This window comes from Nyctereutes procyonoides, unplaced genomic scaffold (genome assembly GCF_905146905.1).
Source record: "Nyctereutes procyonoides isolate TBG_1078 unplaced genomic scaffold, NYPRO_anot_genome, whole genome shotgun sequence".
Lineage (NCBI taxonomy): Eukaryota > Metazoa > Chordata > Mammalia > Carnivora > Canidae > Nyctereutes > Nyctereutes procyonoides.
In genome coordinates, this window is record NW_026575048.1 from 2,033,290 (window position 1) to 2,097,666 (window position 64,377).

Consider the following 64,377-nt stretch of genomic DNA (forward strand, 5'->3'; position numbering starts at 1 on the left):
CTCAGCGGTTTAGCGCCGCCTTCAGCCCAGGGCGTGATCCTGGGGTCCTGGGATCGAGTCCTGCATCGGGCTCCCTGCATGGAGCCTGCTTCTCCCTCCTCCTGTGTCTCTGCCTCTCTCTATCTCTGTGTTTCTAATGAATAAATAAATAAAATCTAAAAAAAAATAGGCCCCCTCCCCTTCTCGGGCAGGAGCCAGGCTACAGAGAAGCCAGATCCACCCACCACAGAGACGCTGTGTTGACCCAAAACCCTGGGGGTGCAGTGAGTTTGGGCGTCGCGTGGGCTCGATCTCGACAGGTGGGGGACGAGAAGCAAACACCTTGAACTGGAACCCCGCACGGGGCGCGTGGAGGGGAGCGTGTGAGCCACAGGTGTTTCTGTCTGAAGTGACACGGGGTGGTGATGACCGCTCCTCCCGCTTTCCTCAATTCCCACCATCCTCATGCTTATTTTCTCAGAAGGAGAAGAGCAGAGCAGAACAGCCACAGCAGGGTCGGGATGGGGTGCTCGGGGTGAAGAGTTGCAAGGGCGTCCCGGCTGCTTCAGGGTTCCCACACCCCCCGCCGCCCTCCCGCAGGCCCGGGGATGTATTTCAAACAGGAAGCGCTTTGCAGATAACGCAGCAGACGCCAGGCTGATTTGCTGGGCAGCCTGACAGCCCAGGCCACGCTCGCCGCCCGTGGGGCTCGGCGGCCTCCCTAAATAGCAGCCATGCGGCTCCGGGGCGCAGTGTCCCCGTGGGTCCCCGACGGTCAGGACGCCCCCTCCGCCTGGTGTGCGCTGCAGGTAGGGACGCTCAGCCCGGTGCCCTGGCCGCCTCGGGGAGCAGGGGGGCCCCGCCAGTCTGAGGGGATACGATGGGCCGGGAGGTTCCAGACGCGGCCAGGGCGAGGACTCAGGTGGAGGGCGCACGTGGGGTCTGTTCTCGGGTCCCCCCGGAGGGTGCAATCGGCCGAAGGAACCTGGCACTAGACTTCCGAGGTCTGATCAGTTCAGGAGCTCCGGGTGGGAACTTCCCGGGCTGACGCAGGCCGGCGTGAGGGCTGCACGTTACCCGACGGCCCGGGGAGGGCTCCGAGGGGGCGCAGCATTTGCCCAAACCCCCGTGTGAAAGGTGTGAAGGTGGCCGTGCGGCTCGTCCCCGGGCAGCAGGAGCGGGCTGTGCCTGCCACCTGTGTGTGGGGCCGCGTGGACCGCGTGATGGGGACCCGAGGCCGGACCTCCTTCGGGCTCAGCTCAGCGGCAGGGCGGGCCACGTGTGCGGCTCGGCAGTCCCCGAGGCCAGAGCCGGTGGACGGGTCCCTTCCTCCCAGCCCAGCGGGCGCTCACAACTGGCCCTCGCTCCAGCCCCGAAGGAGGGGACTTAGGAATTTAAAAGCGCCCACGGGGAAGGCCCCGCGCGGCCCCCACCGGACTTCCCATCTGCTGGGACACGATCCCTGCTGGCAGAGCCGAGCTGGGGCCTTCCCTGCGGGTCCAGCTCATCCACGGGCTTGAGAAACCTGGCTGCCCCCTGAGAGGACGGGCAGTTTGCGGGAAGCTCCCTCTAGGGAAAGGCCTCTTCCTCCTTTGTGTGGGCCGTCCGGGTGCGCCCTGGGGAGAGCCCTTGTCACCGGGAAGGGAGCACCTGGGCGGGCGGGCGGCCGCTGGCGGAGCTCCCTGGGGCTTCCAGCTCGGCGCTCCTGCTCTCCGGTTCTCCGGTTCTCCGGCTGTAAGTGCTGGGCCCTGCCGCAGGTGCTCAGTGAAAACCTATGATTATAAGTTTGGCAAATTAAGCCACATTCCCTTCCTTTCTTTTCTTTTCTTTCTTTCTTTCTTTCTTTCTTTCTTTCTTTCTTTCTTTCTTTCTTTCTTTCTTTCTTTCTTTCTTTCTTTTCTTTCTTTCTTTCTTTTCTTTCTTTTCTTTCTTTCTTTCTTTCTTTCTCTTTCTTTCTTTTTCTTTCTTTCTTTCTTTCTTTCTTTCTTTCTTTCTTTCTTTCTTTTCTTCCTTTCTTCCTTTCTTCTTCTTTCTTTCAAAAGATTTTCTTTATTAATCACAAGAGGCAGAGAGGCAGAGACACAGGCAGAGGGAGAAGCAGCACCCACCCCCACCCCCCCCTCCCCCCGCCGCAGGGAGCCGGATGTGGGACTCAGGGTCCTGGGATCATGACGTGAGCTGAAGGCAGATGCTCAACCCCTGAGCCACCCAGGTGCCCCAAGCCAGATTATTTTTATTTTTTATTTATTTTTTTCAAGCCACATTATTTTTAATTGTCTACTTCATTTTCTCTTTCTCTCTCTCTTTTTAAAGATTTTATTTATTTGAGAGACAGAGAGTATTTCATTCTTATGATGAGCTTCTACTAATTTTTCCAAACTGAATTTCCCCTGGGAAATTCTGGCTTCCTGCGCTGGAGGGAGGGTGGGAACCTCTTGGTCTCTGGCTGGGAGATGGAGATAGGGTTCTTACAGAGGACCTGGAGGGGCTGTAGCTTCTCCGTTTACAAGCGGACTTCCTCTCCCTGGAGGACAGAGAAGAGCCAGGACTCCAGGCAGGGGCTCCCCCCAGGCCTGGCCTGCGCTCACCAGGAGATGCGGGGATGGTGAGCGGCCCTGGCCGCAGGGAGGGGTTCGCCCCTCGCCGCACCCCTTCTAGCTGCAAACTCCCATGTCAGCTTTTGACACCAGAGATGTTTAAAAAATCCAAGCCCCATTTGCATCCACAAATACCAAGAAGCAAGAATCCACAGGCTTGAGCTCAAATGTAGGTGGATCAAATGTTTATTGTGACTTTTAAAAAACTGAGATGCAATTTTTAAAAAAGACTTTATTTATTTATTCATGAGACACACAGAGGGAGGCAGAGACACAGGCAGAGGGAGAAGCAGGCCCCATGCGGGGTGTCCGATGCGGAACTCGATCCCGGGATCCCGGGGTCGCAGCCTGAGCTGAAGGCAGATGCTCAACTTCTGAGCCACCCAGGCGTCCCAAAACTGAGATACAATTGACCTACATTATATTATCATTACTGTAAAGAGCTACATTCTGAAAAGAACCCAAACGTTTGCTTCTCAGGCCGCAGCTAAGTTCCCTACAGTTAGAACACACTAGCCGAGAGGCCTGGCCGCTCCTCTGTCCGGAGACCGTTAGGAATTCCAGGACCCCGGTGGATGGCAGGGCCGTGAGCCACACCAGCTGGGGTCCCAGGCACTGGCCCCAGGAGTCCCGCATGGGCCTTAGGCATGAAGAGCCCTCACGGAACATGAAAACCCGTAGCTGGAGAACATGATGCTCCAGGTGTGGCTGGTGTGAACTCCTGCTCACCCACCCATTCCAGCACCCTGCGGGGCCCCCGGCGCTTTCCCAGCTGCAGGTGCGCTCACATGTCACCTGCTTCCACAGCAAGTTGCCAGCACGGGACACAAAGCCCAGCGACCGGGGAAGGTCAAAAGGGCCAAAGCTCATCCCTTTTTCTCTCTCCATGGCGAGGCTCACTGGTGCGGGTGCAGGTGCGGGTGGGCCGAGTGCTGGCATCCGGGTCCAGCCTCCAGCCACCGTTCCAGTGAGAAGCCCGGCCCTCGAGGCAGTTTCGGGAATGAGAGGAGATCCACGTGTCCATGTTTGGTAGGAAATAGCGGCTCCTTTCTCTATCAAGTGTGAACAAACACAGTGTAAAATCCCACTGCCTTCATGACGTGAGGAGGTGCTCAGTGCTCGGTGCTCGTGCTCGGTGCTCCAGTGGCTGGCAGGAGCCAAAGGGAGAGGTGAGGTGCGTCAGGGGGCCCAGGCCCAACCCCACCTTCCCACCTACCAGTGGGGTAATGCTGTTTCCCTCATCTTTGGTCCCCTGACCTGTGAGATGGGAGTGATGTGCTGACCTTTGATCATCAAAGTCTCAGGTGCTGGGTCTCTGGGGGCTGCCACCCATCCCCGGGGTGACTGTGTCCTGTGAGGAGCTGTGTCCTCCTGAGCCTTCTGGCTCTGTCCCCGTTGCACTCCCACTGGGGACTGGTGCTCAATGACAGGATGGACGAGCCAGGGCTGTACGTGGCGACACGGGTGAGCCCCGCAGCGTAACCCTGAGGGAAGCAGGTGGGGCTCAGCACGGGGCGCGCAGGCCCGGTGCCTTGGGAAGCTCGAGGCCAAGCACGCTGCACACCGTTCTGTTACGGACACACCTGCGCGCAGTCCTGCTCGGAAGCTGCGGGAGACACGCGATCGCGGAGCACGGCTCCCGGGGCCGCGGGGGCCTGGCCTGTGCTGGGGAGCTGGGCGGCTCTCCCGTCTGTTCTGGGCGCAGGGTCATAGCTTCCACAGGCCCACACGCGGGCCTTCGTGCGTGCTGAGTATCAGCCACAGGGCAGCAGGGGCAAGGGTTGGTGGCTGCCATAAGGATGGAGGCCCCAGGGTGGTGGCAGGGCAGGGCAGGGGAGGTGAAGGCGGGCCCACGAGGGACAGACAGGCCCTGACAGCTGCCCATGCCCTGGCCCCTGTTTTTAAGCTCCCGCCACTGTGTCCCCTTCCTTCATGCAGGAGCCACTGTCCCGCAGGTGCTCGTGATGAAGAGGGACCTGGCTCTGATGGGCCTGGCCTTCCTGTGGCTGCTTCCACTGGGACGTCCTCAGCAGACGGCGGAAGACGCTTGCTCCCTGCACATTCTCGTCCCGGGACTCAAAGGTAACCTGGACCAGGCCTCCCGAGGGTGTCTGAGGCCCGAGTGCTGGTGCGGCTGAAAGCTCGGGGTCTGAGCGCCGCGTGCCTCAGTTTCCCCATCTGCAAAATTAAGGCCGCACTATGTAATGTCTACACTCCCTTTGGCCAAGGGGTTCTGTAATTCTGAAGCTAGCCGCTTGTCTGTGCCTCAGCCCACAGGGACCCCATAAGGGCCACTGACGTTTGTTCCAAGCACCGCACACGCCGCCTCAAATGACTTTCAGAATGAGACGATCTCATCTGGCGCATTTTGCAGAGAAGGACATTTAGCGGTTTGCCAAATTGGGTCACAGAGCTGTGAAGTCAGGGCTCCTACGCTCGTTCCTGAGAGCTCTTAATTCTTTCTTTAAAAAACAAACAAAAAAACCCAAAAGCTGTCTGTGGTTGGTTTGCCTCTGATTTACCTCCAGGTGGAGCTTGCTCTGCAGACCAGACGTGGGGTGGGCACCAGCTGGCGGGCAAGTAGCACCCCGCATCTCCCCGGGTTTCTCCGCAGCGCACCCAAGAGATTCCAAACCTTGTGATTCCCAAGCAGGACCAGCTCCACAAGTCCAGGGGCCCAGGTCAAGATCAAAGTGTGGGCCTGTGTTCAAAAGGGATTTAAAAAGCCTTGAGACAGGGACAGGGCAGGTGCCCCACGGGGGGCTGGCAAGCTTGGGCGTCCTGCTCGGGACTCACACCGATTGCCTCCCCTGCCCCCAAATGCGGCCCCTCCCTTCCTGCTCCGACTGCAAGGACCCGGCCCCAGAGCCCGGTCTCTGCCAAATGGGCCTTTTGCGGTAATGCCGTCGGCATTCTCCATAAGGAGACCTTGGAGGAAGCAGACTTACATCTAGGGGCCATCGACCCGTGATGAGAATGACCGCCACCAAGGACGGAGCTGGACATCCCCGGGGTCCAGGCCCTTGTGAGGGCGGATGGGGTCGGCGAGGGCAGGCTCCAGACAGGGGAGGACAGGCAGGTGGCCTCAGTGAGCCGGGCCGGAGTGGGCTTCTTGGAAGAGGATGAGGCCTCTATGAACCCTGCTCCGTGTAGGACATTGTCCTCCAGCAAGTGAACAGGACGGGCCCCCAGGTCATGCAGAAGCCACGTGGGATGTTTCGGGGCTGCAGGGGTGCATTCCAGACCCTGCGATGAAAAAAATCAGCAGTATTGTCCCCTAGTCTGGATGGCCGTAGTCTGTCCACACCCGTGGGACAATTCCAGTAGTGAAACTTCCTTTTTTTTTTTTTAAGGTTTATTTATGTATTTGAGAGAGAGAGAGAGAGAGAAGGAGCGTGGTGGGGGGAGGAGCAGACAGAGGGAGAGAGTCCCAAGCAGACTCCGTGCTGAGGGTGGAGCCCGACACAGGGCTCAGGCCGGAGATCATGACCTGAGTCGAAACCAAGAGTCGGACGTTCAACCGACTGAGCCACCAGGCACCCTGAGAAGCTTCCTGAAGTCCTTTCAATCGGGTGTGTTGTTCTCTCCAGCTTGGCTGAGGTATGGTTGACAAGTAAAAGTTGCGTGTGTTCAAGGTAAACGTTAAATCCACGGACACGTTGTGGGGTGATGTCATTAGCCTGCCCGTCACCTCACTGCGTCCCATTCTGTGTGTGGGGGGTTGGGGCGAGGACCAGGGGTCTCCTCCTGGCCCAGGAGCAAGGCGACCTAACACACGCCTCCGGGGACCTTCTCCTCGGCGGCATGACTTTGCCGCTTCCCCTCTTGCTATGGGGTGACGTCCCTGTGGACGCAGGTGCCGGAGAGCCAGGAGCATCCACGGCCCTCCCTCAACTGGCCGCAAAGACATCCAAGTACCTGCACCAAGTACCTGACGTGCGTCTTCCCTGTTGGGTCGAGAATGAGCCCAGATGCCATCCAGGCAGAAAGCTTTGTGCCGTGGGTCTTCACGGGATCGGCAGGGAGGCAGCAAGGGGTGAACGCCGGCCACCGTCCTTCGCTTCCTTGAGGGAGGAGAGGGCCGGGTGTCAGTGAGGGGGAATGAGCGGGACTCGTGGATGTTAGCCACTCCCGCTAGAGAAATGCCTCGTCCCTTCCAACTGTGTACGGCTAATCGGTCCCAAATCAACACCTGGTAAAGGGGAGGGCGTGGGAGAGGACATCGGGCTCCCTGCGCAGACAGTACGGAACGTGTGTAAGTCCTGGGGGAGAGGCTTATGGCGATACGGTCCTGGGTCCTTGCAGCAGGGCCACCGCTCTGCAGGTCCCCGGAGACCCGCGGCCGACAGCCCCCTCGGGCCCTGCCCACTACGACCAGCGCTCCAAGGCAGCTTCGTGCTTGAGAAGCACACATAGGGCTCGGCCCCAAGGAGGAGGCCCAGCTCACTAGGAGACAGCGGGCCCGGGAGGCACCTTGCCACCGACGGCTCCTGTGGTCTCCCGCGCTGCCCCCCACCCCCCGGGTGTGGGTGCGAACAGTGAGGGACCCGCCCAAGTTCCTTCCAGTAACACCCACGTGGTGTCTTCCAGGACCCAGGGCACCCCATCCTCGGGGCTGGGGCGTTTACACCACCCAGGCACTAGGGAGGCTCTCTGGATGCTCCCGCCACAGGGACCACGGCGGAGCTCGGGGCGCCTGCCCCCCAGGACTGGCCGAGACACACGGGCCAGTACGACCGATCGTCCGTGAAGCAGAATCTTGGGGAGCAGAGCACGGTGTTTGAGGGATTTTCTGATGATCTGAGAGAGACAAAAGCCATGTGAGGTCACAGTCCTAGGAAGTCCTGTTTTTAAGGGTGTAGTTTTCCTGTTTCCTGCCTCAGGGAGAGGAGTGGTGCGTGGCGAGCTCATTCCGTTCGTGTTTCTCGCTGGGCTATCCACGTGTCTCCAAGCATTGCTGTTGTAATAATTTCCTTTTTCAAGAAAGGTGAAGTACCCAGAGATTTAAGGGCCACGAATGTGCGCTAAGCACGTGTCAGCCCACCCTCCGACGGGAGGGAGGCCGGGTGGAGCCTTCAGGGCGGTGGCCGGAAGGTGACAGTGACTCGCCAGCCCGGTCTTCTAGGTTTGTTGGCACTCACTTTGCCTTTTCACTTTGTTTACTTCAGTTTCTATGGACTGTCCCCTCCTTCGGCCCCACCATCAGTTTTGGGAATCTCACTGGGGGATCTGCAACGCCGGCGAAGGCCTCACCAAGTGTGAGCACCTGGGGAGGATCGCAGGGAGCTGAAGTTCCTAGATGTTGGCAGGGCTGCGCGTACCGGGGCGGGGGGGCCCCCGTGTGCTCTCGCGGGGCGGGGGGCGGCCCGGCGGGGAGGCGGACGAGCCCTGTGATGGGGAAAAGGTCCTGGTCGCTGGAGACAAGAGTCAGCGGCGAGGGGCCCAGGAGGAGCAACCTGGAGACTCAGGTGAGGAGGTGGCCGTGAACACCTGGGCTCCAGGAGGAGACCCACGGAGGACGGCTTTCAGGACGGGACGTCATTTGCAACCGCATTCCGCCTGTTGGTGGCTTTGAGAAGGGATGTAACGTACTCGGATCTGTGTTTTAGGAAGACGGCTCTGGTGTGGGTTCGAGTTGGGGGGACAGGGAGGGTGGGGGGACCTTGGTGTCTGCCCTCGGGCCTCCCGGCTCTGCCCCCGCCACACCCTGCCCTGCTTCCGCGGTGTCTCCACGTTGTGCAAACATCGGTCCCGTGTGAGCCGAGTGAGGACGGTCCCCAGAGCTGCACGAGCCTCAGGGCGGCCCGCCTGGGACAGAACGTGGGGAGGACAGGGACTGGGCCCGTCATACGTCAGAGCCGGGTGGAGGCTTTGCTGATGAGGGAGGCAGAGTGACTGCCACGCCCAGGGCTTGCCGTCCGGGACAATCGGTGTGTCGGCCAGAACTGGGAAAGTCGCAGGAGGGACTCATCCCCGGGGAAGCCATCAGGGCAGGGTGTGGCGTGCCAGGTGTGGGCTATCAGGAGACAAGGAGCGCGAGTCCCCGTTTCAGTTCTGAATGAGATAAGCAACAGGTTGGGAATAGCAGGTGGCTGCGCGATAAAGCCTGGGGGGCGTGCAGCTCGGCTGAGAGGACACACCTGGCAGCGAACCCGAGTCCGGTGGCTCCGTGTGCTGCAGGTGGGGGGGGGGTGGCGCGTGCTGCGGGGACCAGGGGATGCCGATGTGAGCACCTGTTAATACCCCCAGGTGCATCAGCCAGATGCAGGGCGAGAGGCCAGGGGGACACCTGGCCATGGGGCATCCCCGAGACCCCTGCTCTCCTCATGCTGCCGTGAGGGCGGAGGGGCAGCAGGGCAGGCAGGGGGGGTTTCAGGGAGCGCTGTGCGCCAGCGGGCAAGCTAGCCCACAGGGATCACTGGAGGGACACCTTGTCCCTGGAGGGGTGAGGAGGGCCCGGAATCAGAGTCCCGATGCAGATTTGGGCAGGAAGCCCCGGAGCCCTCGGTGATGGAGGTGGGAAGAGGCCCGGAAGCGCCTGGGGACGGGAGCGGTCAGGAGGAGACAGGAGATCTCCGGGCCCGGCTGGCCTGCTGCGGCTCCTCCACACATCGCACTGGATCCGGGCTCAGAGGAGCTCCTAAACGCGCTGACTTCTTCCACAGGGGATGCCGGAGAGAAGGGAGACAAAGGCGCGCCCGGACGGCCTGGAAGAGTCGGCCCCACGGGAGAGAAAGGTACCTGCCGCCCCTCGGCCCCGCCACCCGGCTCTTCTCAGCCCCTCCGCCTTCTGCCCAAGAGGCACAGCCGGTGCTCCGGCTCCCGCAGGTCCACAGGTGGGGGGGGGTGCGGGGATCCGAGAGGAATCTGACACCGTGTCGTGAGCCAGGGCGCAGAGAGGGCGCCTCGCCCTCCAGGAAGCCCCCCGCGTCCTGGGAGCGGCACGTAGCGGGGTGGTCACGTGCATGCAAACCGGCCCAGACCCTCTGCAGCCTCACCTGCAGCACGGGGGTCATTTGTGAGCGTTACCTATACGTGCAATTGAGAGGGTGTGCAAGAAAGTCTGGAGGGGTGGCGCAATTATGGAGAGGTGCAGACAGTGTTGGAGGTGTGCCTAACGTCGTGGGCGTGTGCAAGCAGTTGAGGAGGCGTGCGAGCAGTGATGGGGGTGTGCGAGTGCACAGTGATGTGCAAAAATTGATGGGGGTGTGCGAGCAGTTGAGGCATGCAAGCAGTGACGGAGGCGTATAAATAGATAAGCAGGTGTGCAAGCAGACAAGGAGGCGTGCAAAGGACCGGGTGGGTGGAGTCGGTGGGGTGTGGGGTGACATGGTGCTGGGGGCACCTGTGGTCCCAGACCCTATGTGCTGAATCCGTTTCCTTCTCCATAAAAGCGCATTTCTCCATCTGCCCGGGGGCGCGGGGTCCCACGGAAAGAGACTGTACAGGCCACGGGGCCGTGCAGTGGACGTTGAGGCGCTCGGTCAGCGTCCGCAGTCTGCGCCCCTCGTCACGCCGCCGCCCTCCGACTGGCCCCGGCCCACCCCTAAGGCCCGAGAGCGAGTCTCCAGTGTCCAGTCACTGTGACAGCGCATGGAGAGGCCACGGAGCGTAGATATCCAGGCCCACGCGCTGTTTTGTCACCTCCTGGAGATCCAAGTACGGACCTTCTCCTCTGACGTCCGAGCGACAGGTCGGACTGTGCGCACGGGGACCGCTTGTCCCCTCTCGGGCCCAGGGCATTTCTCTTGCCACCCTCCGCTCGCCCCCGTGACATTTAGTTCTTGTTTTCCTCTTTACTCACAAAAAGATCAATTAAAAATTTCAACAAACTCTCCTCCTAGCTCAAAGTTCGCCGGATATAGAAACAGCTCGAGTGGGTGCTCCCCTCCCGGCCCCAGCTCCCTGGGACCCGCCCCACCCACCGCCCTCCTCTGTGGGGTGCACTACTCTTTACGGGGGTGGCTCATGCATCAGCAGGCAGGCTGCGGTCCTCCCCGCCCTTGGGTACGACCTCCTGCACCGCGTCCGGATGGGCCTGTCGCCCTGGTTCACACGACAGTCCGCCCCGGGGATCATCCTGCGGGAGCAAGACATGTGTCCCTCATCCTCGTGCGGTCCTGCTGCTCCGTGGGGAGCGTCCACTGCTCTCCTATCCCGGGACAGGGGCCCCCCCGCATCGTTAACCGGCAGGGTAAGTGCCGGGCAGCGTAGGTGCCAGAACACGCGCGGGGGCGCTGCAGATGCGGGTGGATGTGGCCCCTGGAGGTGGAGACACAGGACTTGGGGACTTAGGGCAGCTGCCAGGCCGGGGGCAGTGACGTGGCGCCGGAGGGCTGACCTCAATGCTCTCGGGACCACCGCAGGACAGTCACTGTCGGGCATTCAGGGTCATTTGAGTTCCTTTTCTGTCCTTTGCTTCTTCTCTTTCTCCTCCTCCTCCTCCTCCACCTCCTCCTACTCTTTCTCCTCCACCACCTCCTCCTCCACCTCCTTCTCCTCCTCTACCACCTCCTCCTCCACCACCTCCTCCACAACCTCCACCTCCTCCACCACCACCTCCTCCTCTTCCATCTTCTCCTCCTCTTCCACCACCATCTCCTCCTCCTCCACCACCTCATCCTCCTCCTCCTCATCCTCCTCCACCACCACCTCCTCCTCCTCTACCACCACCTCCTCCTCCTCCTCCTCCTCCTCCTCCTCCACCACCACCACCACCTCCTTCTCTTCCATCTTCTCCTCCTCCTCCACAACCTCCACCTCCTCCTCCACCACCTCCTCCTCTTCCATCTTCTCCTCCTCTTCCATCTTCTCCTCCTCCTCCACCACCATCTCCTCCTCCTCCACCACCTCCTCCTCCTCCTCCTCATCCTCCTACACCACCACCTCCTCCTCCTCTACCACCTCCTCCTCCTCCTCCTCCTCCTCCTCCTCCACCACCACCTCCTCCTCTTCCATCTTCTCCTCCTCTTCCACCACCATCTCCTCCTCCTCCACCACCTCATCCTCCTCCTCCTCATCCTCCTCCACCACCACCTCCTCCTCCTCTACCACCTCCTCCTCCTCCTCCTCCTCCTCCTCCTCCACCACCACCACCTCCTCCTCTTCCATCTTCTCCTCCTCCTCCACAACCTCCACCTCCTCCTCCACCACCTCCTCCTCTTCCATCTTCTCCTCCTCTTCCACCACCATCTCCTCCTCCTCCACCACCTCATCCTCCTCCTCCTCATCCTCCTCCACCACCACCTCCTCCTCCTCTACCACCTCCTCCTCCTCCTCCTCCTCCTCCTCCTCCACCACCACCACCTCCTCCTCTTCCATCTTCTCCTCCTCCTCCACAACCTCCACCTCCTCCTCCACCACCTCCTCCTCCTCCTCCTCATCCTCCTACACCACCACCTCCTCCTCCTCTACCACCTCCTCCTCCTCCTCCTCCTCCACCACCACCTCCTCCTCTTCCATCTTCTCCTCCTCCTCCACCACCATCTCCTCCTCCTCCACCACCTCATCCTCCTCCTCCTCATCCTCCTCCACCACCACCTCCTCCTCTTCCATCTTCTCCTCCTCCTCCACCACCTCCACCTCCTCCTCCACCACGTCCTCCTCTTCCATCTCCTCCTCCTCCTCCTTCTTTTTTGGTTGTCTTTTTCTATCTTAAAAAAAATCCTTATGGGTTCTTTTTCTTCTTGATATGTAAGATAGTTTCGTACTTATATTTTCTGTGCGTGTCTCTGAATAGTTCCTTAGTTAAGTTGCCAGAAGTGGAATTAGGAACTTTAAAAAGGCTATCTGCACATTCATTCTTACGTTGGTCCGTGTACTTCCCGCTAAAAACAATCTTCCCGTGTTTTCAGGAACACTCTCCATCCGTGTGCTGAGCAAATGCAGGAGGGAGTGAGGCGGGGGCTCTGCTCCTGGGGCCCCTGCGAGAAACAACGAGGTAGTGGCTGTTGGGTAGAAGCCAGCCAAGCTGACTCAGGGAAGGGCTGACCGGGGCCGGCGGGGCGGGCTCTGCGGTCTGCTTACTCCGTGGGGTCCGTCTTCCCATCTGCGGTGCTGGAACTGCTTCACAAAGTCCTTGGGTTGGGATAAGTAAAAGTATCTCAGAACTAATTAGTGCTTGCAGTTTCTATCTTATTATTATCCTTCTTATGAAAGTGGGAAGTGCTGTGATATATTGTCTTATTTTATTACTGAACTAATTATGAAATTTGCACAACGGTAAAAGGGGATGTTCCTCTACTTTTCTGTGTGGGTGATTTTATACTTTGCAGTCAGGAAGTGGATAGCCCCCCTCCTCCAGACAGTCACAAATTCATTTCACGATCATATTTCATCGGTGTTTTTTCAAAGTAGCGATGTTTGAGCTCAGCAAGCAAGTGGCAGTAAAGTCCTACCTTCATTAAGCAACTGCCTTGCTTCAAATTTTTCCAACATACGCTTGTGATAAAAGTTTATATATACCTGAAGTGGTGAGAAAATCATCCACAATAAAATCATCCAGAGATTGCCACTTAATTTAGTATATTTCCTTTTTGGTGCCTTTCCCCCCTGCTTTGTTCTAATTGTATTGTTCACATAAATTTGCATCTTATTTCTTAAATTTAATGTCAAATTTCAATGTAACCATTTTTCATGCTGTGAAGCCACTTTAAATGGATGCCCAAGGGGATCCCTGGATGGCTCAGCAGTTTGGGGCCTGCCTTTGGCCCAGGGCATGATCCTGGGTCCCAGGATGGAGTCCCACCTCGGGCTCCTGGCATGGAGCCTGCTTCTCCCTCCTCCTGTGTCTCTGCCTCTCTCTCTCTCTCTGTCTATCATGAATAAATAAATAAACAGATCTTAAAAAAAAAAGATAAATGGATGCCCAATATCCACTAGTAACTTAAAATCCCAGCGCCGAGGGCCTGTTCTAGTGTGGAGGCCTCCGTGGGGCTAGGGTGCGAGAGACCGGCCTGGCCCCTGCTGTTCGCAGCCCCAGGCCAGCAGTGGCCAGGTCGCCCGGTGCGACTCCCTGGACACGCCAGGCCCCGCGTCAGCGAGCGTTGGGGCCGTCAGGGCTCTGGCACCGCCGCTGACGAATGAGCAGCTTTGGCTTGGGGTTTCGCGAAGTGCAGATTACGGAGAACACGGCAACCCAAGCGCGTGTGTTTGGATGACTGAGTAGTGGCAGCAGTTATGCAGAAATGTAGGAAGTATCCTTTTTTGGGTGATTTTTAAGAAGATCGGCCATAGCGTGACACATGGAAGAGGATAAAACGGGATACAAGAACAGACACGTGACTCATTAAAATATTCACAAAGAGACACAGAGAAGGGATGGAAAAGAAACCAAAATATTAGTAGTAGGTATTTCTGGGCTGTAGGATTATAGGCATGTAAAGTTTTCTGTCTCACTCCTGTGTTTTTGGTATTCTCGGCAAGGGCATGTGCTAATTTTCGATGTCAGCACGTATTTATAACCGGAGGCACGGACGCCCCACACGCTGACGCTGGGCTCGGGGTCCCGCTGGCTGTGCAGAGCTGTGGGCCACCTCGGAAGTGTCACCCCCCGCCCCCCGGCAGGAAAGCTCCCAGGAAGGATGGCCTCAGCTCCCGTGGCCTCCGCGGACCCCGCTGGGCTCCCGTTTCAGCCCGAGTCAGTTTTATTTTGCGATGGTTGTTCCTACCAGTGATACTCTATGGAATTGTTGGAAGACTACAGCTCCTGTTTCTTCTCTGGCTGGCGTATAATCAGTGTGAGGAACGCCCTGCAGATATTTCGGGACTGCTCTGTTTTCAGAATTGCTCACCGGCCTTGGTCTCTGTGGGCTTTTCCACACTCTGGTTTGTCCTGCGGGGCGGGAGGGGGACCCCTCCTCTGTGTCTAGTGTCCCATCAAGGACCTTCCTGCCGTGGGACACCCTGCCCCCTCAGCCCCCCCCACCTGCCACAGTGATGCTGGGTGCCTGTCCTCTCCCTGCTGATGGCTCCTGGGACGCACGCCCGTCTGTGGGGAGAACAGAGGGCAGGGTGGCGGCCACGGCGGGCGGGGGGCCCCAACACATGTCACTGCACCTGTTCAGGCAGCGGCGGCTGGGCGAGGTGGGGCCTGCTGGGCTCCCAGGGGCACAGTAGGGCAGGATCACAGGCCCCGCAGACTCACTGGGGAGGGGAGGCCGGGGTCTTGCAGACCCCTGGTAGCCCCGACACCAGCACTCGCTTCGCCCCCATGACTCTGCTCTGAAGCCTTCCTCGGTTGTCATCTGACTGTGCCTTCCCCTCCCGAGCCTGGGCCACGGGCAGGGGTGCTCCCGCTTGGGCACAGTGTCACGGTGGCTGTTCGGGGGCCCAGAGCCTCCCTCCGGCGTCTCGACTGACAGCCGCAAAAATGATCACATGTCGTGTCCTGTCCTCAGCTTCTTCCAACCCTACATTTTTCATTTCATTTGAGTTGTGTGAGTTCTGGCAACACCCCTGAGCCTCCTGTCCTTCTGGCACGTTCTCTGGGTGATGCCCAACCCTTCTCTCTGTTCATCACTGCAGGGTGGGGCCCTTCCTTGGGTGTCTGTGAGTCATTTTGCATAAATGCCGCAGAGCAGGGCTTCCTCCCCTCTGGATGGATCTGTGGTCCCAAATCCTGCCTCTCCCTCAGTCCCTCCTTCACATCTTGGACAAACTCACCTCCAGGGCAGGCAAGAGGCAGCAGGAGCTGCTGATACGGGGCCTGCTGCTCCTCCCAGTGAGACAGCTCCTTCTTCATGGGCTGCTGGACGTGGGGATGGTCCCTTGTCATCCACTAGCTCCCTGCCTACCGCCCACTGCTCACCCAGACCCCGGGTGGGAGCTGGCCCAGGGTGCCCTGTTCTCTGGGTCTCATCCTGTTCTCTGGGTCCCAGGGGCTCTCACTGGGGGTGGGGGCGGTGCTTCCTCCTGGCACCCCACCTTGCTGTTGGCTTCCAGTGGGCACGTCCCTTGCCTTTTGCCTCCACAGCTAATTGCTCTCCCTCCCCTTCTCCCCATTCTTTTTTATTTTTCATGCTCTGTTTAAAAGACAATATATTATGTTCCAGCTAAGGTAGAAAATTTTGGGCAAGGAAAAATATTAGATGTATATATAAGTGAGGTTATTCAAATGCGATTCATGCTGTGAGGCTCTGTGCATGTGGCGGGGTGATCTGCAAAGGTAGCTGGAGCCCTCACAGCGGTGCCAGAGGAAGACGCAGCCACTCACACCAGTGGTTCTTAAGCGCATTATTTTCCTCGTGAAGCAGTGCAAGTGTACGTACTGGGGAGCACATGCAGGCAGAGCAGGTCCTGGGGGCTCACGGGCATCATGGACCCCCCTGCCCCGACACCTACTCTTAGGGCTTTGCAGGGCAAGAAGACCACGGGACTCCGAATCCATCCCAGAAAACACATCAACTGCTTAGACTCATGAACTGTCCCTGACACTGAGGGTCGAGGGACAACTCTCCTGGGATCCTGGGAGGTGGCCCGGCTAGTGACTGGCCCTTTATGGCAACTCCTGACAGGCATGTGGTGGGCACCCCAGGACCCCAGGCCTGTTTCTTTATTCACTGGGCTCCATGCAAGGTCACGGCCAGTGGGGCAGTGAGTGGGGCCCACTCACTTCCATCTTGGTGACTCCAGGGCCTCATGTGAGATGTGGGACATGGAAGGTCCTTGATCAATTGAAAAATATCTTGAAATTCAGTATCTTTGACTGTCTTCAGGTCTCTGGTGACCCTGGCCACCGTGCTGAGGGTCCCGGGGTGCGTACACGTGTCCCCGCCCCGGGTGGTAGAGGACAGGTCCGCGGCCAAGGCTCCGGCCACGCTAAGCTGGGCTGTCTGCAGTTTGCTGACCATGAGGCTTAGCTTCGCCGATGCTTCTCAAACTGTGGTGCACGCGGAACCAGCTGGGAACTCGTTGAAATGCAGCTTGGGTTCGGAGGGCGGCTGAGAGGCGGGCATCGGTCGGCAGCTGCCCTGGAGGTGCTGCTCATGATGCTGCCCTGGGACGTGTGCTGCGGGTGGGTCCTGAGCATCTGCATGCCCTTCCCTGTGGCTGCACCTACACCTTCACATGCACCTGCACGCCCTCCCCTGCAGCTGCACCTACACCTGCACCTGCACCTGCACGCCCTCCCCCGTGGCTGGGCCTACACCTGCACCTACACACCCTCCCCTGTGGCTGCACCTACACCTGCACCTGCACTTCATCCCCCGTGGCTGCACCTACACCTGCACCTGCACGCCCTCCCCCATGGCTACACCTACACCTGCACCTGCACTCCTTCCCCTGCGGCTGCACCTGCACCTACATGCCCTGCCCCGTGGCTGCACCTACACCTGCACCTGCATGCCCTCCCCCGTGGCTGCACCTGTACCTGCACGCCCTTCCCCCTGGCTGCACCTACACCTGCACCTGCATGCCCTCCCCTGCAGCTGCACCTACACCTGCACATGCACGCCCTCCCCTGCGGCTGCTCTGCTCCTCTTAGCTTCCCCCAAATGCAGCTGCGTCCAAGTGGGGCTGGGCTGCAGGAGGGATGGCTCCTTGGCTGACTTGCCCCGTGTTGGGGGATCTCAGGCCAGCACTCGGAGCAGCCCCCTGCCGGGGAACTCAAAAGAAAGTGCGGGCAAGCTGATGGATGCGTTTTCTGAAATAACAGAGGCAGGCTGAAGGGTCTGCAGAAACCGCCTGCTGTCCTGTGTCCTTTATTGAAAGGAGAAGACTTCCCCCATGCCGAGTGTGCACAGCTCTGTGGCAACAGTACAGAACTGGCTTTGCTGACACGGCCTGCGACCTGTGTCACCACGGTTTTCAAGGCCCCTCATTCCCAGATGAGCTGCTAAGACAGGATTAGGGAGGCGCCTGGGCCACCTGTCTGAGGAGCTGGGGACTCTCCTGGCAGGTGGAGGGTGACCCTACGTCAGGTACAGGCTTTCTGGGCTCTGCACCGTGCCCGTTACCCTTCATGAAAAATCGCTGGGGAAGCTGAATTCTGAGTGCTCTATTTGCCCCGTCTCCACTTCAAAGGACTGCATGAGATCTTCATTAAAATTAATAAGAATTACGTGCCTGCTGCGAGCTGCTCCAGTTCTTTCGTTCCTTGTGTGTGTCTAGAGGACAGACGGCTCTCGCACACCTCTCATTAGTGGGACGGGAGGAGGAAGGGGCCTTGCATCAGCCCCAGCTCCCTGGGGAGCTCTGCACGGAGCTCTTCAAACTCGAGGGGACGGGATCTAAGTGTCTCTGCTGCATTTCCAATCATCTCCTACAACCAAGGGAGGGACATTTATTTGCTTTTTGCAAAAAGCTTCTTGTCATTTGGGGGAGCAAGAAAACCTTCCTGGGAGCAGGAAGGCGGCAGTAGAGCCCTTGTTCTAATCTGCGCTCCTCTGGGAGCCTCTGGGTTTATAACCACGATCCTTTTCTACCCACGGGCTGCTTCCCAAGAAATGTCTGTGGGTGAGAAGAGGTCAGCCACGCAAACCACCTGGGATTGCTGCAGAGAATGTGTTGACAGTCTCAGCGGATTTTAATGGTTCTCACCTCTCCTTCCCCAACACACCCAAGAGGTAGAATGTTCCTACTGGGAGCAATAGGTCAGTGTGCAGGGGTGCTGGCAGGGGGTGAGCGTGAGGGGTGCCGGGGGGCCTCCTGGGTGCCCTGGTGGTCTGTGCTCAAACCCAGCTGGTGCTCACCAGCTGTACAACCTCGGGTGGCCTGTGTGCACACGCACGAGCATAAGGGGTGTGTGTGTGTCTACTTGTGTGTAGTTGTGTGTGTACATGTGTTTGAACAGGTGCAGGCATGTTTGCACACACGTGTGTGTTCACACAGGGACCTGTGAAAAATCACAGCTTCCCCAGCAATTTTTCATGAAGGGTTTATAGATGCATGTGTGTTAGCATGTATGGCGTGTGCACGCATGTGCGTGCATGCATGTGTCAGTGTGCTCTCTGCCCAGCACCAGCGAATGGCAGCTCTTCCCAGCCTGCTGGGGTAGCGGCTCTGCCCTGGGGTGGGAGCATGTGCGCGGCGGGCTGGGGTCTCTGACCCCCTCCAGGCCCGCTGGCCCCAGTGCCTGGCCCCTCCCCATGCTGGTGCTCCCGTAAGGCCGCTGGGCGTGTGGCACGAGCAGGTCCTCTGGTGCCTCAGGGCCTGGGGGGGGCCCAGTGGAAGAGGCCACTGTCTAGGGGGAGAGGGGCCGCTGGCGAAGGCAAAGGGGGGTGCTGGTGGCTCCTCCCCACTGGCCAAGGGCCTGAGCCACGGCACAGCCCGGGGGGCATTGGTGTTCCCACAAGTGGTCAGCCCGGCTCTGGGGTTTGGAGCCCTGGACACCGACGGAGGCCTCAGTCCGGGTGAAGCAGACGCTACCAGGTGCTCGGCGACATGGGCGCTGGACACCGCTCTGGTGCTCACCCCTGGGAGCGGCCGTAAAGTGTCCCAGGTGCCCGGGTGAAGGACTAGGGCCGGGCTCCCAGCGGCCTGACAGCGGGGCCCACACCCTGAGCCACCGAAGGCAGCCTTCACCAGTGCGCTGCGTGCCTCAGGTGGGCCGCTTGGCCGCTCTGACTTCCCGGCTCTCGTGGGGCAGCAAGTGTCCCCTCGTGGGGCTGCTTACACATGGAGGTTTACCCTCCGGGTGCCCGGGGGTGGCTGAGAGCAGGGTGCCGGCGCAGTGGGAGCCTGGTGGGGGCTCAGGGACCGCCTATGACACCTGCCCCGTGAGGCGTCGGGTTTTCCCCAGGAGGCCCGGGCCCCATGCTTCTCCCAAGGCAGGTGCAGGGCTCAGTACCCGCCGGGGAGGGAAGGAAGGGCCACAGGCGCAGCAACACCCGTGAATCGGCGTTGGCGTTGGGCATGTGACGCAGAGATGGCCCAGGAGGGTTGGGAGCAAGGAGCTTAGGGAGGACGGTGGCCCCGCGGCCTCGGAAGGGTGCAGGCGCGGAGAGTTTTGCTGCAGGATGCTCTTTGCAAGGGGCTGAGCGGGAGCACCGTCCTCACCTCTGATGCTCTGACCACACGCGTGGGCCCGAGGGCCCCAGGTCGGGACAACAGAGGTGACTCAGTCGGCCGCGCTGCCTTCGCCGAGCACTGCACGCCGGGCGGCAGGAACAGCACGTGTGTTTGTCCCGGGTCGGAGGTCGAGGTCTGGGATCCGGCTGCCGCTGCTCGGGCTCTGGCGACAGCCTCGCCCTGGCCGGACAGGACCGACGTCCCCATGACGGGAGGCAGCCAGCTCTGGTGTCTCCCTTCCTGCAGGTGCGCCCGTCCCCGCCACCTCCTGACTGCGTGGAGCCCCGGTCACCTGCCGCTCCTGTTGCAGGGGTCAGGGCCTCAGCCCTGGGGGGCAGGGCGGGAGGGCCGCGTGGGAGGCGAGGGCCCCCGGGGACGTTCCAGACGGCGGCGGGGACACAGCGCAGGGCTGGGGGCAGCCCGATCCGCTGGCCTGGCGGCAGAGCCCCTGCTCCTCCTTCAGCACAGCGTCAGGGTGGCGTTTGGCGTCCTTCCGCGACGGTGACTCCTTGGCCTGTCGCCCCACACGCCCACACTTGGCGGCGATGGCCGCACCGTCGGGAGCAGGGTGACCGCCGATGGAAACCGTTCTGTTACGTTTCCCTCTGGCGGCCCTGGCGGCTCACCGTGGGCTTGATGCGGGCGCACCTGTCCCGGGGACCCCGAGGGCAGGAAGGGCCAGGCGGGAGCCTGGAGCATGCTCCTTGGCAGTGACTCAGGGTTGGTAGCCGGAGGGACACAGAGGAGCATGGACAGTCAGCTCGCAGCGCTGCCCCCGCGCGGACCCCCTCCCCCTGGGGAGCCGCCCCCGCCCCCCGCCGCTCCCTACCCGCTGCCCCGACTCTCCCCACTGGGCCCCCGACCCCGCCTGGGGGCCCCGTGACCTCGTCCCCGGAGGCCTGCGCCTGTCCTCGTCCCAAGGCTTCTCTGCAGCGCTCAACTGATGGCCCTGCTCTGTCCAGGGCCTCATGCTCGCCACGTCCCACCCGTGTCAGGGCGCAGCTCCCACCCCATGGGCGCCCCCACCTTCTGCAGGGTGACCTCCAGACCGCCTGTGTTTTCAGTTACCCCCGCCTCGCTGGCCTGAGGCCCTGCTGGACCCTCCTGCTGGGGGTCCCCACGGGAACGCCCACTTCCTGGTCCCCTCCCCTGCCCCTGCGTGCCCCGGCGCCTCCCCACCATCGCCGCTGCCAACCCCTTCCCAGACGAGGCTTTACTTCAAGCCTTACGTTCCCCACCCCCGACACGGCTGCAGTGCACCTGCAGCCCCCCTGCTCCCCTGGCCGCATGTCCTCGCCCCCTTCCAGCCCCTCTTGTTACCAGATGCGTGTCCAGCCTGAACCCCGTCTTGTCTCTCTCCTAACTCCCCACCTGGCCGTTTGTGCCTCAGCCCCCAGGTCGCCTTCCCCCACCCCAGCTGGGTCCTGGATCCCTCGCCAGGGCTTCCCCATGGCGCCTCTCTTGTTCCGACACTTCTCACACCTGTTACGGGTGTCCAACCCCCGATGTCCCCGGCACCACACACAGCACGCCGTCCACAGGGTCTGCGGCCTGAGGTGCCTCTGTTGCGGCTGGGCCATCTGGCCTCGGTCTCCCTGTCGTCCCCGCCTACCATGGCACCTGGAGAGGGGCGCTGGGCCTCAGAGCAGCAGGTCATGGCTCTGTCCTGGTCCTGCCGTACACTGGGCGCTTGACCCGACAGGCACCCAGGCCCGAGGGCCTTGTCTGTGCAGCGGGGTCATGTCTGTGACCAAGTAGCCAATGGACACGAGTGTGCTTTGTGGGTAAGGTAGTGTGAGGCCAGCTGTTTGTGTGTCACGGGGGTGTTTCCTCGTCAGCCGGGGCTGGTCCCGAAGCCTGTGCCCTGTCCCCTCATCTCTGTCCATCCCTGATGTAGCCAACATAGCCAATCCAGGAGCTCCCGGCGGGGCCGGCCGCAGCGTTAAGGCGTGAGCAGGTGTCAGCGGGGCTGAGCCTCGCCCGGACGCAGCATAAAGTCCTTCCGGTCACCTCTGTCCTGCACAGCTGCTTGCACCAAATTGCTTTTAGTTTTATTCAGTTTAAGGTCATTAAATTAAATCTGATTGCATGATCCCTTTACCGTGAGGGTTCTGCGTGTATTTGCTTGGGATTTGCTGGCTCGGTTTGCGGTCTGCGGGGACCACCGTCGACGGGCGGGAGCGGATGCCAGGTGTTTAAGAACATTGTGGGAGAAAACCTTCACGTCGAGAAAATCCCCTCTGCTGGCGCCATTTGTCCCGTGAATGGGCGACACCTGCCCGTCTTGGTCGCCGTGCATCGGTCAGCGAGGCCGGTCCTGTGGGCTCATGGCGTGCGGATGGGTCCCTGGGCCAGCCTGTGGTGATGCGACCGTGGGAGGGGCTCGGGGCAGAGCGGGGTGGTCACCCTCAGTGCCGCGCGGAAGGCTCTGACGGTGCTGTGCAACCAGGCCCTGCTGGGGGTCACGAAGCATTCCCCGGGCCCTCCTCTGTCACCCTTCTTCCCTTCTTCCCGGGGACGGGAGCCACCCGTGCACCTCCAGCTCCCGAGGGCAGCCTGTGGGCCGGTCGGCGGGACTGTGGCCTGCTCCACGTGGTCTGGGGCCGGGACGGAGGCCAGACAACCTCCCTGCACCGATGCAGCTGCCGAGCAGGAGGGGCCGTGGCTGTGGTCGGGGCTGGTGCTCGTTCCGCAGCGCGTGTGACTTCCCGGGGGAGGTGTGCCTTCCTCCGGAAACTCTATCAGCAAGAACCAACCCGGGGCCCATCACTCCCGTGACCTGGAAGAGACGAAGACGAGAGCTGTGCATCTCCGTCTCCTCTCGTGTGTGTGCGTGCGTGCGCGTGTGTGCGCGTGGGTCATGTTGAGCAGGAGGTGTTCTGAATTACCTGTGCACCAACCAACTTTGATCTTGTTGTTTTCTACAGGAGACATGGGTGACAAAGGACAGAAGGGCAGTGTGGGTCGCCATGGAAAAATTGGTCCCATTGGTTCTAAAGGTACTTGCGACGCCCTTCTTGCCCCATTCCCTCCCAGGCGGACGGCGCGGGCGCCCTCGAATGGTTGCAGGTTGGCCGTCCTGCCTGGGGGCTGTGCCTGTTTATTTCTGTGTGCCTTGCACACGGTACGTTCGGTCCCAGGGTTTGCATTTGGGATCGGTCAGAGTTACCTGCGGGGTGTGCGCCCCCCGGGGTGGGGCGAGCGCTCCCAGTCCCAGAGGATTCACAGGGCACCCGGACGGAGAACGAAGCACTGAGCCCCGTTTGGGTGACGGGAGGGCCGTGCTCCAGAAACACTGTCCACCTCCAGCTTTGGTGACTTCTTGAGACTGTGGGGTGGCTCTCCGTGAGAACGGGGCCCAGGAAGGCAGCAGCCAGCGTGAGAGCCGCCCTGTAGTGACGCCCGCGGGTGCGTGGGTCCCTCTCACAGCCTCATCTGATGGCACAGCCGTGCAGGGGTGGGCAGGTCAGGAGGCCCAGGCCCGGGAGGACGAGGATGCTCCGAGCCACCCGGGGAGCAGATGCTCTCTGAGCCCCTGGTGCGTCCTGTGCTGGAGTCCCCGGGGCCCTGAGCTCACAATGAGTGGGCCCATGGAGGCCTCCCCACCTCTCCTGGGGGTGCTAATGAGGAGGCCAAGGCCTGGGGGGCGGGGGCGGCGGCACCTGCGGCAGGGAGGGGTGCGGTGTGGGCTGCTCCATGCCCGTACCAGGGTTCTCCCGGGGCTGTGAACTGTGAGTGGGTTGGGGCGGTTTGTCCTGACTGGTGGCCACGCACCTCCCCGTAGCTGCAGCCCGTCCCCGGCAGGAGCGGGTCCTCGGCCAGGAGCATGATGGAGACGGGCCAACTCTGCGTGTCTCCTGGCAAAGCCGTGGGGAGCACCTGCTGGGACAGCCCACCAGGGAAAGAGCACCTAGACCTGCAGGGTGCAAAGAGGGACAGGTGTGCTGCACAAAGGCTTTGACAAATAGTGGTGACATACTCATCACATGAAAGCGGCCACTTTAACTATGTCCGAGTGCACAAGGCAGGGCATTAGCACACCTGCAGTGACGTACAGCCAGCACCACCGTCTCCGGGACGCCTCATTCCCCGAGGAGGGACCGAGTCCTGGTGGAGCAGGGTCTCTGGGCCCCTCCGTCCGCCGTGGCCCCCTCTCATCCGATTTCCGCCTCTCCACGGGTTTGCGTGTTCCACGGATGCACCGATGTCTGACTTAGTCCACTTGGCATCACGTGTTCACGGTTCGTTTCCTTCCTTCCTGAGGCTGAATCGTGGCTACACCACGTGTCCTTGGGCCATGCATCTGCCTCTGGGGATTTGGGTCGTTGCCACCTCTTAGCTGTCGGTGAGAACGCAGCGCCTGCTGGCGCCCAAGTAGAGACGTGTGTGCTTTTCGTACACGACACGTGCTCGGGGTGAAGGCCAGCGTCTCGCCGGGGGACAGTGTGCCCACAAGCCCCTCGTTTGGCTTAGCTCACGCGCTCAGCTTCCCGGGCCCTCGTCGGGCTGCCTTCGGGTCACGTTCAAGCCCCGATGCTGGCGAGGGAGTCACGGGCTCGTGTGGACGGGACCGACGCCCTCTGCCTCTCCACGCGGACGGGATACAATGTGAATCCAGAGCGGGGGAGGCACTGCTCCTTCCCCGTCCCACGCCAGCGGGGACATCGTCCCGGCTGTCTCAGGGAGGACAAAGATCACACGGCAGGAGTACTCATGTGCCGTTGACGATTTGTCGTCTGACTTTACAGGAGCTGGACAGCGTTGTTGGCACGACTGTGTCCAACCCCTTTATTTTCGAAGCTGGGCGGCAGGGTGGGGCGGGGGCTGCGGGGCGTGTCCTGTCCCCAGGAGGCCGCGTCTCAGGCCGGGCGGCCCCGAGGGTCCCCAGGCCCTCCCACAGCCAGCATCCCGCCTTCTCCCCTGCCGTGACGAGGGCGAGCACTGGAGTCAGATTTAGTTGTTACTGACTCAGGGTTCGTGACACGATAGCTACAGATTGTTCTATGACACAACCGGGATTTTTCAGAATCGACTTCAAGGAGGACCGTCTGGTAATCTCTCTCATCTCGTGATGAGCATATGCTCCACGTCACATCAATAGAGCCTGAAGAATTAATTATCTGTAGAGCACACCTCCCCGTATTCACAGCAAAGGGAGGGTCTGTGGGGAACCCTGGGACATTACACGTGGAAGAAATAACACCGTGAATCTTGCAATTCTGACCTCATGTGACGTGCCCACCTCTGCTTGACCTTGGTCTGACCTTGCTCTCTTTTTTTTTTTTTCAGGTGAAAAAGGAGATTCTGGTGACATAGGACCCCCTGGCCCTAATGGAGAACCAGGTATGACATAGAGGGTCCAAGGCTTTTAAAAAATGTATTAAAAGTTGCATTTTCTTTCTTTCTTTCTTTTTCTTTCTTTCTTTCTTTCTTTCTTTCTTTCTTTCTTTCTCTCTCTCTCTCTCTCTCTCTCTCTCTCTCTCTCTCTTTCTCTCTTTCTTTCTTTCTTTCTTTCTTTCTTTCTTTCTTTCTTTCTTTCTTTCTTTCTTTCTTTCTTTCTTTCTTTCTTGATTTTACTTATTTATTTATTCTTGAGAGACACAGATTGAGGCAGAGACAGGCAGAGGGAGAAGCAGGCTCCATGCAGGGAGCCCGATGCAGGACTCGATCCCAGGACCCTGGGGTCACGACCTGAGCTGGAGGCAGACGCTCAACCGCTGAGCCCCCCAGGCGTCTCTGCATTTTCTTTGTTTTATTGAGAGATAACGGACATACGTTCCCGTAAAGGATTAAGGCGCACAGCACGACGGCTCGATGCACCGATACTGTGAGATGATCCTCACTATAGGTTCGGCTGACACCCATCTCATATCTAGAAACAGTAAAAGGAAAAAAAAGAAAAGGAAATAACAGATTATCCTGGCGATGAGGACTCAGAGGACTTGCCGTCCTCCCAGCTGCCCAGTGTGTCACGCAGTGTCAGCTACGGGGCTCACGTGCGTCACATCCCTGATGGGCATTTACCCCACGCCGGGGACCCTTCCGCTGGCTCCCGTCCCCCAGTGCACATGGAAGTGAGGTCCTGCAGAGTCTGTCCTTCTCCGCCTGACTCGTTTCACCCAGCTATAGGCCCGCAGGGTGCATCCATGTCACCAGTGATGGGGTTTTCCAGGGCGTCTGAGGGGCTCAGCCGGTGAAGTGCCTGCCTCGGCTCAGGTCGTGATCCTGGGGTCCTGGGATCGAGTCCCGAGTTGGGCTCACTGCTCAGCGGGGAGGCTGCTTCTCCTTCTCCCTCTGCCCCTTCCCTCACTCATGCTTTCTCTCTCTCTCTCTCAAATGAATAAGTAAAATCTTAAAAGAAAACAACAACATCCCAATGACAGGGTTTCCTAATTGTTTAGAGCTGAATAGTCTTCGCTGTGTACATATGTCACAGCTCATCAACCCATTCATCCATGGATGGACGCGCACGCTGGTTGGCTGGTTTTTCTTTCTCTCTATAGCAAGTCTTGAGGGGCTTCCATTGCTTGCGAAGCTTATAATGTGCAAAAAAAAAAAAGGGTTAGTTGAAGAAGCGCCAAGTGGGAGGCATCACACTCTGGGACTTCAGGCTATCCTGAAGTTTTATTCCATAAAACTACAGTAATCGAACCAGCGGGGCACTGGCATAAAAACAGTCACACAGACGAATGGAGCAGAACCGAGCGCCCAGAAATAAACCCAGGCATACACGGTCAACTAACACTTGATAAGGGGGCCAAGAAGACTCCATGGAGAGACGACGATCTCTTCCATAAACGGCGCTGGGAAAATAAGACAGTTACACGGAAAAGAATGGAACGGGATCCCTATCGTACACTGCTCGCAAAAATTAATTAGAAATGGACTAAAGACTTAAATGCAGGACCCGAACCCATGGAACTCGCGGAGGAACACACCGGGATGAAGCTCCCCGATGCGGGCCTTGGTCACGAGTGTTTGGGTAGGACACCTCACGTATTAAGCCACAAAATGAAAAGTAAGCCAAGTGGGACCACCTCCGACCAAAAGCTTCTGCAGAGCAAAGGAAACCACCAAGAAAGTGAGAAAAGATTCACAAACTGCACGTTTGTTAAGGGGGGTGAAGATCCAAAACATATAAAGAGCTCATGCAATTCAATAGCCAAACAACCTAATTAAAACATGAGCAGGGACACCTGGGGGACTCAGCCATTGAGCATCTGCCTTGGGCTCAGGGCGTGACCCTAGGGTCCCGGGATCAAGTCCTGCATCGGGCTCCCCGCATGGAGCCTGCTGCTCCCTCTGCCTGTGTCTCTGCCTCTCTCTGTGTGTCTTTCACGAATAAATAAATGAAATCCTAAAAAAAAATAAAAATAAAATAAAAAAATAAAACATGGGCAAAGTACCCAAATAGACATTTTTCTAAGGAAGACGTACGAAAGGCCAACAGGTGCCTGACAGGACGCTGAACACGTCTAGTCCGTCAGGGGGATGCAAATCGGTATCACAGTGAGAGGTCACGTCACACCGGGTGGATTGGCCGTTACCAAAGGACAGGTGTCGGCGAGGAGGCGGGGAAGGGGAGCCCTCGTGCCCTGCTGGAGGGAGGGCAAGCTGGCGCAGCGCTCTGGGGACAGTGTGGAGGGTCCCCAACAAGTTGAGAATGGAGCTACATGTGACCCAGAGACCCTGCACCCAGGAACATATCCAAGGGAAACAGCAGTGACTCCAACGGCGTCTGCGCCCCTGGGTTCATGGCGCATTATTTCGAGTAACCAAGACGTGGGGGAAATCGCGCTGGAGAAGTCGGTGCGAATCACGGACTAAGACCGCAGCGGTCTGGGCTTAGGGGCCCCCTCCCCGTGGGCTTCTGCTGCCTCTGCTCCCCCGCGCCTCCCCCACCCTGCTGGCCCCCAGCCCGGCCCTGCCTGGCCCCTACCTGGTGCGTGCCCGCCACGCCCCGCAGCCCCATGTGTGTGTCGCCCTCTGCGCCCGGCTGGCAGGTCCCCTGCCGACCACCGTCCCGCTCTGTCCCCTGCTGCCCATTGTCCTGCCTCGTCCCACACTGGTCCCCGCCGTCCGTGCCGTCCTCCATCGGCACAGCTGTCCTGTGTCCTGTCCCTGCCACCAGCTCCTCGCTCGGGGCTTGCGTCAGGCCTCGGGGTGGGGAGCCCTGGAGCCTAACAGGCCTCCCAGGGGCTGGTCCTGACCGCCCCCCCCCCCCAGATCCCGTGTCTGCGAGACGTTCAGGCGTCCACTTGCTGAATCAGCCTCTTTCTCTTTCTCTCTCTCTCTCTGTCCCTCATACGGCGTCTCCACTTGCTGTCAATTATCCCGATTGTGATATTCAGAGAATAGGCCTCGAGAAAGCTTGGAGCTTGGAAATATGGGGAAAAGAGGTTTCTGAGTAAAAAGCCCTCGTCTGAAGGGCTCGGACGGCGCTGCCGAGGGAGGAGGAAGGCTGGTGGGCGTCCACCCGGCAGAGCCGTCCCGGGCCGGGCGCAGCACCTCTGTGGCCGGTTCCGCGGGGAGGAGGCCAGGAGGCCTGTGGGGCCGCCCAGGAGGCTCGGGGACACGGGGACCAGCCCAGGACTTGTCGCTGCAGAGCCCAACCCCGAAAGCCTGGCCACTGGTGGGGAGCGCAGACGGCCTGGGTCTCCGACGAACTCCTGCTGCAGCACCAGCCCCGGGCCCAAGCGTGGTTTGGGACACTGAGCGGGAACCGGATCTGGGCGTGGGAAGCGAGGGCGACCTGGACGCCGGGTGACGGACGGGGGCTGAGACTCTGGAAGGCGGGCCCCGTCGTCCAAGGGGGGTGGTCAGGCCGGAAGTGCGGCTGGACCCCGCGCCAGGGGCTCTGTGGGGAGAGGAGGGTCCTGCACGCGGGCTCTCCGGGGGCCTCCCAGCTCGGTTCTGGGGGAGGCGACGGACTGGCTGTGGCCGGGTCCCCTGCTGCGGTGGGGACGGGGACGGGGGTCTGAGGAGGCCCTTACGAGCAGCGCTCCTCACGGGAGGTGGCTCGGGGCCCCCCGAAGGGCCAGCACCCCGACCTGAGCTGGCATGGCTGGCAGTGCCGCGCGACGAGCCCTCAGGCCCTGGGGCCCCCACCGTCCTCGGAGGGTCCTGCTTCTCTGCGGCTGCACGGTCACGGCCCCGGTGCCACCCTCCAACCTGTCCCTCTGCATGTCCCCTCTTCCTTCCCCCAACCAGAGCCCTATTTCAGAACGGCGCTGCCCCGAAGTGGCTCCACGGCTCGTCCTCGCCCTTGGGGTGGAGCCCGGGATCTGCAGCCCAGAGGGCCCGCGGGGTCCACTTGCCCAATAAGCTTTCTGCCTGGGCGGGGGGCGGGGGGGGGCGGTCACCCGCTAACGCCAGGGCCGCGTCCCCGCAGGCATCCCGTGCGAGTGCAGCCAGCTGAGGAAGGCCATCGGGGAGATGGATAACCAGGTCACCCAGCTGACCACCGAGCTGAAGTTCATAAAAAATGGTACGTTCCCTGCGTCTCCCGCCCCCTCCCCACCCCGAGAGCGCGGTCCGTGTGTCTGGCGCGTGTGCCGCGCACCGAGTGTGCTTACGGAAACGCGAGTGCTCACTTTCCAGCACTGCCCCCCCCCGCAGCTGTGGCCGGCGTGCGCGAGACGGACAGTAAGATCTACCTGCTGGTGAAGGAGGAGAAGAGGTACGTGGACGCGCAGCTGTCCTGCCAGGGCCGCGGGGGCACGCTGGGCATGCCCAAGGACGAGGCCGCCAACGGCCTGATGGCCGCCTACATCGCGCAGGCCGGCCTGGCCCGCGTCTTCATCGGCATCAACGACCTGGACAGGGAGGGCACGTTCGTGTACTCGGACCGCTCCCCCATGCAGACCTTCAACAAGTGGCGCAGCGGCGAGCCCAACAACGCCTACGACGAGGAGGACTGCGTGGAGATGGTGGCCTCGGGCGGCTGGAACGACGTGGCCTGCCATGTCACCATGCACTTCCTGTGCGAGTTCGACAAGGAGCACGTGTAGCGGGCCGCCTCCCGGGTGGCCGCCCCCTGGCCCTGTCCCCCCGCCCCCGGCCCCCTGCCTCCTGCACGGGGCCCCTGGTGCCCGCGGCCCGCCGTCGGCAGGACAGGCGACATTGCCGGGCGTTATTGCTGCAGACGTGAGGTCTGTCACCCGTATGGTAGCCACACGCTCACTATGGAATTATTACTCAGCATCGCTCTCGCCTTTGTCCAAACTATAAAATAAAAGCTCGAAAGACGACAGGAGTTCATCCAGACAATGGCGGTGGGGTTTACGGGACGGTCTCCCTTTAGATTTCTGCGTGCCCAGGGACCCGCGTCACCCTGGCCGACGTCTCTGTGAATCACCTTCACGCGTATGTCCCCTTCGCCGTTGGCTACGTAGGGACAGTTCTGCTGGCAGCAAGCGCGGCTCGGGGGAGGGAAGCCTGAGTTCCCCACGGGACACGCGGGCGTGGGTGTCCCCGGAGGCGCTGTCCGTCCCCGTGACGGCAACCCCATCCCTGCTGCCTTGTGACGACCTCATTCAGGGGGTCGGGGTCCCCGGGGGCCAGGACTTTCCCGGGGCTCAGCCGGACTCCCTTCTGCACGTGGCGAGCCGTGGTGGTCGTGGGCAGGGTTGGGCTCGGGGTCACGGGGGCCTGTCCCCGGGGCAGCTCCTGACGCCCCATCCCATCGCAGGGGTGTTGTGTGCACCAGGGCGGAGCCACCAGGTCCTGGGAGCTTAGGGCGGGGACGCCACAGGATGCGGACACCGGGAGGCCCGTCCAGAACCTTTTCGTGCATCACATTCCCTAGTGAAAAACACGCTTCTTCAGGTTCCAGACACCACCACACGCAGGCACACGCAGAGGCAGCCCAGCTGGGGTCGTGGGGGCAGCTCCCCAGGGGCCGCTCATGCTCCTTGTCCTACGAGTGAGGCCCCAGCTGCCTGACGGTCTGGACCACGTCTTTGAGGACGTCCGACTTCAAAGTGTGGCCGACCGCCGCGGACGACAGTGGTGTGTCTCCCGCTGGAGGCAAGGGCAGGTCCGCTTAGCCTCCAGGGCACCGGGGACCAGTCACCGTCAAGCATGCCCCCGGCCTGGCGTTCCCCACCCACCACCCAGTGCCCGCCTCTCTCCACAGGGACGCCTCCCTGGGGCCCATCCAGTGGGTGGGGGCCCGCGGCTGTGCTGGGGCAGGGCACGGCCGGGGGGGCCCGAAGCCTCTGCCCCGCGGTGCCTTTCCTGCACCCTGCACGGAGGCCCTGCTCTCCGTCAGAGGGCGGGTCGGAGGCGTGCACCCGCCTCCCCCGGGGGGCTCCTCTCCTGGCTTGTGCGCCGTCCTGGGGGAGCCCCGGCCACCCCTCCAGGCTTCCCCTCTCTCACTTGGAGGCGAGGGGGATGGAGGGCGACACGTCTGTGCCCTCGTGTCACCTCCGACTCTGGAGAAGTTGGAAGTGGCTCAGCAGGTCCAGCCCCTCCTGCCGCGTCCTGCACTCGGCTGACCTCCGAGGGGACACACGGCCTTGTGGCTGCCCCCTTGGCGCCCCTTGCCCCCCCCAGGACGAGGACCCTGTCAGAGAGAACCTGATAGGATGCCAACAACCGGGCGTGAGGTCAGACCACGGTCCCGAATTTATTCCCCGACTTCTCAGAAGGAGCCTGATTGCAGCTTGCAGCGTCTGATCCGCAGAGGAGGGGGGACGGCCTGGTTGAGGCCGGAGCCAGGGGTCGGGAGGTGCCGCACTGCCCCGTGGCCAAAGAGCGGGTGCACTTGTTTTGTTCCGAGCTCTCCAGGAAGCGCTGGCCGAGGCGGAGGAGCTCAGCCCGGCGCTGCGGGCCGGACCTCGGATCCGCGGGTCTACACTGCCATCCAGCGGCGGCAGGAGGACGTGTCCGCAGCCAGACCTGCAGGGAGTGGGGCGGCACAGATGCTCCGGGGAACTGTTTTGGATGGTGTGTGTGTGTGCGTCCGTGTGCATGCGTGAGTGCATGTGTGTGTGTGTGAGTGCTTGTGTGCGTATGTGAGTGCGCGTGAGTGCGTGTGCATATGCAAGTGAGTGTGTGGATGTATGAGTGCATGTGGGGGTGCGTCTGCGCATATGTATGAATGCACATGCACGTGTGTGTGTGCATGTGTGAGTGTATTTATGAGTGTGTGTGTGCATGCATGAGTGCATGTGTGTGTGCATATGCAAGTGCATGTGGATGTATGACTGCGTGTGTGGATGCATGAGTGCATGTGTGCACGTGTGAGTGTGTGTGCATATGTGAGTGTGTGCTCATGCATGTGCATGCGTGTGCGTGGGGGCAGGGAAGGGGGCACAGCTAGAGGCGGGGGGGTAGATTCTGCAGAACAGGGACAGCAGGCAGGCGGGGAGGGAAGGGACAGGCTGTGGCCCCCACACCCCGGGCGCTGTGCCCTTCAGAAAACCCTCAGCCGTGTGGTCCCGCCTCCCCGGCGCGAGTGTCCCCAGCGCGGTGGCGGCCACCTCCAGCCACCGAGTCAGGAGAAGAATCGGGGTTCGGAGCGTGGGAGGACGATAAGCTCTGGGAAGGGGAAGCGATGGATCTCTGGTCTCAGCGTCCCCCCAGCGTGAGCACAAAGCTTGGTCCAGGCCGCAGGGAGGATGACACGGGGTGTTCCCGCGGTGCAGGCTCGGGTCCCCGGCAGGGGTCTTCTCCCCGGGGCAGCACCGTCTCGTGTTCCTGCCTCACTCCGACTCGCACGAAGGCCCTCGCTGTCGGCCCACGCTGGCCGGCTCCCTCCGGGGACCGTTTGGACCGCGCGCCCACCTCGCTTCCGTGGGGGAGTGGGTGGCAGGTGAGGACCGAGGGGCGGTCACCGGGCACAACCCACTGTGATCCAGCGGATCCGAACCCAGGGTGGGAGGTGTTTCTTAGCTGTAGGCGGGAAATCCGAGTCTGCCTAATTTAAGCAGAAAGGGGATTCGTTGAAAGGTTTTTGGGAGGTCACGGGAATTTTGGGAAGACTGGAGAGCCCCCCTGGGGCCTTGCGGAAAGGTGAACCCAGGGTCAAGGGGCCCGGGAATGAGGCCAGCGCGTGATGGGAGAGGCTGCAAAGGGGTGCGGAGGACTGTGGCACATTTGCAATGTGCCACCTACACGAAAAGGCCCCATGAGGCCAAACATGAGTGCAGAGGTCCCTCCTGAGAGGACGGTGCGAGAGGGTGGTCTGCGTGGGGTTTGGCACGTGTTAAATGGAAGGGAAACCCCACGAGGGGACCAGCAAGCTGCAGGCCCATCTGTTCCTTTGTCACTTGCCCTGACGGCTCGGCAGGCGCCGTGGGCCATGGGGTAGGTCCTGCTGCTCACGAGTCTCATCAGGGCCTGGGGCAGCTTGAGGCACAAGGGGGTGGGTCACAGGCTGGGGTGCTGTGCCCAGTCCCAGCGGCCCCGAGGGGCTCCTCACGCACCCCCTCTCACCCCCTGGCACAGACGGCGCGGAGGCAGCCCCCGAGGCGGGGCAAGCGTGGCTGCAGGACGCCGCGTCTCCGGTCCCCACTGCCTCCGCGCCAGTCACCCGAATCCTAAGCCTTCCTCACACGCCACTGCGCGGGCTCCCGGGGCGGGCTCGGCCATCCATCGCTCTGTGACGGTTCAGCAGCTCTTGTGCCTCATCTTGCACGGTTTCCGGGCCCAGGAACGTGGGAGCAGCTGAGCCGGCTGCGCGCTTCTGGCCCCGCGCCCCCTGGGGCCGCAGTCAAGGTGCCAGCGGGCGGCTCTCGACCCCAGGCTCCGGGTAAAGCACCTGCTGTCGGCCCTCCCGTGGCCCCGACGGGCTCACCTCCGGCCCCGGCTGCTGCCTGAGGCCCTCATCCCTCACCGGAGCCGCCCAGGAGCTGTGCGCGGGGCTGCCGCACGTGGCCCTCGAGCGCGTGACATTTGGAAAGACCGAGGACGTTGATTTTAAATTTCGTTTACTTTTCTTACATGAACTTACATTTTAGATGTGATATTAAGTAGCGAGCGGCTGGACAGTGCGGCTCGCGGAAGCTTGCTCTCCAGATGTGGTCCCGGACCCCCTCCCAGCACCGCCTTGCCGCGCGTGGGGGTCCAGACTCCCGGCGCCTCTCAGAGCCGCAGCGGGCACCCGCACCTCAGCAGGCTCTGCGGTGGCTCGGAGGCTCATCAGACGCGGGGAGCGGGGCTCCGGGCGCGGACAGCAGGCCGGGCAGCCTTGCCATGCCATGCCAGCCCCCGGCATCCCTCTTGGCTGTTCTCTGTGCAGGGGGCCTAGACTGGGGTCGTGGGCGAAGGGGACAGCAGGAAGGGGTCACAGGGTCACCTCTGTTAATGTAATAAAACACCACCTGCTTCGTGCAGAGGCACAGGCTATGGCTTGTGTCCGTAAGATCTCCCTCTGGAAGGGTGGACAGACGTGCCAGCACGACCTGAGGGTGTGGGGACCGGCCAGAGGGAGGTTCCTGGAGGTGGCGTGCTTTCCCAACTGGTTTGGCTTCATCGGGGAGAGAGCTGGGGGCAGGCGGGGAGGAGGGCGGGCCAAGCCTGGTGAAGACACCAAGGACGGTGACGCACTCCCGGCCCCACGCCTCCGAGGCCACGAGCCAGGGGCCGCCTGGCTGCTCGGAGCTCCTGCTCCCGGTCAGCCGCTCAGGACTCAGGTGGCCTTGGATAAATCCCCTCCCTCCTGAGCCTGTGTTTGTCCATCTGTGGACCAGGACACGACCGCTCTGCAGGGTGGTGTGACCACGCAGTCAGCTATGCACCATGCACGTCGGGGCCACGCGCTGTTCCCGCCTCATCGTCTAGACCACAGGCTCCGAGGGCAGCGACCTGCGCTGCTGCATGCCACGAGGAGCGGCACCTCTCATCATGGGCTTCCTCAGGGTCTGCGGAGTCCTTTAAATCCCGTGAAAACTCCAGGTGCATCTGTGTCTTCCTGGGGCTGAGGGTCCCTCCCCTTTATCGAGCCCCCCGAAGGCTGTCTTCTCCAGAACCGTTGCTGGGCGAGCAGAATAAACGCGTTTGCTGAAGGCTCCTAGACGCAAGAGTGGGCGTGAAGGCTGGAGGTGAGGTGGGCGTTTCAGGGCCAGGCGGGCAGGTACGGGTGGTGGTGGCGGGCCATCCCGGGAGGGACCAGCCGTGGGCCTCCGACAAGGCTCTCGCGGAGACTCCCGGCTTCTCTGCTCCACCTTGGAGCCGCCTCTCCCTGCAGCCTTGTGACATCACAGAGGTGTGGCCAGTCCCCGGAAAGTTCTGTCTTGCTAGGTGAGGCTCCTATAAATTCTCTCCTGGCTGGCACGCGAGCACCATGGCACCTTGGCTGGCTTGTGGGGAGCAGGAAATCCAGTCCTAAACACTGAACTTCGGCTTCCTGGGCGAGGTTGGGGTGCTGTTTATACTTAACTCCCTGTTTTAACGCTGTCCTGGCCAAAGGAACAGGACGCAATGAGCTTCTGACAGCGTTGAGAGGTAAGGGCTGGGTTCCTGCCCTCCCCACTCCGCTCCCCGTCCGGCCACTCTGTAAGTCCTGTGACTTTGGTCTTTACCAAGATGCCAGTGAGTGAGGCCTGGAGGGGACGTCCCTTGTGTCTGAAAGCAGAGCCAGCCGGGCCTTCACCCATCGCTGCTTACGCTCCCTCTGGATCTGTTCGAACGTGGATAGATTTCTCTTGTCTCACGGAAACCTCAGACTTCTGGCCCAAGGCTTCACCAGGAGTCACCGACGGTGACGGCGGGGCACCGAGGGTCACCGAGGGTGTGCTCCCCCCGCGGTGACTCCTGTGGGCAGAGCCCGGCCCACTGGTCCGAGAAGACCCTCCTGTAGCTCCGTGCTCGCCTCATCTCTTTTCTCATTTTAAGGCAAATCCCAAAGGGGAAAATAAAGAGCAAGAGCACTCGAGTGTATAAAATCCCCAGATTATCGTTTTTTTTCCATCAGAAAGAGAATGGCTCTTCTCACAGGGGTAACCATCCTCCTCGCTGCTGATGACTTGCTGTGATTTGCATTAAAAGCCCGGGCGCCTGTTTTTGTGCCAGGACCACACTGTCTTGATGACCACAGCTTTGTAGCACAACCTGAAATCTGGCATTGTGATGCCCCCAGCTATGGTTTTCTTTTTTTAAAATTCCCCTGGCTGTTCGGGGTCTTTTCTGATTCCACACAAATCTTAAAATAATTTGTTCTAAGTCTCTGAAGAAAGTCCATGGTATTTTGATAGGGATTGCATTGAACGTGTAAATTGCCCTGGGTAACATTGACATTTTCACAATATTAATTCTGCCAATCCATGAGCATGGAATATTTTTCCATCTCTTTGTGTCTTCCTCAATTTCTTTCAGAAGTGTTCTGTAGTTTTTAGGGTATAGATCCTTTACCTCTTTGATTAGGTGTATTCCTAGGTAGTGCATGCTTTTGGGTGCAATTGGAAATGGGATTGACTCCTTAATTTCTCTTTCTTCAGTCTCATTGTTAGTGTATAGAAATGCCACTGACTTCTGGGCATTGATTTTGTATCCTGCCACGCTACCAAATTGCTGGATGAGTTCTAGCAATCTTGGGGTGGAGGCTTTTGGGTTTTCAATGTAAAGTATCATGTCATCAGCGAAGAGGGAGAGTTTGACTTCTTCTTTGCCCATTTGAATGCCTTTAATGTCTTTTTGTCGCCTGACTGTTGAGGCCAGGACTTCCAGTACTATGTTGAATGGCAGTGGTGAGAGTGGACATCCCTGTCTGGTTCCTGATCTTAGGGGAAAGCCTCCCAGTGCTTCCCCATTGAGAATGATATTTGCTGTGGGCTTTCGTAGATGGCTTTTAAGATGTTGAGGAAAGTTCCCTCTATCCCTACACTCTGAAGAGTTTTGATCAGGAATGGATGCTGTATTTTGTCAAATGCTTTCTCTGGATCTATGGAGAGGATCATATGGTTCTTGGTTTTTCTCTTGCTGATATGATGAATCACATTGATTGTTTTACGAGTGTTGAACCAGCCTTGTGTCCCAGGGATAAATCCCACTTGGTCATGGTGAATAATTTTCTTAATGTGTTGTTGGATCCTATTGGCTAGTATCTTGTTGAGAATTTTTGCATCTGTGTTCATCAGGGATATTGGTCTGTAATTCTCCTTTTTGGTGGGGTCTTTGTCTGGTTTTGGAATTAAGGTGATGCTGGCCTCATAGAACGAGTTTGGAAGTACTCCATCTCTTTGTATATTTCCGAACAGCTTTAGTAGAATAGGTATGGTTTCTTCTTTAAACGTTTGATAGAATTCCCCAGGGAAGCCATCTGGCCCTGGACTCCTGTGTCTTGGGAGGTTATTGATGACTGCTTCAATTTCCTCCCTGGTTATCGGCCTGTTCAGGTTTTCTATTCAGAAGTGGACCCTCAACATTATGGTCAACTAATATTCGACAAAGCAGGAAAGACGATCCACTGGAAGAAAGACAGTCTCTTCAATAAATGGTGCTGGGAAAACTGGACATCCACATGCAGAAGAATGAAACTAGACCACTCTCTTGCACCAGACACAAAGATAAAGTCAAAATGGATGAAAGATCTAAATGGGAGACAAGTTTCCATCAAAATCCTAGAGGAGAACACACTTTCTGAACTCGGCCACAGCAACTTCTTGCAAGATACATCCACGAAGGCAAAAGAAACAAAAGCAAAAATGAACTATTGGGACTTCCTCAAGATAAGAAGCTTTTGCACAGCAAAGGAAACAGACAACAAAACTAAAAGACAACCTACAGAAGGGGAGAAGGTATTTGCAAATGGCCTATCAGATAAAGGGCCAGTATCTAAGATCTATAAAGAACTTATTAGGGGATCCCTGGGTGGCGCAGCGGTTTGGCGCCTGCCTTTGGCCCAGGGCGCGATCCTGGAGACCCGGGATCGAATCCCACGTCGGGCTCCCGGTGTATGGAGCCTGCTTCTCCCTCTGCCTGTGTCTCTGCCTCTCTCTCTCTCACTGTGTGCCTATCATAAATAAAAAAATAAATAAAACAACAACAACAACAAAAAGATTTTATAAAAAAAAAAGAACTTATTAAACTCAACACCAAAGAAACAAACAATCCCATCATGAAATGGGCAAAAGACATGCACAGAAATCTCACAGAGGAAGACATAGACATGGCCAACAAGCACGTGAGAAAATGCTCCGCATCACTTGCCATCAGGGAAATACAAATCAAAACCACAATGAGATACGACCTCACCCCAGTGAGAATGGGGAAAATTAACAAGACAGGAAATGACAAATGTTGGAGAGGATGTGGATAAAGGGGAGCCCTCTTGCACTGTTGGTGGGAATGTGAACTGGTGCAGCCACTCTGGAAAACTGTGTGGAGGTTCCTCAGAGAGTTAAAAATAGAGCTGCCCTACGACCCAGCAATTGCCCTGCTGGGGATTTACCCCAAAGATTCAGATGCAGTGAAACGCCGGGACACCTGCACCCCGATGTTTCTAGCAGCCATGTCCACAATAGCCACACTGTGGAAGGAGCCTCGGTGTCCATCGAAAAATGATGGATAAAGAAGCTGTGGTCTATGTATACAGTGGGGTATTCCTCAGCCATTAGAAACGACAAATACCCACCATGTGCTTCGACGTGGATGGACCTGGAGGGTACGATGCTGAGTGATGTAAGTCAATCGGAGAAGGACAAACATTATATGGTCTCATTCATTTGGGGAATATAAATAATAGTGAAAGGGAAAGGAGAGAAAATTAGTGAAAGTATCAGAGAGGCAGACAGACCATGAGAGACTCCTAACTCTGGGAAACGACCTAGGGGTGGTGGAAGGGGAGGTGGGTGGGGGATGGGGGTGACTGGGTGACCGGCACTGAGGGGGGCACTTGGTGGGATGAGCACGGGGTGTTATTCTATATGTTGGCAAATTGAACTCCAATTAAAAAATAAAAAAAAATTAAATAAAAGCTGGGGTGCATTCACGGCCTGCCCCTTTCAGAGGGGATCTTGCTCCTCTGCGAGGGATTATTTAAGAACTCATTGAAACACACAGACTTGGAAGCAGTCACCTCGGGCGGTGTGGGCGCAGAGGTGGCCTTTGGGGCAGGGGAGGTCGGGGCTGGGGGGTAACCCCTCCTTCCGCAGAGACCTCGGCTTTCCCTCCCGCGGTTGGAAACAGCGCAACACATTAGACTGCAGGGGAGATGAACTTCCCCGGAGCCCCCGAGGGCGCCGTGCAGCCCCGGCCGTCGGGGACACTCTCGGGGTTCGTGGCTCAGGAGAGAAACTTCCCCGACGCAGACCACCCGGTCCCTTCCGCAGCGGCTGGGGCGGGTGTGTGGTCAGGCCTGCGCTGCGTTCTGGAACCCGCATGTGACGGGTCCCCTCTTTTCTTTGGCACATTTAATGAAATTGTTTATTTTAAAATTTTTATTCTAGTAAAGTTAACATACGGTGTTGTTATTAGTTTCAGGTGTAGAGTATCATGGTTCTGTACGTCACCTGCTGCTCCTCACAAGAGGAGCCTCCTGCATCCCCATCACCTGTTTCCTCCTCCCCTCCCAGCCCCCTCCCCTCTGGTGACGTCCGTGTGTTCTCTGTAGGTAACAGTCTCTCATTTTGTCTCTCCTCTCTCTTTTTTTCCCTTTGCTCGTTTGCTTTGCTTCTTAATTCTGCATATGAGTGAGATCAGATGGTGTTTGTCGTTCTCCGACCGACTTGTTTCACTCACCATCATGATCTTTAGGTTTATCCATGTTGTTGGACACGGCAAGACTTCATCCTTCTTTACGGCTGAGTAATACTCCACTGTGTACACACACCACATCTTCTTTATCCCTTCTTCGATCGATGGACGCGTGGGCTGCTTCCCTGTCGTGGCTGTCGTGGACAAGGCCGCTGGAAGCACCCTGGTGCGGTGTCCCTTTGGGTGAGTGTTTCTCTATTGTGTGGGTGATGCCCGGTAGTGTGAGAGCTGGATCGTACAGTAGCTCGATTTTCTGTCTCGTATTTTTATCCCGGGGCAGAGGGACTGTTCATATAATGGTCTTTGAGACTATTTGGAGAACACACATAATAAGTTTTGCAGCTCCTAGGGATCAGTGAAGACTCTGCTGTCTTCCTCATAGTCCATATAGAGGTGGGGCTGTGGCTCTACCCCAAGGCTCGTTGGAAATGCATCCCTTCCCCTTTCATTACTGCATGACGCTGGGCAAGCTCCCCACCTCTCTGGGCTTCTCTGCGACAGGTATGATCACAGATGACTCTCCGGCTGGCGTGAGGAAGGCATGAGAACAGGTGTGAAGATGCGGGGTTGGGGCTTAAAGACATCCCTTGTCTTCTGCATGCCCGTCTCACATGGTTACACTTATTTTATGGAACGTGTGGCAGGAACCCAACTGTAGCCAGACCCAGAGCTTTGGTGGAGGCGCCAGCGTGGCAGATGAGCTGCAAGCTGGGGTCCTCGAATTAAAGCCGACCGGTGGGGCTGCTGCCTGGGCTCGACTCACTGGGAGCCCAGGGCGGCCTGCAAGCCGTCAGCTGGGCATTTGCAGGATTAGGGGCTGGGGGCTCCCAGACAGACAGATCAGCCTGGGTCCCCAGGGGCTCCAGCTGGCGTCCTGGGTGCACCTCTGTGTGTCCCTTAAAATGGACACAGGTGATGTGGCCACAGCCTCTGGCCTCAGCGGTCTGATGGGCTTCGTGGTCTCTCCCAGAAGCTGAAAACTCTCTGCGTATCTCTCTTGCCCCTGCGGTGATGGTAGCTTGTCCCAGTAGTTAAGTCTGAATAAGCAAATATGGGCTCGTGTTAGTGCTGTTGTCACACATTCTCAGCATCTTTTTAAAAAATGTTTTTAATTTAAAATTTTTAAAGTTTAAATTCAATTAATGATCATATGGTGTATCATTAGTTTCAGAGGTAGAGTTCACTGATTCATCCGCATTAGAGAACACCCAGTGCTCAGGATGCCTGGGTGGCTCAGTGATTTAGTGCCTGCCTTCAGCTCAGGGCATGATCCTGGAGTCCCGGGATCAAGTCCCGCATCGGGCTTCCTGCGTGGAGCCTGCTTCTCCCTCTGCCTCTCTCTCTCTCTGTGTCTCTCATGAATAAATAAATAAAATCTTAAAAAAAACCCCAGTGCTCATCCCATCACATGCCCTCCTCCCAGTTACCCCCTCCCTCTTCTCTTACCATCCTTCTCAGTATCTTAGAACAAATTTGTGATTTTTGGGTCTGCAGGTCTGAAGTCCAGCTGGGCTCAGCTGATTTCTCTGCTCTGGGCTTCACCAGGCTGTGGTCAAAATATCCACCAGCTGGGCCTGATTATCAGGAGGCTCGGGGGACGGGGTAGGAGAATCTGCTTCCGTGGTTGTAGGACTGTGGTTCCCGGGTCCCTGCTGGTGTCAGCGGGGGCCATTCTTCACTGTGGTCCTTGCTCTTGGGCCTTCTTGACGGTGTGTAGGGGCTTTTTCTCTTTTGGAAGCATGACTCAAACCTTTGATTCTTTCTGACTTCCCTTCTGCTGGTGGTCCTTTTGCTTCCAGCAGAGAAAGGTCTCTGCTCTTACCGTGTCATGCACGTAGATCGGACCCACCTGGATTAGCCAGGATTACCTCCCTGTCTTAGGATCACATCCGCAAATCCCCCGCACCCCCGCCTGGTGCGGTGTGATGTCACGTGGTTACAGGGTCAGGCCTTAGGAAGCCAAAGAGACGGTTTTGTCCTGTTGTTGGAACTTTCCTGCATTGGTGAGCGGTTGCTAAAGAGTTCTGAGACCATTCCTGAACATTGAACATTGTGTCTAAATTAATAAAAAGGGATTTTAAAACAATGGTGTTCTACAATGTGCACCGTTGGCTAGAACCTTCTCCGGCAATGGAAATCTCCCTTCTGTGCCGTTTGGTGCAGTAGCTACCAGCCGCACCTGGCTTCTGAGCACATAAAATGTGGCTGGTGTGACCAAGATACTGAGGTTCATATGTCATCGGATTTAACCTTGTGTACACGTGTGGCAAGCGGTTCCCATCTTAGCTCAACCATAACACACCCTGCCAGCGTTCCGCCTTTTGCACGCCCGGTGCCCAGTACTGATGCCCTGTGCTACTCACAGCACTGACCCCTGTGTGCGGCAGTGGGGAATATTGTTGCTGAACGTTACCTGCACCCACCCCCTGCTCTGCTACTCCTGGGACACTGTAGATGGGGCCTCATGCTCCTTGCAGGTTTTTTATTTTTAACATTTTATTTATTTATTCATGAGATACACACAGGCAGAGGGAGAAGCAGGCTCCATCATGCAGGGAGCCCAACGTGGGACTCGATCCTGGGTCTCCAGGGTCACGCCCTGGGCTGAAAGCGGCGCTAAACCGCTGAGCCACCCGGGCTGCTCTCCTTGCAGGTTTATCTCTTGTGGGGCCTCTGACATATTTTACAAAGGTCTGTTTGTTTTTCTTTTATTTCAGTGAAACACATTTTGAGCACAGCTACTAATGGAGCTCTAGCAACAGGAATGATGAAGGGTCGAAGTAACTGCGACTCGGGGGCAGCTGTGCAGGGCCCCGTCTCTGGGGGAGCTCGCAGGCTGGGGGTGGGGGGACACGCCAGGGCACAGGCGCCGTGGCGAGGCTGAGGAAGGAGCCCACGGAGACATCTGTGCCCCACACCGAATTCATTTCTGCTAAGTAGAACAGAAGTATCTGGAGGCTAGGTTTCCTTTGGAGAAAGGGACACGGGCCTCGAGCACCTCCACCTGGGTCCCAGGAGCTCTTCTGTGAGCACACAGGCATGTTAAGGGTGTGGGGAAAGCCTGTCCCTCCTGCCTGAGGGGCAGGCTGAGTGGCATCACCCTGCGTACTGGCCCCGGTGCTGCCGCAGCAGGAGTGGGGAGGCCAGGTCCTCGGCCACACAGCGCTCTGCTGCCCCGACGGATGTTTTTCAGAGGAGGCGCTGCTCATTTATTTATTTGCCAAATGGAAGCAGTCATTCCCAGAAGGGAGCGTTCTTCTTTTTAAGATTTTATTTATTTATTTATGAGAGAGAGACACAGGCAGAGGGAGAAGCAGGCTCCACAAAGGGAGCCCGACGTGGGACTCGATCCCAGGACCCCAGGATCACGCCTTGGGCCGAAGGCGGCGCTAAACCGCTGAGCCACCCGGGCTGCCCGAGATCGTTCTTTTTAAGAAGCGCTGAAGTGAGTGAGTGTGTAAATCGAGCGTCGGGATTCAGAGGGTGGGAGCTCGGACCCCGGCGCGTTGAGACGGAGCCCTTGGAAACACGAGTAAAAGTGCGGCTCCCTCGCCGGTGCCCTGCAGCCTGCGGTCCACGCGCTGCTCCCTGCACGTCCTCTGAGGCACATGGAAGGAAAAGAGGAGACGCAGCGAGGATGAAAAGAGCACCCCTACCCCGGCTCCGGGCGGCCGGGGGGCAGGGTGACACGACCCCGTGAGCAGCCCCCCGCGTTGCCATGACACCTGGCCTTTCCCAGGGGCGCTGGACTGTGCACTTGGGCAGGATGTTGGGACGCTCTGACCCGGTGCCTGCCGGGCTTGCTGCCACTGCCTGGAAACCCGAAAACCGAGCCTTTTCCGATGGATGACCGGGTACATCCAACGCTTTGTGATCATTTAAGAAAATTAAATAACACGACGAGCCTTTGTCGAGCGCCTACGACCGGCCCGGCGCTGTGCAGTTTTGTCCGGGACACGGGACAGACGTGAAGCCATTGCTGTCGCGGGGAGTGACCCCCATCGGCGACGGCCCTGTCCCTGCCGGGCTGGCCCCGAGCTCTGCGGGCTCAGCCTGGGGTGCTGGCCCCTGGAGGGCCCCCGAGCCCGAGCTGGGAGCACGGCCACCTCGCCTCGTCTCAGCCTCGTCTCAGCCTCGCCACGCTGGCCCGGGCCTGGCGTGCATCGGCCTCGTGGCCCGGCTGGTGCCGCGTGCGAGTGGCGCTGGTGCCCCGCGAGGTGCCCAAGGTGTGAGCCCTGCGCCTCTCTGGCCGGGCCAGCAAGGCTTTCTGTGATGGAAGCTTCCGCGTGCACGCCTGCTACCCTCCACGGAAGCCACGTGGCTACTGAGCACGCGAAATGTGGCTAGGACAAGGGAAAACGGCATTCTTAGCTTCATTAGATTTATGTAATTCTAACTACATCCCACAGTTAGGTGACTACGTGCATTAGCCAGCCACGCCTGGCCAGCAGCTTCCCGGGTGGCCGGTGCCGTCTTCCAGCTCCGCGGCTCCTGCGGCTGCCGGCCTGCCCCCCCCCGTCCCCTGCCCTGTCTCCCCATCCACCCCCATCAAGTCCCGGCTCAGTGTCCAGGTCCTAGCGGAGCCCCTGAGCCCCCTGAGGTCCTGTCGTGCTGCGAGGACGTCATTGCCGCCTCCATCAGCAGCACTGCGGTGGTCGCGTCTGCGTCCTGCCCCCCACCGTCAGCTCCGAGGAGCAGGTGTAAGGCCAGAGCCTGGCTCAGTGCCCGAGCGTTGCGGGCTGGCACACGGGTCCCCAGTGACCTATGCTGCAGCCTGCCACGGCCACCTGTGCTGGCACTGTGCTGGGGGCTTTCAAATAGCAATCACATCGGGGCGTAGCTGTGTTGGGAAGGTGGCTCACTCTCCAGCTGTGAGGTTTGCACAGTTTACGTGACCCCTCAAAGGCGCGTTTCTTCATGCGTAAGATGTCAACGAAACCAGAATCTCAGCGTTGTTCTAGGATGAGGAGAGAGAGCATATGTGAGCCGTGCACGACGTTACTGCAGACTCATGCAATGTTAGAGGATTTCTTCTGCACCTTTTCAGCCTCAGGAAGATTTTAGTCCAGTTAGGGAACCAGTATTTTAAAACATAAAATGGGTTAGAAAACATTGTTAGCTCACTCATTTATTTTTAAAGATTTATTTATTTATTCATGAGAGACACAGAGAGAGGCAGAGACACAGGCAGAGGGAGAAGCAGGCTCCCTGCAGGGAGCCCGACGTGGGACTCGATCCTGGGACCCCAGGATCAGTCCCTGAGCCGAAGGCAGGCGCTAAACCACTGAGCCACCCAGGGACCCCTGCTCACTTATTTGTTTAATAAATATTTATTAAGCCTCTGGTGTGGGCCGAGCCAGGTTCCACGTCCTAGGAAGACACCAGAGGCCCAAACGGAGATTACGGTCCTCACGGAGCACACACCTAACTGGGAAAGACGGGTGCTGAGATGATAAAGAAGCAAATTACACAGCATGTCTTCTGGCTACGGGCTCGGGGTGTGGGAGGTGCTGGGGGGAGTGGAAATGTCGCTGTAGGTGGGGGGGGTGTCAGGGTGGGTTTTACTGAGAAGGTGATCGCGGAGCACACGGGCTTGCACGGAGCCGTGGGGCCGCCCCACAGAAGCCCGGGGAGGAGCCTCCCAGCAGAGGGAGCAGCAGGTGCCAGCGATGAGGGCAGGACAAAGCGGGGGCGGGAGCCGTCGTGTGGCGGGGCCCGGTGGACCTAGGAAGGACACGAGCTCTTACTCCGTGGAAAGGGAAGCATACGCACCAGGGTTTTAACAGACTGACCAGCTTGCAGGAGGCTGCGCTGGTGTGTTGCCGAGGGCGGCCGGTGGCAGCAAGACCAACGGGGGGGTGTGGAGGCCCAGGGACAGATGGGGGTTCCCGCCCGCCCCACTGCCCCTGGCACCCATTACTCGTGTGTAATACGTGATGGATTTCAACGTGCTCAAAAGCAGACGAAGCTATCGGGGCCTCCATGACGTGCCCTTCCCCAGGGATGGAGCCATCGAGCCACGGCCCGCCTAGTTACACACTTTCCCTGCTCCTCGGACACTTCTGAAGCCGGTTCCACCTGTGATGTCGTTTCGGGGTCCTGGGTCTGGCTGCAGGGTGGATGTAATGTTCTGAGAGATCGGATTCGAGGACACGTGGGCGACGTGACCCCAAGACTGCACCCTGGAGGGGGAGGTGGGGGGACCTGGGTGGGGCTGGAGTCCAGTGGGCGGCGCGGTGACCTGGGGATGGGTCACACATCCCGGGGAGACAATTTGAGGTGGTGGGTGGAAATCCAGGAAGGTGATACGTGTTTGTGGGTGATGTTAGGAGCCCGGGGGATGGTGTGAGGCCAGCGGGGGCAGGTGCGGAGGAGACAGGGGGACGTGGAAGAGACGGGGACCCCGCAGAGTGAAGAGCTCAGGGAGGGACAAGCAGATGACAAAGGTAAGGAGCCGCCTGCTTTTTCGTAGCGATACCTAAGCACCCAGAAACTGTTCCAGCTCATGCTCCTCAGGGCAGGTCGCGGGTGGTGTTTGTTCTAAAACGTGTAACACAAGCGTCATAAGGAAAAATGTCATTTCGTGATTAATTATATTCCCGTCCTTTCAAGGGAGCGTTGACTTCTCACGCCCATTGACTGTTGTGTTTCTTCCGTTGTGAATAATTCTTAGTGAGATCTTAGTCTTCATTTATTTATTTATTTATCTATCTATTTATTTATTTATTTTTGTGATGTTAGTTTTTGTGTGGTTTGCGCTTGTCACCGTGAGACATAGGAAGTAAGGTAGGAACAAGGGGACTTCTGTTGGCTAAGGAGTGAGATGACCTCCAGGCCGGCCCTGACTCACCCCCCACGCCTCTGCCCTGCTCCAAATCTGCTTTCCCAATTTCAGAATAAGGGTGCGGGGCGCGGGGTTGGATTAAGTTAGGTGAGCCCCACTCGTCATACGACAAAGGGTCCTGCATCCTCTTGGATCGAGCGACCTGTGTGCCTCCGTCTCGATGGCTCCAGAACCTCGCTCCACGTGGGCGTCTGGGGGCTCTGTTTCCCCCGTCGGGGAGCCCCTGGAGGCAGGGCATGTGTTCTACATACCCCAGTGCTCCCAGGGGCTGCCACCTGGTTGCTCAGCAAGTGTTTTTGAGTGGATCCAAACACTATTGAAAGCAAATTATTCCTTTGGAAATGAAAATATTTTTCCCCTTTTAAAAATTATTTATTTATTCATGAGAGACACAGAGAGAGGCAGAGACACAGGCAGAGAGAGAAGCAGGCTGCACGCAGGGAGCCCGATGGGGAACTTGATCCCGGGACCCAGGGTCACGCCCTGGGCTGAGGGCAGTTGCTCAGCCGCTGAGCCACCCAGGCGTCCCTTTTTTCCCCCTTTAGAAAATAAAATAAAATGGCAATTTGAGGCAGTAGGATTTGCGTATTTAGTGGTATTTTGTTCTTACACACCTCGGAGGGGAACCATGCCCGAATTCCCTCCTGGGTCACTGTGTTTGTGCAAAGTCACCTGCAGGGACCCCTGGCGGCCACATCCGAGTGTCGCAGACCCCGGGCTGGGAGCCCACGCGGGTTCCGCTGCCCCCACGCGAGGCTCACCAGCTGCCTTTCTCGTTGCCAGGAAGCATGGCTGACTCTCCCAGGGAGGGAAAACTGGCCAGGTCCCTGGACTTCACGCAGCTGGTCGACATGGCATCTGAGTCTGTAGGAGGACAGGTGAGTGCGTGGGGCGTCCCCACGCTGAGGGCCCACTCGCCCGCCGAGAGCCCGGCTGGAACGGCAGGCTGGTGCGGCCTCCTCCACGAAGCCCATCCCCGCACACGGCCTGCGGGGAACCCGTGAGAACCGGACGGCGCTGGAAGCACAGCCCTGCCTCAGGCTTAGACCGAACTGACGCTCGGCGCCCGCGGGCAGAGTCCCCTATCCTGCGTGTCTCTCGCAGGGTAGACCGCTGGGCCTCGCACGCCGGCGGGGGGATAACCTGGAAGGCGTGTTGGCCCCGTGCAAGGGGCGGGCTGGCCCCCAAGGGAGGGCCCCGAGTGCCCGCAGCGTGCAGGCGCCGTGTCCGGGGCAGACGGGGGGGGGGGTCTGGGGTGCCCTCAAGACGCTTGCGCTCCACCGGGGAGACAGGTGTGGAAGCCGAGGCCCGGGCTGTCCTCATGGCGGGGGCTGGTGCTGGCGGGGCGCATCCCCCCAGCTGCGGGCAGTTGGACGGGGCTGGCAGGCTTGGGAAACGCCGTCCAGGTGAGTGATGCTCAAAGGAGTCCTCAGGTGGGAGAGGCGGCCGCCAGGGCAGAGGGGCGAGGGGCGTCTCAGGTGGGATGCGGGCGGAGGGAGCGTCACATGTGCCCTGGTTTAGTGTTTCTGGAAGTTGGCAGGTGGTGTTGGGCAGCCTGAGCCTCGGGAGGTCAGAGAGGCCCTGTGCGCCCTGCGAGGGTTTCTGCCGGGAGCCAATGAGGACCTGGACAGGTGAGGGGCTCCTAGGTGTCCCCTCACCCGTGCCTTGCCCTGACACATGCTTAGGGGGCAGGTCAACCCCAACGCAGCAGGATTTCCCCTACCCTCTGCCTCTCAAACAGCCAGCAGCTCAACACAGCAAGATCTTCGCGGCCTTTTAGGTTCTGGGCTGGGGTCAGAGACCAGGGGTCTCACTGGAGGCAAGTTATGCTCAGAGACCGAGATCATCCTTGCCAGTAATTTATTTAACACAGCTTCACTGTGGAAATTATAATTTCTAATAATAATAATATTTCAGAAGCCAACAGCACACAGGATGATGTCTCCTGCACAACATACCCCAAACCAGTGATGGGTTCATTACACTATTGTTCCAGGCAAGGGGCAGAAGAAGGAAAGAAAGTCCAGGTCCACGTGAGGTGTCCTCTCCTTTTCTTCTTTTTCTTTATGATTTTATTGATTTGAGAGGGAGAGAGATCAGGAGCAGGGGGAAACAGAGGGAGAGGGAGAGGCAGACTCCCTGATGTGCAGGGAGCCTGACGGGGGGCTCGATCCCAGGACCCCGGGATTGTGACCTGAGCCGAAGGCAGATGCTGCACCGACTGAGCCCCCCAGGCGCCCTGGGGTGTCCTTTTCTAGGAGTCTGTTTTCCGTAGAGTCATCCTTCCGGCCCCAAGCTAGGTGCTCCCTGCCAGCTTGGGTCCCTGGTGGGCGATGGAACTGGCATTGGCGGGCAAGGTGGCTGCTCCCATGGTCATCATCCAGGGGCCGCTGGGGGGCTCGAACCCGCCCACAAGGAGCAGCCTTGCCAAGGCAGGGGTGGATGAGCCTCGTCCCCCGAGGCTGCCGTCCGGCTGGACCTCTGGCCACTGAGAGTCGCTGGCCACGGCAGGGACAGGGGCCCCAAGATCTCGGACAGCTCCCGAGGTCAGCATTAGCCTTGGCCAAACGCTCCGGGTAAGGCCTCCTCACAGATCCGTAGTCGAGGTTTAGGTGTCGGCTCCGTGAAGCCGCTGCACCTGTCAGGGGTCAAGCTGCTGAGCTAACTGACACCAGGTGTCCGTGACAAGGCCCTGGGGCAGCTTCCCCAATGTGCCCAAGGTCCCCCGAGAGCAACACAACCTCGCTTACGTGGAATGGTAACCAAGCCACACCCAACACCGGTGCGCGGTTCCCCTCCCGCCTGGAGCCGTCCCTGGGTCCTGGGTCAGGCAGGGGTGACAGCAGCCTGTTTGGCACCGAAAATGCATTTTACGCCTGTTTTCCTGGTGGAAGCAGCGGCAACCCCCTCACTCTCGGGAATGTGCGGCCCTGGTTGACAGATGACCGGCCAGCCCTCCTGCGGGGCATGCTTCGGGGAGTCGGCCAGACCACAGGGGTGGCCCAGCGGGGCGGCGTGAGACGTGAGACCGTGAGACGATCGCAGAGCCCAGTGTTCTCCATTCTCGAAAGGGCACGTTGGTGTGTTTTCTCGCTATGTGTAGGGAGTTAGCCCCTCGCATCCGGACGGCAGGGGGTGAAGAGCACGGGCGGGAGGGGAGGGACGCAGGGGGCAGGCGGTGAGGTCCAGACAGTCAGGAGGGCCCTGGGCTCATTGCCTGCTGCTCCTCTCCCCCGGCCATGTCGCGTCTCTTTGCACTGCGTCTCCTACTGGTTCACTGAGGGAACGGAGCAAAATGGTTTTTAGTTCACGGTTACTTCATCTTCACCTTTCTTTATGTCCCCAGGTTTTATTTGCAACAGATGACTTTTTTGCTCCTGCGGAAAACCTTATAAAGGTAAATCGGCGCTCTGCAACATGGGCTGTAGGCGTAGAGCGGTCTGTGCCTCCGTGTTAATTAAATCCCCCCGAGTGTCTGGGGCGGGAGTCCTGTAACGTGTACCAGCGAGTTAGGACGTGGGACGGCAGAAGCATGTAGGGGTCAGCTCCAGCTCACGCTAAGACGCCCCGGAGAGAGACGGGCACCTGACGCAGGGGCAGGGGGACGCACTGCTTTATGGGGAAATGACTGAGATCCTCATACGTTGTCCTGTGTCCGATGTGAGTTCGTAATCTGTAATCCGTGCTGGGGGGACACTGGCATGCAGCTTGGAAGTTTGGACAATCATAAAAAAAATGTGTAAATAATATATATATATATATATAAAATATAATCATAAAAGTGTAGGGCACGCTTACCAAAAAAATGAACAAAAATTCCCCAGAAAATACTGACAAACGGAGGGAGGAGGTGGAGCCTGGGCTGGAATCCTGCGACCTTGTTACAGCAGCTGTGGGGTGTGGATTCTTGTGAGTGGGCGGGTAAGCACGGGTGCACCCAGAGCTCACACCCCATACCCAGGGTGGGGGCGGCGGGTGACTGCAGTCGGTCTCTGCCTGGAGACTCTAAAGCATGGTTAGGGCATCTCATATATATGAACTTACGCCCCGGAGAAAATGACGATAAAATGAGGAACAGAGATGTTGATTTACTTGTTCCAGGTCACACGGCCGATAGATGTCAAAGCTCTTATCATTTTGCCATATGTCTGCCTAAAGGAAATTTAAATGCAGGCACACCTTGACCTAGCTGTTCCGCAGATTTATATTAATTGCACACGCAGGCAAGGATATATAGAAAATATTCATTCCTGTGTTGTCCAGAGGGGGGAGAAGAACCCAGCCTAAATGTCCATTGATAGGGGAACTGGTTAAAGAGTCCACGATACGAGCTTCCAGATGGGGAACCCTATGTGGCTAGCAAAAAGAGCGAGCCAGCGCCCTACGCACCTGCGGCGAGAGGTTCGGGCAGGTTGTGTATACGTAACAAAGCGTTCAAAAAGATTCACGTTAAATCGTGAAGTGTGGTTGCTGTGAGTTGTCCGGGCGTGGGAAGTGGATGGGACGAAGAATGGGGCCTTGTTCCCCATATTACACTTGACTATATATAGATCTATTCTCTGTGCCCCCATCCATATCCGCACACACGTGTGTGTATATTCCCACTTACGAGTCACGTCAGATACGCTGTGTCTTTATGTATAAGCACATTCTCCTTTTTGTTTTTTTTTTCATCTTTTTTTTTTTTAATTTTTATTTATTTAAGATAGTCACATAGAATGAGAGAGAGAGAAGCAGAGACACAGGCAGAGGGAGAAGCAGGCTCCATGCACTGGGAGCCCGATGTGGGATTCGATCCCGGGTCTCCAGGATCGCGCCCTGGGCCAAAGGCAGGCGCCAAACCGCTGCGCCACCCAGGGATCCCACATTCTCCTTTTTGAATGAAAATCTCGGATAAAGCTGAAGCCCCTGTCACCACCAACTTTAATGCCGACCCACTCCTTCCCTTTACAGAATGAGCGTCACTGTGAGGTTGGCCTGTTCTTCGAATACGGTTCATCCCGTTAAATCAATACGTCCATCTCCAGAGGTGGCACGTGGTGCTGCTGGGTGTTTTGTCATTTACATACGAGTTCTCATCAAGTACTTCCCGCTCGGCGAACGTCCCCCTGGATCCGAGCGTGCTCCGCCCGTGCCGAGGGGTGGACGGCTGGTGGCCCCCCACTGCCCGCCACCTCTGGCCCCCATTACACCGGGTCCCTTTCCCGTGTTGATGCACATGTAGGTCGGTTAAACTTTACCCGCCACGAACATCCGAGTGTGCAGGGCTCGGCACACGTGTGGGCTTATCCCTGGGCTTGGGCTTTGGGGTTCCTTTCCTGACCACTGATTTGCTGTCCTTTGGCGAGCACCGTTCTTGTGAAGCACTGTTTCCAGTTCAGTAGCGTGTTTCTTTCCACGTCCATCCAGTTGCCACGGCCCCTGAAGCCCCCGAAGCCACACTAAGCACCAGGAAGCTTGGGGCAGAGCGAGCGGCGGGGTTTAAGGGGGGGGGTGCAGCCCCCCTTCTCTCACTGGGTTCACGGCACAGCTTCCAAATCCTTCACTGATCTTAAAGACGTGTTTGGATTGTAACACGATTCGAATGGCACCAACTTTGACATGACGATGCCAAACAGATATCAGGCACTTACCATGCCAGGCCCGGCTCCAAGCATTTTAATGTGTGCTGCGGCCTCGGAAGGAACATGGCCTTTGACACCTAAGGATGCTGAGGCACAAGAAGTCAGGCATGAGCCCGAGCATGTGTGGACCTGCCGTGGGCCCCACGTAGCGGCTCCCCGGGGGCTCAGCCCGGCCCCACCACCGCGTGTCTGTGACTTCGTCCTTTTCAGCACCTGCTGGGGAGATGCAAGATCCTCCTTGAACCTGAGTTGTTGTGAAAGGGACGTGTCCCCTAGCTTGGTCACCCACTACCCACAGAGCGATTTCTGGGTCTATGCTGCTCCTGGGGCTGTCACAGGTGTCATTTCAACCTCATCCCAGCCCTGCAAGGGGTGTGCTCACCAGCCCTGTTCTTTGGGATGAAGCAGTAGGGGCTCAGCTATTTGTCTTGGGGCTGCTAAGGGGCTGAGCTGAGCCTCACCCCCCGTCCCACTCCCACCCCCGACCCCTCGCTGGGCACAGAGCAGCTCCAGGGGCTGGGGTTTGAGTGTTCAGCTGGGCCCGAGCATCCAGCCTATCCCTGACTCTTTGGCCGGATTCCTTGTGAAGCAGTCTTTGGTGGGTTGCTTGGGAAGCCGGTCCTCTCTGACTTTGCTCCTTTCAGGGTACAGTAGGCGGCAACGGGGGGTTGTACCCTTTGTGGGGCCGCAGAATGAACCGTGGGGGGCCTTTATCTATCACCATCGGCAGTTAACTCTGTGTTCTGAGGCCCACAGACAAGCAGAATTGCCTTCTCTGGAGGTGATGCAGAGATAAGGAGGTGTCCCTCGATCCGGAATGGGTTCCCTGTGTGTGAAGGCCACCCCCCTCCATGCCTACTGAGGAGTCCCATAGAGTCCTGGGTGGCACGGCCCACCCATCCTTTTGGGGCAGGAGTCCATGTGCTGGGAGCCCAGGCCCGGGCATGGATGTTAACGATGGACTTGTTATGCATGTTTGCTTTAGAGTGACAGCCCAAGCTTCAGAGAACATGAATACACTGAGTTTGGGAAGTGGATGGATGGATGGGAGACCAGAAGGAAGAGGATTCCAGGTAACGAGACGCTCTTCCACTCACTATGGTGAAGCTTAACCACAGGGGTTGGGAAGCCAGTGTACATTTTGGGTCAGCTTTGTCACGGGCCCTGGGCATGCTCTGTCGTCTTGGATGACCCTTCTGAACGTCAGGCTCTGAGGATGGAGGACGGGGTCATGTTGCACCATCAGGCAGAAAGGAGGGTGTGCACATGGTTGGGCCGGGACGGCACGGGTGTTGGTGAGGCTGTTGGGGGTGGCAGTGCAGACCTACACGCAAGGTGGCAAACATCGCTTGGTGTGTATGTTTGTGGGGGGACTTCAGCACGATTCCTGAGGCAGGTGCTCTCATCCTCATTTAGCTGCTGTGGAGTGAGGCCTCACTCACTCACTCACTCACTCACTCACTCACTCACTCACTCACTCAGCCCTGGTCACATCACCTGTGAGCAGAGCCGGGATCTGCACACAGATCTGCCCTTCGTGTCACCCGAGGGTCTACTTTTATTCATTGCTACTCATCGGACTTAATTAAAATAGACCTTTTAGGGCAGCCCAGGTGGCTCAGCACCACCTTCAGTCCAGGGCGTGATCCCGGAGACCCAGGATCGAGTTCCATGCCAGGCTCCCTGGATGGAGCCTGCTTCTCCCTCTGCCTGTGTCTCTGCCTCTCTCCCTCTCTCTGTGTGTCTCTCATGAATAAATAAAATAAAATAAAATAAAATAAAATAGACCTTTTAAAGTTGAAGAAATGTCCATAAAAGCAAACTAATCCAGCATTAGGCAAATAACCATTTTTTTTTTGTGTGTGTGTGTGTGTGTCTGTCTCAAGTGCTACAGAGATACTGGGTATTTCTAAGGGACTCCAGACTTTATCAGATTCTAACGAATCTGGGCATGTCTGCCTGCAAGTAACCAAGAGCTACCTGGTGACCTAGGACTCTGAGACTTCCCAGAACTTAGCAGATGCAGGGGGTGAACCGGGTGGGGCCCCCCAGGAAGTCCTGAGACTGTGAGATGATGGTGAGTGTGCCGTTTCCAGGACGCCCGGATCCACACTGAGCACCTGCCGAGCCGGGCCAGTGTCGTCTACACTGCACAGTCACATCTGACCTTCAGGGAAGCTGTTCTCGCCCCTGATTCACAGTTGAAGAAACGAGGCTCAGAAAGGCCAATTTTCACTTTGGAAACCGGAATCGGATTCAAGGCCTACACGTGTCCTGCTGTGACTGGAACAGGGGTTCTCATGGGACATAGTGGCCTCGTGTGGTCACGTGACGGGGGATCTTTAAGTCATAGCTGGGAGTTGACCTGTGTGCACTTTTCGTGGTGGGAGGACGATGTCGCTGTTGTTTTCACTTCAGTTCTGTTCAATCACACGCTTTGTCTTCCGAGTTAAACCTGACGGGATGTCCTTTTTCCGTCTTGTAGGTCACGACTGGTGCATCATCAAGCTGGGGATACAAGGGATTATCCGGGGCTTCGATGTGGATATTTCTTACTTCATGGGAGATTATGCTCCTCGAATGTCAATTCAAGCAGCAAACCTGGAAGAAGGTGCCTTGAGAACCCAGAATGGGTGCTGTGGGGTCGTGGGGCCCATCGGCCCAGCCTGCTGACGTGCACTTTCCGCCCAGACAGGTTCAGCCACTTGTCTGAGGCCATGTCACTAGGGGCTTTAGAACTTGGATTCCCGATACGGTGTTCTGTGATGTTTGATTTTTAGCTTGACCAAATGTAGGGTTTGTTATTCCCACACTGTTCAGGCCTCACCCAGAGGCACATCCTCCTGGCACCGCCAGGTTTGACAAATAGGTTGCAGGGGAGGGTGGCAGGGAGTGGGCCACCGGGACAGTGTGGAGCTAGGTCTGGGCCAGCTGTGGACAGGTGGCATCGGCTTCTCTGTGGCTACCCCAGCGTGCGTAACGGTGCGGTAACCATGGGGTTTTCAGGAAGGGTTCCTTGCTGCTTTGTGGGATGCTGGACCAGGTGAATCCCACAGGCTCGGTAAGTTAGACTGTTGTTATTCCTTCAACTGGCACAATCTGATGCTGGTCCCAGCATTTTTAAAAAAAGAAACAAGTGCCATTATGTGTGTGTATACGCATGTACATAGGGAAGATAGGTCATGCCAGTTGGCAAATTTACGCTGAGACACTGTGTCCCAGCCTTGTACGAGGCTCTGTGGAAAGATGGGCCTTGCTCCTGACGACAGTGGGGGGAAGCCGAAGAGTCAGGTGATGATGGAGAGATGCTACTGTGGAGGCAGGAAATGACTAATGACAATATTTAAGATGCCTCCCGCAAGCCAGCAACTGTCTGGGATATCGCCCAAGTGTCAATTCCAAGGATGCCATGTGGGGGTGGAGGGGAAATCCTGCTTCTGGAACGGACCTGGCAAATGTGCCAGAATGTCCGTTGATCCGGCTTCTAAAAACTCTACTCATGTGATAAATTTGTAGCAGTTGGACTTAACTTGGAGATGGTGTGTACTATTTTGACAAGCAGACGTCCTACCAGATGTTTTGCAGCACTTTTTGGAATTACGTAGTGTTTTAAATATTGAGGAGCTTCAAGTGTGTCTATTACTTGGATCATCTGATACTTTGACTTAGGAAATGATATCTATGGGGTTATCTGGCAAAATGAAAGTGAGCATACAGCCCACTAAGAGAGTATACTCTCTTTGACTTTGAACACCGACCATAACCCTACTGGTCAATCTACCTTCAGATAAACAACCAGAGATCCCACAAAGAGGAGTCAGGATGGGAGCCGCAGCCACGCCGGAGGAGTTTGAGGCTGTTGCAGAGGTATGCCTGCAAACAGGATGGGGGCTTGTCATGGTGGCTGGGGTGGCAAGGACACCACTCTGCATGCCAGGCCACGAGGGTGCTTCCTGAGGACGCTGAACCCCAGGCACACTTCCCCTCATTTACTTGTCCCGCAGACCTTGCAGATGCTTCGCAAGTGGTTCATGCAACCCCGCACGAGGGAGTGGCATGGGCCCCGCGAGGTCTAGAGTAGCGTGTCTCAGGGCGCTCTGCTTACCTGTGCTCATCCGCCGGATGCTGCCCGGATGAGATTAATATAGAAATCCGCAGTAAGAGTTCAGGTACCTTTTACAGCAGTTTGACAAAGCAATCTTATGCCTGATGAATCTGATAAACAACATGGGCTTGTGTTCTGGCACACTCTTGTTTTTTAAAGTTTGTCTAGTAATTGATTTATATCGTGCCTTACAAAAGTGTCGATCGTAGCAGACTAGAAAATAAATAATGGCAGCCACACAGGTCCTTAAGTTTGAGGAACACTGACCTAGAAGAAATGATCACAACATTCAGGTCAACTGGTCAACCTCAGGTCTCAGGGCCTAAGAGAACAGGTTGTTTTTTTACTGAATGTTCATGTCAAAATTCTGGTTTCTTCTAAGAATCCCCAGCGGGAATCGTAGATGGTGTCCTTCAGTTCCCAACCCTCCTGCCTGTTCTCTGGCCACCATCATTTCATCAGGATGAAAAAAACCCTTAAGCCTTTATTCTGTTTGTTAGACCTGGGACTTAATCTTTATTAGTATTTTTATTAAAGTATTTTATTAGGCATCCATCATCAATTTTTATGCCAAAGTATTTGTATCCTGTAGATCCCACACGAGCCGTAGGATGAGAGAGAGAATTTATTGTTCCCTGGAGCCACTGCTAACATTTTTATATTTATTGCTAGCTAAAGTCTGATGACTGGAATTACCTGGTCCCCATGACAGAGCTTAAACCAGGAAAGCCTGCGTCCAGCCACAATTATTTTGCTGTCAATTCTCAGGAGAGATGGAGTCACATAAGACTCAACATTTTCCCAGGTAAGTATGACATGGACTCATCTGCTAGTCTGTGGCTTCTTAACATGAGTCATGTATCAGAGTGAAGTCACTCATCGCTCTAGCATTTTAGGGTTATAATTTGCCGTTTTTGTGCTCTAGGGAATTCTCATTCCAACTCAACCATCCATTGGTAGTTATTGAAAAAGCATTAGGTCGGGGCACCTGGATGGCTCAGTTAAAGTGTCTGCCTTTGGCTCAGGTCATGATCCCAGGGTCGAGATTGAGCCCCACATTGAACTCCCTGCTCCACATGGAGTCGGCTTCTCCTTTTGCCTCTGCCCACCAACCCCCACTCGTGTTTGATCTCTCTCTCTCTCTCTCAAATAAATAAAGTATTAAAAAAAAGGAAAAAGTATGGGGTCAATTAGGATATGAAAGAACTAAGCTGTATTAGGTTAAATATCTCCTAAAGATTTCTCCCTTGCCGGATGCACTAGCAGATGAAGTAGTGCATGCAAATGACCCTCATTTTCCTTTTTTTAACAGCTTTATTGTAATGTAATTCCCATGTCATGCAATTCACCTACTTGAAATGCACAGTTTAGCGGTTTATAGTATATGTCAATATATGGACAATTTAAAGTCTACGGAAATATATAGCAACGTGCAGCCATCACCACAGTCAATTTTAGAATGTTTTATCACCTCAAAAAGAGATCCCATCCTATAACTATCAACCCTCATCTCCATCAGCCCTAAGCAACCATTAATCTACCTTCTGTCTGGACATTGGTGACTATTCTGGACATTTCATGTAAATGGTCTTTTGTGACTCGCTTGTTCCACTTAGCATGTTTTCAGGGTTCATCCGTGTTGTAGCATTGTTAGGGGTCCATCATTCCTTTTCACGGCAGAATGGATATTCCATCGCACGGAGGAACCACATTGTTCATACAGTTGGTCCGTTGGTGGACATCACGGTTGTTTCCACTGTTGGCTGCCTATGGATAGTGCTGCGATAAATATTCCTGCACGAGTGTTTCATTTGGGGATGTATGTAGGACTGGGATTGTTGGGTCCTGTGATAACTGTATGCTTAATTGTTGGAGGAACGATCAGATTGTTTTCTAAAACGGCTACACCGTATTACATTCTCAGCTGCAGTTTGGATGGTTCCAGTTTCTCCACATTCTTGCCAACACTTACTATTATCTAACTTTTTGACGGTAGCCTTCCTAGAGGATGTGAAGTGGTATCTCATTGTGGTTTTAATTTGTATTTCTTTAATGACTAATGGTGGGGAGCACATTTTCAGTTCCTTACTTGGCCATTTGTATATGTTTACATATATAACATGTATATATAAACGTGTTTTTTTTGAAAAGTGTTTTTTGCCCATCCTTAAGTTGGTTTTTTTAATTGAATTTTAAGAGTTCTTTATATATCCTAGATACAAATCCTTTATCAGATGTATGATTTGCAAATATTTTCTTCTGTCCAGTTATAAAGGGGATGGAAGCAGTAGGACAACCTGATGGGACACATAGGGTGGCAAAGTTTACTTTTTCAGAGCATGGAGGGGTATATTTAATATCCTTGATAGTTTTGATTAAAAGGGAGGCTGGATATTAACTCTGCAAAGAAGAATCTTTTTTTTTTTAATTTCAAATCAACTTTACACTCAACAGACAAGTGTCTGTTATACCATCAAAGTGGATCACGAAGTCCAGTGAACCAGAGCAGTGGTTCTCCTAGGTTAGCTCCTGCTAAATTACTCCCTCTAGTATGTTTTTTTAGGGTTTTATGCTAGCTCAGTTTGATTTTATTTATTGTAAATGTCAAGACTGGTCTACTAAAAAAATGTTCTGAAATTTTTTTAAATTGCTCAGTTTCATCAAATTTTTCATGTAAAAATATATAGGGCTTGGTTTCAGTAGAATATTCCGATTAATGAAAAAAGCTTGCTCCTGTCTTCTAGGAAGTACTATTTAAACAAATAAAAATATTCACCTTATTAGAATCAGATAATGTGAGTTGATGTTGGCAACTACTCTCTGCTCTGCAGACCTAATGTTGGCTGCTGTGGTTCTCGGAAGTGATCTGGTTTTGTGAATATTATCTTTTCTGTTCTCAGTCATATTGCTAAGTAATGTGTTGTCATAAAAATAAAAACATAAGGCTCTTGCATGAGCCTGTGTGGGACTTAGCAATGGTAATCTGTGGCATCAAACATTGTATCTATGGTGAATTTCCCAATCGCTTTTTGACCTTCTTGGAGTTATTAATCCTGTAAAAAATATGAGCAATATGAGCACCGACTATGTGCCAGGACTGGTTCTAAGAGATGATAGAGATGAGAACCAGATAGATCATTATTCTGGCTGTCAAAAATTTTATATCCTGGTTCTGGGCCTCTGATATCAGTAGGGGCTTAAACAAATGAAATGACAGGATAATTTCATACTGTGATTTGAGCTCTGAAATAAATATGCGGGAGGTGGGGATTGTACACCTCAACCTGGGGAATCGGGCAGGGCTGGGCAGAGCTGGAAAGATCTAACCAGCTGAGAAGAAAAGCCTTTTTGGGACCAAGACACTGAAGGTGAGACCTAACAACAAGGAGGCTCTTTTGGAGAGCTGGGGAAGTTGTTCAGTACAAAGGAATGGCAGGTGCAAAGACCCTGAGGCAGGAGGGTTGGTGTATTTGAGAATCAGAGCAGGCAGTTTACGGAGGGCTTTGTTGGTCATGAACCACAAAGACTCATCTTTCCAAGTAAGGAATAACTCCGGCCTCTTTCCTCCTCAGATGGTGGAATCGCACGTCTTAGAGTGTACGGTATGGGGCAGAAAGACTGGACTGCAACCGACCCCAAAGAACCATTTGACCTAGTAGCCATCGCTTACGGGGGCACCTGTGTAGGATACAGCAATGCACACTTCGGGCATCCAAACAATATGATCGGTAAGACGATGCTCTGGGAGCTGGTGTTTATTTGGGGTGTCTGGGCACCAGCATTAAGCACCCTCATATGGAATGAATGATTTAAGAGGAAGGTGCCGTCTCAAATCCCAGGAGTGGGCGAGATCAACGGTCCATACACAGGATTTGATGCCTTTATGATGTGAAGTGAATCAATGTGATTTTCCTTCCTAATTTTGACTTGAAGGGAAAAGGAAAACTTACTCTCTGGCTGTATGTGAATTTAACAAAGCACTAAGTTGAATGAAAATGACTTACGTAGCAATGCTTGGGCGCGTGGGGTCTGGAATGTAAAATTACGCCAGTGCATTCATGCTCACATTTAAGATAAAATCCTGTGACATTCCCGTTAAACCATGTCATGCCTGGCAGGAGTCGGCAAGGCCAGGTCAATGGCAGACGGCTGGGAGACGGCGAGAAGGCTGGACAGGCCGCCGGTATTAGAGGTAAGAAGTTCAAAACAGCCACGATGTAAAGTTCCCTATATCTCGATTTATTTATTTTTTGTTTTTTTTTTTAATTTTATTTTATTTATCCATGAGAGACACAGAGATAGAGGCAGAGTCACAGGAGAGGGAGAAGCAGGCTCCATGCTGGGAATCCGATGCGGGACTCGATCCCAGGACCCCGGGGTCACTCTCTGAGCCCAAGGCAGGGGCTCAATCGCTGAGCCACCCGGGCTGCCCTATATCTCATTTTAAATTGACAGCAAGGAAATGCTTATTTCAGAACCTCTCAGGCAATGTTCTGGAAGAAGACTGTGTTTTCTGGATCCTCTGCTGCTTCACTGTATGGTCACGGCAGGACCCAGGAGGCCCCGCACTGGCCACACCAGCCACTCCAACCCATTTTGCAATGTCCCTGTTTCTTTCATAAAGAAACAAGGATCTACAGTTTAATGATAGAAAACCCATGGATAAATTCACTGGTTGACCTGGAGGAAAAAAACAAAACAAAACAAACACTGGTTGAATCATTTTTGGTATCTGTGTGTCCCTGGATGAGACCACCTTTGTGGATATGGCAGGTTGGGGACTCTAGAGCTGGCTCAGCCGTCCAGTCTGGCCAGCGTCTACTGCGAGACGTGAAAAGTCAAAACGAAGCAAAACAAAACACCTTTCAGTGTGTGAATCCCACTGAGAACTTAACTGGTGAACACCCGTTTCCTGGGTTAGTTTTCATGTCAGCCAACACTTCTACTGTAAAGGAACATTTGGAGGCAGATCATGTACTGGTATAGATTTGACCAAGAACTTAACTACTTCAAAAGGTCAAAACAAATTGATTAGAGGACCCGGGGCTGGGTTAGACCCAGACCCCCTCCTGTGGGTCCCATCATGCACGAATTTATAATCGACCTAGAAAATCATATAAAAAACAGATGAAAACTTACCAAGTACCCTAAACTCATGAGTCCGTATGAGGCATTTAAGGAATAATAGGCCAAGGGGCCATTAACACAAAAAGTAATTTCCGTATTGGCATGGGAAACACTCTTTTATAGTAAGAAATAAATATCACAAGTATGTGTCAACATTTTTCACTTGCTGGTTTTCAGAATTCGTTTTTCCAAAGGCACCATGCTGGCTTATCTTTTTTTTTTTTTTTTCCTTTTTCCTTTTGGATTCCAGAATGATGAGAATGGCGTTCTCCTGGTTCCGGGTTCTGAATGGGCCGTTTTCAGATTGGCACACCCTGGAGTAATAACTCAAATTGAAATTGATACGACATATTTTAAAGGTAAATGCAAAGCCGTCCGGAAATGCATCTAATGGAGTGCTGGTTACGGAGCTGACACGGTCCTGTGGGAGCAGAGCTCAGGGCGGTGGGCTCGGGATGTAGCTTCAACACTCAGATGATGTGCGGTTTTGAGCAATATCCATGAACTGTTGGTACCTTACTTTTTCTTTATAAAATGTCAGAATTGGATGATCCTTCCCTCCCCCAAAGTTGGATGAGATTCTGTGATGCTGTAGGACTCTTCACTACGGGGACCCTGGGTCTCACTGGAAAGAGTGTGAAATAGTGATTAGGACACAGGAAGAACTGGATGGGGCATCATCTTACTGGGGCAGGTGGTTGGGGGCGACCATGTCCGCTCCAGACTGGACTTTTAAGGCAGGAAGCTACACATTTCCAAAACCATGCTCTTCCATTAGTAAAAAAATATTGGCACTAAGCACCCCTGATATTCAATTCCTACTTTCTTAGGAAAGGTATACACATGTCATCATATTGACAACATTCAAGAGCAGTTATGAAACCTGTTGGGTGAGATTTACATACCTACTGGATTGGGTGTCCCATGGTTGTTTAGTTGTCAGTAAACAGTGGCAATTTATTTTCATATTTCGGATGTCTCGATGTTTAAATGTCTCGCGAATCACTGTGACTTCGCTCAAGCGCCAACTACCAAACCAAGGCAGGGAAGCTCTTCTTCAGTGGTCGTGGATTTAATGATTTCAGGATGTATGGGTCATTGGGACCCCTTTTTTGGAAGACTATTTTAGATCTGATTATCGGGTCACTGTTTTCACTTTTCGACACAGCTGATGAAGAGCTCCCCCTGGGTCAGGGGCCGATGTCAGCTCCGCTCTGTTCTTGCGGTTCGTGGATGCTTGTGTTTCTGGCGGCATCTTTCATCCACGGGGCTCTGCATGGGTAGTTCAACATCACTGGTTAGTTTTGTGAGCGAGAGGTTAATTAGGCCCAGGTCACAGTCAGTACATCCGTGTAACCAGGGGGCTGGCCTGCACCGTCTTGAGTTTGCTGCTGCTGGCTCTGCTGGCTCTCTGGGCTCTGTCCATCACAACGTGAGGCCAGGCCTGGGATGGGGGGGGCGTGCTGTACCAGCTGAAATCTCAAGTACACAAACCTTGATATGCACGTATTGGGTAGATATTAAAGAAATAAAGACAGAAATAGTGACTTTAATGTTCCCCTCCTGCATCTTTTGGGTTTTCACGTGTACCCAGGAGCGAGCCCTCTCACCTGAGAGGTCAGATGCAGATTTTGTTTCAATCCTTCCTCTGCCGATCCGATCTTCAAGTCTTAGGGGACCCCTAAGGCGGTTCTCCCCACAAAGAGTGTGGTCCTGCAACCCCACTGGGCACAACCCTGATGACATTCCAGAGAGGAGAGAGACTCAGGACCCTGTGTCTCACCCAGGGAGCACTTAGCACACCCCGGAACACAGCACTTCGGGTTGGCGCCACGCACTGACCGGTTAACTCAGCTCGGTCTTCCTTTCCGCTTTGCATGACTGAGTATGATGCCATAAGGAAAGTGTCTTCCAGCCTCATAATAGCTTCAGGCGAGCCACGTGGCTGTACCCAAGTATTTAGCTGTGCAATCTAGGGTGCTTAATGAAGATACCTTCAACCTTCCAAGTAAACTCAGATCCAAACTCGGACGCACCAGCCCGTTCACGTATGTCAGGCCGATTTTGATTCCTCTGAAAAACACACACCTGGATTTCATCCGGCAATCCAAGCCCGTCATGACTGGGTACATTCCTTCTCTCACGTGTGTCACACATTGGGTGTTGTTCAGAGACAGTTTGTTCTCTGCTGGGTCTTTGATTCGATGAAAAGGTCCAATACCCTGTAAGCCAAACCGCTGAGTACCAACAGCAGGGAGAGTCACTGTGCGTTTGCTCCGACAGGCAATTCTCCCGACAGCTGTAAGCTGGACGGTTGCATCCTGACGACCCAGGAGGAAGAGGACATGATCAAGCAGAAATGGGAGCTTCCCGGCCAGAAGTGGAAACCGCTGCTTCCAGTCACGAAGGTAGGGCACCCATGGGGGCTGTGCAGGCTCGCCCCAGCCCGGCCCCTTCCCTCGGATTCGCTTGCCAAACCCTCTGCTCCGTTCAACAGTAAAGGGAAGGAGCTTCCAAACATATCTGTGGGTTCATGTAATAAAAGAGAGGCTCTCGTTTTTCATACCTTTGCATTTCTAACAGCCAAGATTTCTTTTAAACCATCATGTGCAAAGAATATATATACTCTTTATATTTCCTATATATTTCCATATATACTCTGTATTTCCATACACACACACACACACACAGAAAATGTTTCTTTAGTATATTGACTTTTTAGAAGGGGTGACTAGCATATTTAAGGCTATAATAGTGTGTCCTGTGGGATGGATGCTGAGATGTTCTGGAAGTGTCCTCTTCGATCCGTGGGAGGTAGTCACTTTCGGGTCACAGCAGGGGGTCAGGACCTCTGGGAGGCACCAACATGCTTGCTTCTTACTTTCTTTTCCTTGTCGGTGTGTCCGCTTCACTAACCATTAAGAACCACAGACACCATGGGCCAGCGAGCTCAGGTCCCTATTGCCAGACCATGCGATCCCTGCTAGCCTAGCTTTCCCGGGGGCCAAGTGGCCTGTTGTCAGTGAGTAACTTCCCTGGTTTTGAGCCGTGAGCGCGCCCAGAGGGATGGCCCAGGTGAGCCGGCCAGGTGAGCCGGGCCGCGCGTGGGCCGCGTGGGCCTCCTCGCGCTGCGTTACCCCCAGGCCCTTTCCCTGCCTCTTCCAGCTGTTGGCCGACCAGAGTCACCTGTTCCACAGCCTGACCCTGGAGCTCCAGGACGTTATCACTCACGCGAGGCTCACCATCGCCCCCGACGGGGGTGTCAGCCGCCTGCGGCTCAAGGGCTTCCCCAGCTCCATCTGCCTCCTGCGGCCCCGGGAGAGGCCCACCATGAGGTTCTCGGTGAAAGTGGGCTTCCGGGCGAACCTCTGACTCCGCGGGGCCCAGCGCTCC

General features: G+C 56.6%; 2 protein-coding genes across 7 annotated transcripts in view; both read left to right on the forward strand.

The window, feature by feature from the left end:
* Nucleotides 1-677: 677 nt before the first annotated feature.
* COLEC11 (collectin subfamily member 11) lies at nt 678-29,836 on the forward strand. 6 transcript variants are annotated; one of them, XM_055327449.1, is made up of 7 exons: nt 678-788; nt 4,515-4,658; nt 9,242-9,313; nt 22,514-22,585; nt 24,876-24,929; nt 28,978-29,073; nt 29,187-29,836. In XM_055327449.1, the coding sequence occupies exons 2-7, from the start codon at nt 4,541-4,543 to the stop codon at nt 29,594-29,596; spliced, it is 822 nt and encodes a 273-aa protein (XP_055183424.1). In that variant the 5' UTR covers nt 678-788; nt 4,515-4,540; the 3' UTR covers nt 29,597-29,836. The 6 variants fall into 6 exon arrangements, with proteins under 6 accessions (XP_055183424.1, XP_055183425.1, XP_055183426.1 ...); XM_055327450.1 differs by having other exon boundaries at nt 29,205-29,836; XM_055327451.1 differs by lacking the exon at nt 9,242-9,313.
* A 9,467-nt stretch (nt 29,837-39,303) lies between these two features.
* Nucleotides 39,304-64,377, forward strand: part of ALLC (allantoicase) — a 25,083-nt gene continuing 9 nt past the window's right edge. The window contains exons 1-12 of the mRNA XM_055327491.1: nt 39,304-39,467; nt 46,912-47,006; nt 49,475-49,525; nt 52,738-52,825; nt 54,238-54,363; nt 55,540-55,619; nt 56,530-56,662; nt 59,430-59,585; nt 59,976-60,049; nt 61,235-61,343; nt 63,268-63,392; nt 64,150-64,377. The exon at nt 64,150-64,377 is cut by the window's right edge and continues 9 nt beyond it. Coding sequence (XP_055183466.1) covers nt 39,389-39,467; nt 46,912-47,006; nt 49,475-49,525; nt 52,738-52,825; nt 54,238-54,363; nt 55,540-55,619; nt 56,530-56,662; nt 59,430-59,585; nt 59,976-60,049; nt 61,235-61,343; nt 63,268-63,392; nt 64,150-64,356 — 1,323 coding nt within the window. The 5' untranslated portion in view covers nt 39,304-39,388 and the 3' untranslated portion in view covers nt 64,357-64,377. The remainder of the gene's footprint in view (nt 39,468-46,911; nt 47,007-49,474; nt 49,526-52,737; nt 52,826-54,237; nt 54,364-55,539; nt 55,620-56,529; nt 56,663-59,429; nt 59,586-59,975; nt 60,050-61,234; nt 61,344-63,267; nt 63,393-64,149) is intronic.

What these genes read in the sequence shown, in the direction of transcription:
- COLEC11 (XM_055327449.1), top strand. Translation starts at nt 4,541, where the DNA reads ATGAAGAGGGACCTGGCTCTGATGGGCCTGGCCTTCCTGTGGCTGCTT. An exon ending in CGGCCCCACGGGAGAGAAAG is followed by an intron (nt 9,314 to 22,513) that starts GTACCTGCCGCC and finishes TGTTTTCTACAG; the next exon opens with GAGACATGGGTGACAAAGGA. An exon ending in GCTGAAGTTCATAAAAAATG is followed by an intron (nt 29,074 to 29,186) that starts GTACGTTCCCTG and finishes CTCACTTTCCAG; the next exon opens with CACTGCCCCCCCCCGCAGCT.